The sequence below is a fragment of the Ammospiza caudacuta genome, chromosome 6 (assembly GCF_027887145.1).
Source record: "Ammospiza caudacuta isolate bAmmCau1 chromosome 6, bAmmCau1.pri, whole genome shotgun sequence".
NCBI classification, from domain to species: Eukaryota; Metazoa; Chordata; class Aves; order Passeriformes; family Passerellidae; genus Ammospiza; species Ammospiza caudacuta.
The window spans coordinates 28,658,100-28,709,751 of NC_080598.1; the positions used below are offsets into that span (position 1 = coordinate 28,658,100).

Genomic DNA, 51,652 nt, shown 5'->3' on the forward strand with positions numbered 1-51,652 from the left:
CAGTTTCAAAGGAAAACCTATTTAAATAGTGCCAATCTAGTACTTTGTGGGGAGAGGTAAAAAAACCCAACACACCAGAAAACCAACATGTTTCCCCAAAAATATTTTTAAATGTTTAGATACATCATAAGCACAGTCACACCAATTTACATCCAAAGAAAACCAACGCAAACAGGTAGCGAGTGGCACGTACTCACATGCCGATGTCACATCCCTTCCAAGCTGGTGTCATTATTATTCCCACCTTTGCAGCCTGATGCCCAGATTGTTCTTGGACTGCTATCTGGTTGGCACAGTCACCTTTGATCCTTCTCCATTCTTCCCTGTTCTACATTCAGTGTTCACTGATATGTCAGAAAGCTTGTTCTGAGACTGAGGCACGGCCCACATTAATTTTGTCCTGTGACAGAGCAGTAGTTTTTGCCCTAATACTTTATTTGCCTGGGGAGGGACTGGTCTGTAAACTCCTAAAGTGCTTTCTACACACACCACACAGCACAGTGGTGTTACAGCCTTATCCACAGAGCTGGATGTGGCAGTGTGGCGAACAACAGTGGTGGTGGTGGTCTGCAGCTTCCAGCAGGAAGCTGCTCTAATGAGTTTTACATACCTGCAACAGGTAGCAGAAGAACTAATACAGTTTAAGGAAGTGGTCTGTTAACAATGCAAGAAAAAGAAAAGTCACTCTTCTAAAATCAAAAATAGCTCTCGGAAAAAATGGATCTCAAAAATAGACGTAGAGAAGAACGGTCAGACACAGCAGGAATTTCCTCCAACAGACAGACCATCGTTATTTCCATTCAACAGTGGAATGTTGAATTACCTGTCATTGTAAAGTCAGGAGCTTTTGTTGGACACCTCTGCAAGGGAAGTAGCCTCTTTTTTCACTTGGATGTCTCCAAACATCCAATCTAAGCTCATCAAATCACCTGTATCAGAAATCAAATTCATACAGTCTGCTTGAGGTCAGTTTAAGGTCCTCCCACAGATTTTACCATATGAATTTGATTTTCAAGCTCTGCTTTGACAAAATACATCCTTGATTGTTGAAGGATGTGTTTTGAGACCCTGCTTTTTTGCCTTTTTTTTTTTTTTTTGTGGGAAAGCAATCACCATCAACTCTGTAGTTTCTATCCTCTGTGGATTGTTTCCCTCTATTAAATTCCACGGCTGGTTGGATCAAAAGACCATCCTCATTCATTCTGTAGTCTTCTATTACTTTTTCCCTTCTCAATTTCTGTATTTCTGCCAGCTGACACAGCTCCTCCATGGCAGCTCCATGCAAATGGGCTAATAAAGAAAAAGAAACAGAAAAGAAATCAAATCAATAATATGAAATAGCATACTATAGTTTTGTTAGAACCAGAGACGAGGTGCCTCTGTAGTTAGCCAATGGAACACAACAATCGTGCTATCACATCCAGCACAGCACCTTATCTACTGCAGCTTTACCATAAGTGCACTGGGGATATCAACTGTGCTGCACATGGGTGTGGTAATGGCTCTGTGGTACCAGAGCTCTGCATGTGAACTGGCACCTCTTAAACAAGAGGACTCTGCACTTCTAGGAAAATATTTACTTCTGTACACCAGGTTCCCAGGCATCTGCTTCTTTGAATTCAAGTCCTAAACATGAGAACACGTCTGGATTTCCAAGTACCTAACAACCATCAGTATGAATCCACAAGGAGGGGTAAAAATATAACAGATGTAGCTGCTTTACTAGCTCTTTTCCTAGGTGTCTTCATCCACAAGAAGAACAATTACTGCTGGCAGTCACACTGAAAATGCAGGAACTGCCAGGCGTTTCAGGGAGGGAAGTTTGTGTTCACTCCTCCCCCTCAGCAGGGAGGAAGATTATCAGTTTCTGAAAGACAAGGAAGAGAGAAGCTGAGGGTTTCGATAATGAAGCCCTGAGGATCAGAGGTCGCTGCTTTGCATCTGGTTTGTGGGTAAAAAGTCAGGGAGTGTCCTCCCATTGCTTAGGAGGGAGCATCCACCATTCAGAAAACTCAACTACCACTTGCAGATGATGACACAGGCAACCACAGGAAATGTCAACATACCTTTCCAAAAACATCAGGATCAATGAGATGCCTTTCTATTTCCTTCCTTTTAATTTTTTTTTTTAATATTTTCTTCTTCATCCTCTTCTGCCAGTACTTCATCAACAAGGATGTTGCATTATCTCTTTTGGCTGCTGTGAACCACTGGCAATACTTTGCTGTTGCTAGTAAGTCAGACACAGTCTGATCACATCTATCACATTCAATGATGCAGAAGTCTCAAATCAAGCACTCCTGAGTATGTCAAAGACCACAAGGATGATCTGAGCCTAGCAGGAGCTCATTTAGTCAGAAAGTGATTCTGGTATTTTGCCACTACACATTTGAAGTTTAAATATATATTGCAAACAGATTTCAAATAAAGTAGAAGAAACTTTTATTTGTGTGATCTACCCACGAGATATAGAAACAACAGAAAATTATTAACAGTGAAATGGCAGTGAAAATGGCTTCTTTTGCTACCCATACTAGATTTCTGAAGCCAACTGCTTTAGAATGCAGAAAGTAATGACAACCAGATGAGATATCAAATCAGTCTTCAAAATACCATTTGAAATACCCAGGATCAAGTTAATTCCTTGGCTAATCTTATGGAATAGATGGATTTACAAAAGGATTGTTTTAGCAAGCTGAGAACCATTTTAAAAATTCTACAAATAGCCCAATACAAAGCAGAATTTGTACTCTCTTCCCTTTAACAAACTGTTCTTTTCTCCTGTGTCATGCCTACTTTCACATGCATTTCTCATGGAAATTCACATGTCGAGTTCTTTTTTTTTTTCCATGAATTAAGAACAACCTTCTTTGTTTTGGCAGCTTTCCTCTAAACAGAAAAGATTTTCAAATATGACCTCCTCTCTTATATCTGTGAAGCAACTATGACCTCTTGTGGTTATCTAATCTACTCCTAAATCCTCAATAATGGGATTTAAGGCTCTGAGCCCTTAAGTAATTCCCAAAGGATTCAAGTCTGTGCTTCAGTGCTTTGTTAAACTAGGGCAAAGCAAAACAGAATTTTTTTCGTTAAGATAGAGCTGCATTCTCTTTTCCTAATAAATACTTCAAGACATTAACAACTGCAAAAATGAGGAGCTAAAAGGATTTAATTATGTTAGTTTGGTCTCTTTCTTATGAATGAGGATGTTTGACCATGCACTTTTCACCCAAATTTAATACTAACAATATCTTCCACAGTTAGTGTAAGCTCTCACAAGATTATGTCATTGAGCAGACAGAAAAGCACCACACCAATACCACTGCTTGTTTGGTTTGCATGGACCTGTTCTTTCCAGCAGTGCAATAAGTGAAGCTCTTTCACCAAAAATCTCATTTCCTCCACTTTCTGCTTTAAAAATTAACAAACAATTACAGTCTCCACCATCCAGCCACTCCAGGGTACCTGAGCATCCCCTACCACTGGTTCTGTGTAACCAAAGATGAAAGACATTACTTTATTTGATTTTTCACTTTTTGTTTTTTTTAAGATAACTCTTGTGAGAATTAACGAGGATGACCAGATAATTCAGTCATGCTTTTATAGAAATAAAAATCTTTGGTGAACAAACATTACTCAAAACCAGACAGTGTATGCAAACCAGCTCAGCAGCACAGTTGATAGATCAGAAGAAAAACAGAACAAGATGTGGGGACCAAACACTCTCACCAAAACAAAGCAACTCTGTCAGCTCCAGGTACCAGCACTTTAGTCCTGCCTGTCGCTCTTCATATCCTCACACATGTACCAGCCCCTGTTGAGCCCAGTGGTTCTCAGTCTCTGAGCAGAGTGAACAGAAGGTGCAGATGACTGTGCTTGTGCCTTGAGAGCTGCAACTCACCCACCACCCAGACATGGGCTGGGTTCTGCTACTGAGCTAACAGGAAATGGAGCTAGGTGCATACAGACACCAGCACTCCTGCACACTGAAACAAGCTATGTAGCATAAAGCAGGGTGTACAGCTGCAGAAGAAGAAGCTTCTGGTAACTGGGTACTCCAGAGTTTGTCCATTAGAGCCCTAGATCCAATCAGTAGCCAGAGAAATAATCAAAGACATACCTACCTTTGTGCTCACAAAGTGATCTCCAGACCCAGTCTAATAAGCATTTAAATAAGTTGTTAGGTCAGACATCAAGTTATCCATTAGAGATGAGTGGAGCAGCAGAAGGTACTTAGCTTTCAGAGCAAATGCTTCAGGCAAAGAAGCTAGGAAGGGTCTCAAGGACCATATATCAAGGATTCTCCTGTGTATCCCAGTGCAGATGAAACCAGTTATTGTTGTGGTTTAATCCCAGCCACAAATTAAATCCCATGCCATCTGTAAGGTCACTCCCCTCAACCCCCATCAGGGCAGGGAGGAGAACTGGAAACAAAAGTTAAACCTTGTGGGTTGAGATAAAAATAGTTTAATAATTCAAAAAACAAAAAAGCTAATAATATAATAATGATAAGTGGAGGGAGAGAGAAAAACAAAATCCAAGAGAAAAAGTGATGCACAATCATTGAGCAGCAATCAGCTCCCTTCCAGGTAACTCCTCTGGTTTAAATACTGGGCATGGCATTCTATGGTATGGATATCTCTTTGGCCAGTTTGGATCACCTGTTCTGGCCATACTCCCACCTTTCTGTGCAGCTCCTCATGGCAGAGCATGGAAAATCTAAAAGCCCTCAGCTTAGGGTAAGCACTACTGAGTAAGAACCAAATCAGTGTGTTGTCAACACTATTCTCATACTGAATCCAAAAACCGCAGCGCTGTAACTAGTTACTAAGAAGAAAATGTATTCTGTCCCAAGACAGTTACTTAAGTTGAAAAATATTTAAGAAAGCTTTTCATCATAGACTTCTGCAGTTTACAACACATTTCTTCATGTTGATCTTTATTTTCAGTGCAACTGAATGCTTTCAGTGTCTAAGGCCATCTGTGTACAAGACTGTGCTGGTTAGAGAAGCAGAAATTTGGAAGGAGGGATTGCTTCCTTAAAAAAAAAAACAACAAAAAAAAAAAAAAAAAAAAACCACAAACACAACAAAAAACAAACCAGCAAAAAACCCAACCAACAAAAACAGGAACCGAAAACCAACACGCACCTACTCCAGTATTTAATGCTAGGTTCTCTCTCATCTATCTCTGAAACTACACTGGATTCCTAAGAGCTGAAATAAAAGACCTATAGACAAAAAAACCACCTCCCATGAAGGGAGCTAGAGAAGCAGCTAGGGATAGTAACATCATCAGCAGTCAAAACAGAAGAACATGAAAATAAGCCCCAATTAAACAGCATGACCATGATACCCTGGGCAAAACTGCACTATGGAGTGGTTTACACTGGTATATTTATTGCATGCACATTACATGGTCATTTTCCATGTTTAGTCTTCAGGGCAATAGGATGATTTGGTCTGGTAATAAGGAAAGCATGTTGTCATTTGGCTTAGGTTTGCTGTACAGAATTCTCAAAACAGAAATTTTGAGAGACACTATTGGAATTCTAAAACTTAGATAAAAATAAAGCTGTGTTCAAATTAGAGGTTTCTCTGAGTAGCTTTAATAGCAATATCAAATAACATTTAATCCAGGCTTTTGAAAAAGATTTTAAGTCTATGAACAGGCAGCACAAACCCACTTATATTTACTGAGGAAGTAAAAATACCAGAATGAAGGGATAAAAAAATGCTCTTGTAGGCAAGAGGTTGTTCCTATTTGGTAAAAAATATTGCCTATATAGTGAGGTGTCATTAAGTATCTGATATCCTTATTTAATAGCTTCTTTGGAAATCTTCTCACCCCACCACAACCCCTCTACAGAACAAAAGAGCAAGGTCATGTGATTAAAAATCCTAGAAAAATGATAGAAACATTTAGCTTGGAAAACACCTCAAAGAAGATCAAGTTCACCACTAAACCACATCCCTAAATGCCACATCCACACATCTTTAGGGATGGTGACTACACCACTTTCTCAGACAGCCTGCTCCAATGCCTGACCACCCTTTCAGTGAAGCAGCTTTTCTTCATATCCAATCTAAACCTCCCCTGGCACAACCTGAGTCCATTTCCTCTTGTCCTGTTGCTTGTTACCAGAGGAAAGAGACCAATCCCACCTCACTGCAACCTCACTTCAGGTACTTGTAGAGAGCAATAAGGTGCCCTCTCAGCTTCCTTTTCTTCACACTAAACAAGCCCAGGTCCCCAGCTGCTCCTCATAGGACTTGTGCTCCACACCTGTCACAGCTCCATTGCCTTGCTCTGGACATGCTGCAGCACCTCAGTGCTGTTCTTGTAGTGAGGGGTCCAAAACTGACTGCAGGGTTTGTGCCATGACATCACCAGTGCTGAGTACAGGGGGACAATCAATTCAATGCCCTGGTCCTGCTGGTCACATCTTTTCTGGATTTTAGTAAGGCTTTTGATACTGCCCCTCAGAGCATCCTTCTGGACAAGTTGCCCAACTGTGGGATAAGCAGGTCCATGGTGTTCTAGGTGAAAAACTGGCTGAAGGACAGAGCTCAAAGGGTTCTAGTGAATGGAGCTACATCTATCTAGCAACTGGCACCAGCTGAGGGATACCATTGGTATTCCTTGCGGTTCAATTCCAGAGCCTGTTTTGTTCAGTATATTTATCAACAATCTGGATGTAAGAGTTGAATGCACCATTAGGAAGTTTGCTGATGGTACCAAACTGGGAGGTGTTGCTGACTCTTGAGGGACAAGAGGCCTCGGAGAGGGATCTACATAGTTAGGAGCATTGGGCTATAATTAATGGGATGAAATTTTCCAAGTTGAAATGCCAGATTCTGCATCTAGGATGAAATAACATTGGACACAAGTATATATTATGAGAGTGGCTGGAAAACAGCCCTGCAGACAGGGATCTGATTGCCAGCAGGCTCAGTGGGAGTCAGCAGTGTTCCCTGGCATCTTGGGATGCACCAAACACAGCATCACAGCTGGTCAGTGGAGATGAAGGTGCTGAGCTCTTCTCCCTGGTATCCAGTGACAGGACATGTGGGAATGGTTCAAAGCTGCACCAGGGAAGGTTTAGTCTGGATATTAGGAAGAATTTATTGGCTGAGAGAGTGGTCAAACACTGGAACCAGCTTCCTAGGGAGGTGGTTGATGCTCCAAGCCTAACAGTATTTAAGAGGCATTTTGACAATGTCCTTAATACCAGGCTTTGACTTGGCCAGCCATGAACTGGTCAGGCAGTTGGATTACATGCTCACTGTAGGTCCCTGAAACAGTCTATTTTATCAAGCTTATGTTCCCCAAATCTTAGAAGTTCTTAACCCATCAAGTTTTCCCTTGCTTGTTCCCATCTGAAAGATGAACAAAACCAAGGGAAATAGAGAATGATAAATTGGCTGCTGAACTGCACAAGAATTATTTCATTCTATAAGTGCTGTCAATAAAAGTTCCCTTTTCCCCCATTTGACTCAGGATTCATTTTAAGCAATTTGCTCTGTTGAAACTAGGTTTCAGAATTAGTCAAAAATATTAACATATCCAGAACATTTTCCCACCCAAGTTATATATAGCCTGTATTGTACAACCTTTCTGGTTCTTCAAAACCTGAATTTCAAATGAGCTATTAGGAAATTCCAGCATAAGCACTGATGCCAACTAATGCTTGCACCTGTCTATCAAGGCAGTGTTACAAAATGTCCTTAACTACAGCAATTTAATCACTGCTTACTGCCTTGCTCTTAAAAAAGAACCTCACAGAAACATCTCAAGATGGGCAAAGGACAGCTCACCACTGAGTCTTCAGAAGGTGCCTCATTGAATCACTCACTGAAGTCACCTGCTGTCTGCACTTCATGGCATCTCACTGGAAGGTATCTTGACCTGTAAAGTGCAGACATGGTCAGAAGGAAGCCACAAGTTGTCACTGAAAACTGCAGAACAGTTGCAGAGCATCAGCAGCCTGTGATGGAAGGGATCAATAGCCATGACCAATGTCCATTAATCCAAGGCAAAGAATGTGGAGGTTTGACAGTGGGGTTGCATATAAGAAGTAAAATATGTTACAAGCAAATTAATCACCATTCTGACTGCATGCAGTGCACAGCTAGCAATCTGAATCCTTAAAGCTGTTATGTAAAGGGGTAGATTAGGTTTTAAGAATGACTTACATAAGTTTTATGTTGTATTTGTCTATGTCTCCTTCTAGCCCAGTGCTCTTAGTATCAGAAGAGAGTAAACATACAGTGATAATTTCCCAGGATACTTACAGTTTTACTTTTTATCCAAAACCTAAAATAAGGATTCAAGATAAGGAAAATAAGGTGAAAGAATAGCTAAGTTGTCAAACCTTTTGCCTATAAACTGATTTTGCCATTATGACTCATCTCTGACAACACATAGAGCCAGAAGGAAAGCAGGCAACAGCATAGCATGATGTTTGCTTGTTTCTGTTCCTGCTTTCATCCTTTTTACCTGTTTGCATGATCTGTGGAATCAGATAGCAGCAGTGAGTTCTTCACTTGTGCATTTTATGGTTAAACCTTGACTCATGGACTTCTGTCTTATGGAAAGTCTCTCTCAAGCTGTCAAATTTTCTGTATTTTTTCAGCACACACCTTTAAGAAGAAGTGCAGTGTTTGTTTTGGTAGTACACAGATATGCAACCCACATTTTGCAAAGACAGGAATTTCAAAGTGTGAGGATGCCCAGAAAGCAAGGTTAGGGATGTAAGCACTGACAACAGACAGTTGCCTGCTCACTATGCAGCTCTTTAGGCTGCTAGAGCCCAAGAGGTACACAACCCCTGCTCCCAGGGAAGTCAAATGTAAAATAGCAGTATCACACTTCCACAAACTTTATTAAAAGTTACTTCAACAGGTGATATTTTAAGTATTATAAGAGCATCAGAACACTGCTACACTCTAAATGGTGTGTTAATTATATTAGTTTACTTATTGTAAGGAATAAACTGTTGCAGCCACTGGATAAAACCAGGAATAACATTTTTCAAATTATGCATGCAGGATTCCATGTAAGCCAGAGTTCTTAATACCACTGCTGCCTTTTAATGCAGAGTCTCACTTGTGCACCCAGCCTGTTCCCATATTAGCAACACTGAGAAGCTGTCTCTTGGAAGTGCTTCACAAAAAGCATCTGTGAGAATTTGCTCAGAAGTACCTCCCAGTTATTCTTCCAGCAGTACAGAGTAGAAGACAAGATAACTTAATTTCACAGTATCAGGTACACTACAGAGTACCCAAAACCAGACTCTGTCAGTCCCTTACCTCCATGAAAAGTAGGACTGAGGCCAAGGAATCAGAGTAATTGACTCTCTGAGCACACAGAGCTATCAGTGCGAGGAAAGCAGGCACGGCAGCTCATACCGAGACAACAGAACAATGCGTGCAACTCTGTGTACCTTGGATCCTGCTGTGGGCAGCCCTGGTTAATTATTGCCACTGGTTCTGTTACATATTCCAGCCAGTACCTTTGGGACTGCTTTGGGTGGGAACTTTCAGCTCTACCTTTTTCATACAATCAAGACTTAACAATGACTGATATTTGATCTGTAATGAAATAACAATTTTTAGGGGCAAAAGGCCCCTAAAACTGAGAGAAACCTGTGCCATTGAAAGCTTGCTACATAGCCCACATTTGGGATTTGAGGAGTTCCTACAGGCGGTCATACCTATGACATGAAAAGTTAGCATATATGCAAGCACAAGTCAACTATGCATAACATATTCATGCCCATTATGAAGGATCATAGCCATTGTGTTACTTTCTTCTCTTCAAAAGGCTCTTAATTCTCCTGTTAGTCACATATTAACCACCATACCACCAGGGCTAGCACCAGCAAAATCAGATTTTTGTGATAATTTGGCCTGTTCCCTCATTTTCACCTCTGTTTTTATCAGCAGATGGTTCCCACAGCTGGATGCCTCTATTTGAATTTGTTTCTGCACTTGTGTAAGGGGCAGAAAGAACAAAGAACATAATGCACAAGCTGACCTGGCTCCTGCTTAAGTCACTGTAGCCTCAGGTTGTTCCAAGTTTGATCAAGAACAGCAAAAGCATCTTTAAAAAAAAAAAAAAAAAAAACATTAAACCTGCTGCTATTTTTGGGTAGTAACTACCTTTTAAAATGGGTCTACACAAGATTATATTAGCCTTGCCTGAAGTTTCTTTCTAGCTAGAGCAACATTCTTTCTAGCCAGAACATTCACGTGGTTCAATAACTGTCACATCCCAGTAATGCTGACCTTCTCTGAGATAATGCCCTAAAGTTTCTCTTAAACTTTTGTTCCCAAACAGAATACTTTTAAAGGGCACCTGTGTATCCAAGGCTCTGAAGGACACTGTACTGGTGAAAGAGACAGTCTGAGACACAGCAGCAGCCATGCATGACTTCAAGCATGAACAGTCTGATTTAAATGCCTACAGTCTAGAGCATGACACCAACTCTGTTATTTGACAAAAACAAAAACCCTGTCTGTTTAAGAGTGAACTGCAGCACTAGTCTTTTTCATTATGATGCACAATGAAACAAAAAGGCTTCAGATTTAAATATTACGTGCACTAAAAACAGAATGCACCCTTATTTCCAGGCTTAGCTAGGGAAAGGAAAAGACAAAACTAACAGACCAATCACATCAACCCTTGCAATTTTTCTTTTTTCTTTTTTTACACTCATACTTTGGTATTTGAATTGTTAAATATAAAAGTGAACAGACAGTGAAATAGCTGAGACACTTAACAGGTCAGCTCTAGAGAATATACAAACAGCAGACTATTGTAAAATGTTCAAAGGATATATTTTATCTGAAAGGAGATGTGCATGTTCTCGCCCTGGAATTGTTCAAGGCTACAGCCCAACAGGTACACAATCCCTGTTGGGGGTATGCAACCAAAGCTGCTGGGTGGAGCTCTAAGCAACCTGGTCTAATACAAAGTGTCTCTAGAACTAGTGATCTTTAAGGTCTCTTCCAACCCAAACCATTCTATGACTCTGTTTTCTCTCCCACTATCCAGGTAAAAGCAGGTACCTGTTCTTCAGCCTATACAGGCCTCGCACTCTTGTCACCATTCTCTGAGAACAGAATGAGCTGATTTTGGATCTGTGTCTGTATAAGTATACACCTGCATATGCATCAGAGCAGGAACCACACAACCAGATCAGCACCTGACAGCCACCACACAACCAAAGGGCAATCGTTGTTGCAGCACATGGCACAGTTGAGACAGCCACAATACACAAGGTATCACCATACAATTTCAGAAGGCTTCAAGCATTCACCCATACAGAGCATCACCATACCACCTCAGAAGGCTGCAAGCATCTGCCCTTCTTATTCTTTAGCCCAGCCTTTTATACCCCTGATGTTCATGCACTGCACCTGTGTGCCCTCTGTTCCCTTTGGTGATGGGTCAGTGCCCCTGGGCACTCCATGGCTCATTGCTGTCAATGCTGCTCACCTGCTGCTCACACCTGCAGCCCATGGGGGATGAGGCTCTGCTGCAGCCCCACTCCCAATTACCACAAACTGTGTCCCTACAAACAGACTTACTGAGCTTTGAGTTATATATCACACCATGTACATTTCATGAACAAGTGTAAGATTAAAATAGTCACCAAGAGGAATGCTCACTGGCTGAAGCACTTTGATTTCTCCAAAAGATCAGTGGTGCTACTCAGCCACTTTCACAGTTGGTAAGAGCTACAGGATAAACATTTTAGAAAGCAGGCTGGTTTCCTTCCAATGTCTGCAGATAAGCTCTGTACCTACCTTTCTGTTACCATTGTTCTCTCAGAATACATCTTGTTCTGATACAGACAAACCAAGAGATAACAATCTCTGGGAAAAACGTTGTCTGACAAAGACTAAGCACACTGCTTGGCTAATATCCACATTACCTCAGAGGGAATATTTTGAGCTATCTGAAGCCCTGAGATGGCTTTCTAAGGAAACATAGGGAGAACTCCACGGGCCACAGTCTGCTTGGTTCTGTGTCTGCTTGTTTGTTCCTTCAACAGCCTAAAGTGCATCTGAGCAAGCAAGACAAACAAACCTAATACAAAAGTCAAAACATTATTAAAATGTCCATGCTGGTGCAATGTGAAAGAGAAATATTTCAGGCAATACCCTCTGCCTCTGTTCAGAAAATGAACTGCTGCATATGAAGCAAGTCCTTAATTAAGTGTGTATGGTTCTTACAGAAGATCCTGAAGCTAGCCAACAATAAGCTTATTTTCCATAAAAAAGCCCTTATCTCAGATAAAATTTCACATTTATTCTGAAAATATAAGGTGAAAGCAGAATCTGAACGGATGTTCACTGCAAAGATCAGAAACAGTCTTAAAGTAAACTGCAGTTCAAGGCACAAAGAATGAAGTACCTGACTGGAGCCCAAGAATGATGCAAATTAAATGTCTGTAAGTCTTTACCCTGAATCAATAATATTTGATCCATTAGTTGGGTGGTGTAATTGGAGGGCAATTATACAAGCTCACCAATAGGAAAAAAACAGTTGCACCACTGAAACTTTACTGTAGTCAAATAGAAGTTACTAAAATAATAAAAAATGGTAACATCACAGGACCGTAAGAAGAAATATAATATTTGAATAAACTATTCAAGTGTGGTCTTGTGAGAAGACTTAAAGTAAAACCATCTTGGAGCATGGGTCTGTAGGAGTTTGAAATATATTTTTACTAGCTTTCTGAAGGCACACTTATAAATGTTTTGAGAGCATCTATATAACTCTAACTTTCCTGTAAAATTGTTCTGGAACCATTCCACCATAGGTGAAATGCTCATAGGAAATTCTCCCTAAACCACAAGGAAACAAACCAAGGAAATTCTTCTACCTAGGAACACTACTGGGAAACAAGAAACAAGAACAAAATCAAAACCAACCAACCAAAACCAAACCAAACAAACAAAAATAAAAAAGAGAGAGAAAAATGTGAGAGAGAAGAATTGTAAACAATGCCTTGGAGGAACCTTTTACCTTGGAAGAAGCCTTATACCCACCACCTTGTTCACCTTTTCAGAGGTGAGGAAAACAAACTTGGAACAACTGAGTTTGAAAATCAGAATTATAGTCAATGTGAGTTGTGGTTCCCCCAGCAAGCACTGCCCATCCCATCTCCTTCTGTGAAAGGAAGGAAGCATTTCACTATACTCAAAAAGCATTGCTGTTCCCTTCCCTGAATCTGTTTAATTTAATGACAGAAGCAATTTATATTCTAGTGCTGAAAAGCAACTTTTGGGCACTCGTTAAAGACTAGTCAAGTCTAATGACTTAAGCATCCCATCAGAAACAAAGTCAGCATTGAACTATAACTAATTAATTTACAGACTATTACATATAGAATAAAGCAAGTACATAAAAAAAGGCAGAATGAAGTAAGTTAATCACTTTCTAAGTCCAGTAGATGCCTTCTAGCTAGTTGCCCCTCAGCACTTTGCTCCTATCCCTGAGGCAAAGCAGATGGCAATAGAAATGCACAGGACCTTTATAAATTAGAAATGTTTTTCTTAAATATTCCCATATTTATGCCATTAGTGAAGGAGGCTCAGATAAACAGATCATTCAATAGAGATGTTTTTGCCTATGTGAATAAAAGTAAGACCAAGTTAACATGACCTTTAAGCATTTTAACTTCTCAGCACAGTCCAAAAGGGAAAGTCTTGCACATGTACAACAACCTATCAAATGAACTTGCCTTCAGGATGTAAACAGGGGGCACTCTTATCTCAACTGAATACTTTGGAGGAGTTACTTTCATTAGCAGTCTCATTGGTCATTAACCACTGTTATTTAACCAGTAAGCTTTAATTCAGTACAGTCCCAAGACCTTCCCAAAGTGAGCTGTTATTATTATTATTTCACTTATAGATAATTGGGAAACAAAAGCTGTTTGATTATACATAATTTTAATTCCTACTGATTTTAGGAGAAAAAATGAAACCAAGTAATTCAGATGTGAACCAAAAAGGATTTAAAATGCTGAACTATTGGTGGGCACAACCCCCCTGCCCCAAAACACAGTAAGCAAACCTCACCATTGACTATTCCATGACCAAAAATTATCCTTAATCCTGGAGCGCTTCTGCCAGTTTCCAAGTTCTTCACTGACATGAAGGAGGGAAAAAAATAGACATACATCAGGTTCCACTCTTTGAGGTAGGAGCTTATCATTACCACTGACCTGCTGGAAAGCAGCTCTGCAGAGAAAGACCTGGGGGTCCTGGTGGGCAACAAGCCATGGGCCAGCCGTGCCCTTGTGGCCAAGAAGGCCAACGGTGTCCTGTGCTCTAGGAAGAGCATGGCCAGCAGCTCGAGGGGGTTGATTCTGCTCCTCTGCTCATCCCTGGTGAGACTGTATCAGAAGTGGTGTGTTCATTTCTTGGTTCCTCAGTAAAGGGAGATGTGGAGCTTCTGGAGCAACCAGTGGAGTGCAATAAGGATGAATGGTCAGCTGGAGGATAGGCTGAGGGAGTGGGCCTGTTTGGCCTCGAGAACAGATGAGTGTGGACTTCTTCAATGTCTATCAGTATCTGAAGGAAGGTGTCAGAGGATGGAGCCAGGCTAAGCAAGAGGACAAGAGGCAATGGGCAGAAATGGATGCACAGATGTTCCACCTGATCATGAGGAAAAACTCTCTTGTGCGGGTGACCATGCACTGGATCAGGTGCCCAGAGAGGTTGTGGAGCCTCCCTCACAAGAGATACTCAAGAATCATCCAGATGGGATCCTGTGTCAAGTGCTGTTTGAGCAGGGAGCTTGGACCAGTTGACCCATTGCAGTCCCTTCCAACCTCCCCCGTTCTGTGATTCTGCGATTTGCAAAACAAAGCAAGACCGCAGGACCGCGAGCCACTATCAACTTGGGAAAGAAAGGACAACGCAGTGACTTCAGCCGGCCGCTCTCTCGCTGCGCACAGGAGCTTCCCACACGCCTGCGCGCGGGATCCGGGGGCGGCTGCCGGGCTGTGAGGGGCGGGCGGCGGCGGGCGGGGCCGGGCCGGGCCGGGCCGGGCTGGGCGGAGGCGGCGGGCGGGGCTGCGGCAGTCGGTGCGCGCTCGCCGTCCGCCTCAGAGCAGGGGGCGGCCGCGGTCGGGCCTGTGCCGGGGCGGCTGTGGCACCGCCGTCGCCGCTCTTCGGCTGCGTAACTCTTCCCCCGGCCCCTCCCTTCCCTTCTCCTCGGGCCCAGCGGCGGCGATGGGGTCCCGGGCGTCCACTCTGCTGCGGGACGAGGAGATCGAGGAGATCAAGAAGGAGACGGGCTGTGAGTGCGGGGGCCTGAGTGCGGCGGGGCGGGGCAGGGCGGGCAGTACGCGGGCTCGGCGGCCGGAGCGGGGCCGCTCGCAGTCCCTGGGGCCGGGCAGGCCCTGCCCGGCGCGGCCGCGGCGTTCGCGTCGGGGCAGTGCCCGGTCCCAGGCAGCGCAGCCCCCGGGGCCGGCATGTGTGGCAGGCCCGCGGAAACCTAGGAAGCGCCTCTCGGTTCCCCCCCGCCGCTGCCGGTAGCAGCAGCGAGATCCCAGCGGGATAGAAGGGAAACGGTGCTCTTGGTGTGTGCAGTATTGTATTCGGTCAGAGCTAACTCCTTGGGTTTTGAAGAGTTGTCTGTATCGATGCCTGGTGCTGGAGTGTCTCTCAGTTTTTAACCCAGAGAAACTGTCGTTGAATAGTAATTTTTTTTCCCCAAGTGTTATTTGTTTTATGGGCTAATGCAAAAGTTGCCGTAAGGGTATTCAGAATGAATGCTGAGTGGCATTTAAATCCTAAAGGAAGTAATGTAACTCACGAGAGATAAGTATTATTAACTAAAAAGAAGTGAAATTCCTGTACTAGTCAGCAACTGGGAGAGCATTATATAAGCTGGACTCTAATATTTAGATACTTTACCCTACAGTATTTGATCGAGTTGTACTGCACAAACATAAAGTACCTTAGAGAAGGTGAAACTCCAGTGTTGTTAATTTGCCTGGTAGAATGATTGCCTGAGAGTTCCAGCAAATGACAATAAATTATTTAGTTCCACTAAATGATAATAAATGCAAGATGCCTTCCTAACTATCTGGGGAGCAGAGGTCATAACATCATAGGTATTGCTTTGCTGTTTGTTCCCCAGGAAACTTCTCAGGTTAACATGCTGTGCCCAGCTTTTCCAATTTTTCTTCTGAATGTACATTCTGATCTGTTCTTGCTACTTGAAAATGCTTTCTTCAGTTTTCTTTCCAATATAAATGGTATGATATATTCTTCTTAAGTGTCAGTTTATTTGTGTCAGGAAAATGCATGTCTACAGGAGAGGAGTAGAAGATTAAGAGAGCACTGGAGCTAGTGTAGTGGCAGGCTGAGTGAGTTAACATAGTTTCCATGATCCTTTTTCCATCTGTCATGAAAACCTTGTACAGGAAAGCTGTGATAAACAAGTAGAAATGTCAAAGTCTGCTTATCCAGCAATAACTTTCTGTGGCTTTTTTCTTTTTAATCACAAAGATCATGGAGTAAAGGTAGCCTCCTCTCATTTATAAAGATGCTTCAAAATCCAAACCCCACATATGGAATATTTTTCCAGAAGGTTTTACATTTTTCCTCATGCTGCTACTTGATTTATTGTCTGTGGTGTTTTATTCCTTAAAGTTTACTTACGTGATAGTTAAATAAATACCATTTAGATGGCTATATAGGCCTTGTAAGCAATAAATCCACTTGACTCTTGCTAGCCTCTAAATGCTCTTCTTGTATCATCAGAGGGTGATCAAAGTTATGACTGGTGGGTTTCAGCTTTGTGAACTGATGTCCATTCATTTCCCCATGTTTTTATCTAGTAAGTTTTATAATTAATGCCACTTTGCTAACCAGCCATTGCTAATCTCTGACTCATGCTTGCCTGTAAGTCATCAAAGTGTGTCTCATGATGTTATCAATCATTTTCTTCTTCTCCCCAGTCTGTAACTGCAGTTTAGGAATGTGATTTTTCTCTGCTTTTTATACTTCTCTAGGTAGATGGAAAATTCCACCAAGATGTTAGCACTGTTTTACACTTCATATAGGTGAAAATATTCATACAAGGTAGGGAAAAAACCCAAAGAAACACTAGTTAACTGGGTCAAAGTTCACAGGCAGAATGCTCAGGTGGTGTTACTGAATAGACTGCTGTGGTCTGTTGGAAACTTGATGCTGCTGGTACTTTAGCTACTGAAGAGTTTGAGAAAGGGACTTTGTAGACATGAAAAAGTCTGGCAGCATTACAAGTCCATCTTGAACTGGTGGTCTGATAAGTGCTCCCAAAGATTTCTTTTTGGACTCTTTACTGTGAAATGTGTTTCCTGCAGTTCATCTGGGGTAGGTGTGTAGTACTGAGTAGAACACTTAACCAATTTGATTGAGTTCAACTCTGGAATTATATAACTTCTGCTCAATTTCATGTAGCACAAAGCTGAATAGCTAATGATACTGACATGAGTGAGAAACTGTATGTTAATGTTCAGCAGAACAGATAAAGAACATGTCTTTTAGGGCACTAGAGGCATAGTCTTTCAAAAGCTAAGCAATGACACAATCTCTTGAATGAAATTTACTTGGGTTAAAATTCTTCTCTTTTTTGTGGTAGTGAAGAGCAGTTTGTAGGGTAAGTTCAGAGACATGTGCAAAGGTAATGCATGAGGTTCTCAGCAGCAGGTGTGAAGCCTGAAGTTGACAGTCCTAAATCTCACCTGGTGTTGTCTGGAAAGTGTTTGCTTTGCATATAAACATTTTGAGATTTGAGCAGGAAAACACCTTGAAGTCATCCTAATTGCTTTGATATTTCAGTAACAACTATAAAAAAAAACAGATGAGAGACCCAAGATGTTGCTTGTCTGCATTCTGTTGCAAGCTTTTGGAAAGCTGTTGGAATGTAACAGTATTCAAACTATTTGGTTCACACCCTTTGTTTCCATGCTTTGAAGCACTCTGCCTAAGGATTAATAATAAATTAATGCTCATACCTGAATTTGGGAGGAAAAAATGTTAGATAATAGATTTTTCTGATTAATATTTATATATTTTCCAAATATATATATATATATATATATATTTATATGAGTTTATGCTATTGTTGTAGACAAGAATATGTAATTGCTAAAAACTTTACAGTGATTTAACATAAGTAAAATAGAGAGAGCAAATCCTAATTTAGAGGTCTTGAATCTAAATTTTTAGGATGATCTTAGTGGTGTAGCAGTATAAAATGGTGTTTCAGCTAATTTTAAACTTTAACCGTAGATTTTCAGTCATAACTTTAGAAGCAGTCATAAATTGCAGATCTTAACTCTACTAGTTATTTATGAGAATCTTTACTTTGCTTACAAATGCACTGAAAAATGTCCAGTGACACAGCTTTTGTGAGGGATGAGAGCCAAAAGGAAATTACGACAGAATACAGTGGTGAACCTGAATCATCCTCCTTTTGCACAGAGCTGTGACATGCTTTTTGTCTGGTGTGACGTTAATGAAAATATCACTTCTCCTGTCAACAGCTACAGACTATTTCTCACATACTAGCTGTTCCAGCGATGTTCCAAAAATGGAGATGCTGACATCAGTTTGGGAATGATAGCTGAGTAGAATTCTCATCACCTTCTTTGTTTTCAGGGAGGAGTGGGAGTATGGGACTTCTAATAGATCTAACTCCAGCCTTCTTTTTTTTCACCATCAGTTGTTGGTGTGGTATCTAAAACATTAAATCAGAAATGCGGAAGGTTGAAGTCTTTAGAGTACTGGTACTTGTTTTCTCTGTATGTGTTGCTTAACTTGGAAGTGAGCAAGCTGCCCAGTCTTATCGTAGAGAAGTTGCCTGAGGTGAAACTGAGCAAATTGCCCAATCCTATGCAGAGAATGCAAGTCGCTGAGGAGACAAGAAGGCTGGGAGGGGGGGGGATGTGTTTGAAAACCCAGTTGCTGGCAGGTCACGCTAAAGGACAGAAGTGTTGAACCAAAAACAAATAGCCTAGAGAAAGAAAGAACAAACCTGAAAAGAAACCTGCCTCACTTGTCACAGATCAAACAACTACTGTGCAACTTCTTCCCAAATAAGTTTGAGCAAGTAAGAGAAGGATTGTGGATGTCCTGGTGAAGGCTTTTTAAACTATTTAATCTGAGAATTACAGTAAATACTAGTTTAACATTGTAGACAATCACACCTTTACTGAATACACATTAACATTCAATTCAGTCTTATTTCATGTATTTATTAAATTTATCAGAAGAGACTGAAAAGCCAAGATCTCCTGTAGGGCCTTGTGGTTTAATCTCAGCTGATAACTAAGTACCACACAGATGCTTCCTTACTCCCTGTCAGGGTCGGGGTAGAAGCTCGGGGAGAGGGGAGGTAAAACCCATGCGTTGAGATAAAAAGTTTAATAATTGAAATAAAGTAAAATATAATAATAATTTTTAAAGTGTCAATAATAACAATGAAAATACTAATTGTAATGAATGAGAAATAAAATCAGAGAAAGACGAATGAAGCACAGTACAAGTACTGTACACAGTAGAGTACTGCTCACCTCCTGTTGACAATGCCCAGCCTGTCCCCAGACTGCAGTTGGCCCCTCCTGGCCAATTCCCTCCGGAACTGTATACACCAGACATGATGTTCTGTGGTGCAGAAGATCCCTCTGGCCAGTTCAGATCAGTTGTTCTGGCTGTGCTCCCTCTCAGCTTTTTGTTTACCTCCTCACTGGCAGAGCCTGGGAAGCTGAGAAGCCCTTGGCTTAGGGTAAGCTCTACCTAGCAACAGCCAAAACAGCAGTGTGTTGTCATCGTTACTCTCCTATGAAATCCAGAAACCACAGCACTGTACCAGTTACTAAGAAGAAAATGAACTTTGTCCCAGCTGAAACCAGGACAAGTGTTCTTTCAGTGTTAAAGGAATTGCTATTCTATAGAGATTTATCCCACTCACATCACAGACTAAAGATCTAGTTGTCTAATATCTTGGGTTGTCTAGTACCTTGGCAATGTTGACACAGTTATGCTGAGTTTAATATTGCCTTTGTAATTTATGTTTCAAAGTGCAGATTTAAAGTCTGCAATAACTTTCTGCTTGCTTTGTAGCTCAACTCCTTCTCAAATTTCTTTAGAAATAGGCTTTTTAATTTTTAATTCCATGTCCCAGAACCTGGAAATTAATTTTCTGGGCAATTGGCTCCCAGGTTGGGTGCAAAGGGTTTCAGTGAATGGGGTAGCATCAGGCTGGTGACCAGTCACTAGTAGGGTTCTGCAGGGCTCCATTTCAGGGCTGGTGTGTTCTCCTCAACATCTTTGATGTTAATGAGATGTTCTCCTTAACGTCTTTGTGAACAGCTAGGATGCAGGACTGGAAGGCATACTAAGTAAGTTTGCCAGTGTCACTAAGTTGGGAGGAGCTGTTGACTCCCTCGAAGGCAGAGAGATCTTAACAGAGGGCTGGGCACCAAAGTATTGCTGGTTGAATGCACAATCTAAATAATACTATTAAATTTAATGATAAATCTATCTTTGGCTCCAAGTTCTGGAACAAAACCTTCCTCATCTCTGCTCTCTGGTGAGCAGTCATAGGACCAGAAGGAAAAGCATGAAGCTGTGACAGGGAAGGTTTAGGCTGGATATTAGGACAAAGTTCTTCACCCAGAGAGTGAATGGGTACTGGAACAGGCTCCCCAGGGAAGGGGTCACAGCACCAGCCTGACAGAGTTCCTTAAATGTTTGAACAATGTTCTCAGGCACATGAGGATGGTGCTGTGCAGGGTCAGGAGCTGGACTCCTATGATCCTTCTGGGTCCTTTCCAAGTCAGGTTATTCTCTTATTCTGTGAACCACAAAATGTTCAGATTTCAGCAGTCCTGTAAAGGAAGAAAAGTAAAGTAAAAATTAAAGCCTTTCTGACCACTTGCCAGATGCAGAGAAACTGAGTTCACTTTCTGTCTTTAGGTGGAAAACAGACAATGGGAGTAGAGATAAGCAAAAGTGAAGGAAAGATTCTATAGCAGGGGGCTTTAGTGTCATGAGTGATATAGATGTTATCAGTGTAGGCTGTGTTCAGATTATTTCTAGCTGTAAAGGAATTAAAGGAAATAAAGTGGAACTGTGAACCAAATATTTTTTCTTTTTAATTGACATTTACTGAATCAGATAACCAAAAATTGTTAAAGATAAAAAATAGAAATGGATAGAAGATGGAGCTAGATTTTTGAAGAATGAGCTAATTTGTGGATTCTTGAATATTAAGCTGTGATTTATAGCTCATAAAGTCCCTAAATGCTCCTTGCCATGTGCTTTCAATGTAACTGGTTCTACGTGAACTCTCTTTTGAATACAGCTTCTGGCAACAGCTCAGTTCAGTGTAATGAGGTCTTCTCCTATGAGGAATCATTAACATGCTAATTTGTCATCTTCATTCTTTTTTTCTCCAGTCTCCCACAGTCAAATCACCCGCCTGTACAGTCGCTTCACCAGCCTGGACAAAGGAGAAAATGGCACTCTTAGGTGGGTAATTGGCACATCTCTACTGGTGGCTTGCTGTTGCAGGATGTCTGCCTGTTTTTCTCATTAGCAAATGACTGAGGCTGTTGTAACAAGTTTTTTCATACCTACTGTCTACATGAAAAGTTTAATTGTTGAGCTGAGGTGCTCTAAGTAACAACTGTCTTTACTGTTGTGTTGAAGGTTTGTAGTAGTTAATAGAGAGTTCAGATTTGCTATTCAGAGTCTTATAAAAATGTTCAGAATTGTGAAACCACACTTCTAGATTGTTATTTCTTGCCTTTCTTTATATGTTGCTTCTACTATTTAATACAGGAATGGTTCTGTTGTGTCATCTTTATCCTGGCTTTCATAAGAAAAAAGGTCTATACTTACTTGTCTCTGATATCCAGTGTCTTAAAACACTACTTGGATCTGCAATCCATTTAATATATTTAATTTTGTACCTCTTGTTGAACACCCATCTCTATTAGTATGCTTAAAAATAAAAAAGAGCTGGAACCAAGTCATTGTGACTAAACATTCTATTATTTAAAGTGGAAGTGCAGAATATTCTAAGATCTTTAATGTTTGTTTCCTATCTGCAATTCGAAAGCTACAGAAGTAAACTGGTTTCTAACAGCTTAGTCATTAATTAAATAAAGATGAGTCTTTAACTTTATCTGCAAAATATTTTTCATTTTGATGGACCAAGTCTGCTAGAAAATAGTATTTCCAACCAAAAGGTAAACTCTGGTGAGATGATGGCCTGTTAAAATATACCCCTGCCTGCTGTCATTCTGTAGCCTTTCCTGCTCTCATGGATTTTGTTTCCCATTCACCTTGTAGCCACAGTGGCACAGGAAAGATGGAGAAGAATGCAGGAGAGAGTCGGAAGGAGAAAGGCACATCGTTGTAGCATAACATGAGATCTGGCTCTTACAGAGTTAATTTCTTTCATAGCAGCTCTATCCCAGTCAAATTCAGTGATTCAGGCATCACCTGAGGTTTTGTTTGTGATCTTGTAAAATATGACTGCAGGATGCACTATAAACCCAGAAAAGCTATAGGCCTGCCTTTAAACCAACCTAACTGTAATGCTGGAATCACCTCTTAAAAGGTCAAAGTGGCAAGTTGTAAGATATGTGATCTTTGGCAGCACTTTGGGCTTACTGCAGGTTCCTTTCCTGAAGGAAATGCGCAGTTCCTTCTGGTGCCACGAATTGCTGACTTCTCAGCATTCACGTACGTGGATGTGGAATTGTATGGTAAACAGGACTACAGAGTGATTGTTTTGGGTTGAAAATACTCTCCTTCCCTTTTTGTCTTTTGTAGGTTTTGAGGCTGATTGACTCCAGTGCTTTGGACTGTGGCTGTACTGTAAATTTCTAGACTTGCATAGCTGAAGGGACTAAATGGACTGTGCACATAAAAAATTGGCTTGGCATGGGATGTGCAGGAACTTCGAAAAGCCCACTCTGACCCTTAAACCAATACATTATGTAAATAGTAGCATTGGCAATTCTGATGTAGAGATCAACTGATGAGATTGTGGATAAGGTTAATACTCCTTATGTTTAAAATTATTTGGAAAAGAACATTAACTGCCTTTTCAAACTTTATATGTGAATTGAATATTCATTGATGAATAAAGGTGATGGCTACTGAATTAGTCTAGCCCAATTTGAACCTAGGACATGCTCTTCCTCATCTATTGCATGTTCTCCTCCAACACTAAATTCACTTACTCAATCTGTAAGGTTTGTGTAAATGTCAAAGTGATTGTACTCAGTTTATGTAAGAGGAGTAATTGATTAAATATGCTATGAATGTCTGTTGCACAATGCTTAGTTTCACAGTATTATGCATCAGGAGGAGGCAGACTTCCATTGTTGACAATCATGTAGTACTTAGGAGAGGAAGTGGAGATTGTTTGGAAAATCCTAGCAACCGTGCGTATTATGATCCCTTGACTTGCAGTCTTGCCCCCTAAGCACAGCCCACTCTCAAACGTGTCTGACTTAAGAGTGGCATTCAATTTTTTAAACTTGTTCCGGTACCCTCAAAATGCAGTTTTGTAAGTTTAAGTAATGGAAAACTACTTCCTGAAAAATAGATTGAGGAGAGAGCAAGAACTACAGCTTGGAAGGTCATAGATGTTGGTTTCTGAGATACAGATCAAAGAGAACTCGATGCTTTAAGACAAGTAAGAAGTTTTCACTTGCTTACTACCACCAAACAGTTTAGAGGGTATGTCTTCTGTTTGTTTCCTGTGAGCAAGATTTATTGTTTCCGTAAGGATGACTTGCACCTTTGACTTACAAATCAAACGTGATAAAATCACTCATGTGACCATGATTAGGAAAAGAAATGTCAGTCAGTTCTTTATGGCATGAAATAAATCTTTAAATGTGTACCACACTTCTGAAGAAGGGCAAAGTAAAGAGCACTTTGTACAGAAAATCTGGTAGATGATGATTAATCCTGGTAGTTCTGGAACTATAATCAAAAGCAGAAATCTTTCATAGCCAGATATTTTTATCCAGTGTACCTATGTGCAATTTCAAGGTACTTTGTTTTTAAAGAGTTACAAAAATGAAATATTAGAGATGGTTATTGATAAAGACAAAGCTTGGTCTTCAAAAAGTTTTTGGTTTTTGCTTCTTTTTTTCCCCTCTCACATATCTATTCTCTAAGTGACTACAGCCATTTTTACCTGTAAAGATAAAAATATCAGGTTTACCTTCACCTTTCTTTAAAAGTGTAGAAAAATTTTGTAATTTTCCTTAGCTTCACTTTTTCTAAACAAAATGAATTTTTCTAAACAAAACCATGTTGAAAAAGACAAGACAAAACTGTTCTTGAAAATTCTTTTGTCACCTTTGATTTAAATGTTGTGACATGCTGAGTTGTCAAAACAAAAGATTGATACCCTTGCTTGTCCATAGCTACATCTAAATTGTGAAAGCTGGAATATACTTGTTCTGTTTACATCCTAACTATAGCTCAGGAGGAAAAGACTGCACGTTTCCTTACTTACATGCTGATTTCCAAATGGGGAAATAGTATAGCATGAACAGGGCAAGGATGTGATTGCTTAGTGAGTGTCCCTGTTGGGCTGGTACTGCAGTGTACACCACACAAGAATACCTTTGTTCCAAAGCTTATCAACTAGTAAGTAGCTCTAGACAGACATACATAGAGCAGTAAAAGGAGGTTCTTATGTACACTGCAATCTTTGCCTGTAACTTTTGTATGGAACCTCCCACTTAACAGTAGTTTCTGGGGCACTGAGGAAAAGACAGGTTAAGCACTTGAGAAGGGGTTTTTACTGTACAGTAATTGGTATAGCCTGGTAAGCATAGAAGAAGGCAGGATCTGAAAGCTGGCAGCTACATAGAATAGACACACTGAGCTGTTTATACATGTGTTGTGTTTATGAAGGCTGTTCACACATGTCTTCTGGAGAACTTCAGAAAGCCTCTGATCCTGAGAGAAGGGTAACATGAGCCAGCCAGGCCATCTGTCAGTCTTTGTCAGCTGACTGAACCATCTGGGTCTGGAAAGATGTCAGGCTTGGTCTTATTAGTTAAAAGAGATACTTCAAGATTGCAAAACATAAAAGCTAGCTCTGTGAATGTGGAATTCTTTACTTTTGCTCAAGAAAATGCAAAGCATTTTTAGCTTTATCTAAAATAGAAAAGACAGGAAGGATATGGGTTTGGATTGGAAAAGACAGGGTACAGGAATAGTCTATGCTTGTATCTTCAACCACACTTTATGCATGCTGCCTTTTTTCTTCCCTTCCTTATTGCTCATCTAATTATCACCATTTGACATACTCCTTGGCCTTAGGTTTATGAACCAATTAGTGCTGTGATAGTTAGGCAACATTTGCGTAGAGCATGCGTAAGGATGGAGTTAGATGAGATGGATGACACAATCCTGCAGGGTGGGGATATTTGTATTCTTTCCCCATAGCATCTCCAGGCTTCCAGCACCTCATTGTCAGCTGTGGTGCTCTTAGGCTTTTTTGAAGTTTTTCAACTGCCTCAAGTTGTGAATTCAACAGAAAGCTAATTGGAGAGGGGGAAGGTAGGGAGTTTTTTATAGGGCATACGTTAGACCATCAAAAGGTTAGATGAATGCAAAGCTGATGTTAGCAAAGGGAATGGAGCAATGGAACCTCTTCAGCAGCGAGCTCTTAAATATTTTTGACTAACTTGCATAATACGCCTTACTGCTTTTAGTTATTTCCCTTCTTCAAGTCATTTCTTGTTACCTATATAGTCTGGGCATCTTTCCTTTCCTCTGCCACTTCTGATGCTCATATATATGGGAGTTTTTTCCTTTCCATTATTTTACTTTCCCTCAGCTCTAGATACCCCTCCTCATCCCTGTCACCCTGAACAAATAGAACAGCGTTTTGCTAACATCTAGAAGTAACAGGAGAATGAACAACCAGAAACAGAAGGAAAAAAAGGGTCTTGTAGGCTTTTTGCAGTCTTTAGGATCATGCAGAACTACCTTTACAGTAGGGATCTGCTCTGTGCCTTGGAGGGAATACTCATGCTTAGGAACACTTGTCCTGCTTAGACTCTAGAAATTCTTAGCTGCAAATGACATCTAATTGTGAATACACTGGCATATGTATTAAATGGTTGGCCTGCATAATGTCCACATGCAATTTAAGGTGGCTTTGCCTGTTGCATTTAAGCAAAGATTTCATAAGAGCCAGGTTCATGTAAAGATACCTTAGAAGAGTCTTGTTGCCCATGAACACACAAGTAGTAGAGGGTATTAAATTTCATGTAAGTGCCAGCTTCAGCCAGGTGAAGTTGGTCCCTAATGAATGCAGGAGAGCTTAGCTTTATAAAGTGGAGAATAACTTGCCTCACATTCATTTGCTTTTATGGTTGTTGCAGCTATTTCAGTTATAACACTCACTCAGTAATGTGCTCTTAATAAGCAAAAGTGCTCTGCTGCAACCCTGATAATGACAGGACAAATAGATTTGAAACCAGGGAATTATTTGTGGTTAATTTTTAATCTCCTGTTAGAAAACAGAATCGCTGGAGGCTGAACACTAAAATGTCATTATATGCAAGTAAAAATTTCTGAAGGATTAAGATTTTGGTCTACATGGGAGAGAAAGCAGCTGCTGCTTTTAGGTTATAAAGTTAGCATTGACATTGAAGTTCTGCTGTTAAAATCCTGTTATTAGGACATAGGCTTTCCACATCACTGCATCTCCTGCTTAAATCACTAATGCATACTTTGCCCTTCAGCAATAGCTTAAAATGTTGCAGTCCTGAAGGGTCCGGTAACAAGTTGATCATGTTAAACAGATGTTAACTTTGCCTATTAAAAATAACACAGGACCTGGTCAGAGAAGTTTGCTGGGATAACTTAAAAATATGGTCAGGTCACTCTGTTAGAAGGTCAGACAGTTTAACCAGATGCACTGTAATTAGGATTCTTAACAGTGCTGTGGTGGTGACTGGGTACAAAAAGTGCTTTAGAATACATTTAAAACTAGAACATCTTGCTTCACTGCCTTTCCCAAGCTAGACTGGTGATAAAGTCAGCCAGTTTCTTTTTTACCCTTTAATATCACAGCAATATAAAAGGCTTTTATATTTAAATAATCTCAAAATTTGTTTGTGTTTACTTTACTTAGCCAAGTTTTTGGTTTAATGATGTCATGAGTCAGACCTTGCCAGTTTAGTTAGTGAACATAGTTTTGAGAAGTAGCAAACATTCAGTAATCAAGTTTGAGACTTTGACCCCAATTTCAAAACCAGCAAGACTGCATTTGACTCGAAGGGAACTGCCAGTATTTCTGGAGATTGGGCCGGAAACGTCAAGTTACAGATCCAGACAGAACAGGGTGGGAATTTCTTACAGTTTAACCCCCTTGCTGTTTGCAATTTAGAATCTAGATGATTAGGAAGTGCATCTTGAACTAACTGATGAGTTGCTGTGTTCTGTTGTAAGGAAAAACAAACCAAGCAAACCTGCTCACTAAGATACATTTGGTGTGTTTGCCTTGGTCACACCAAGATTACCCACTCTGCTGTCACTGACAGTCTGTCAGGTTGAAAGAAAAGAGAAAATCCTAGTGCAATTCTAATAGGAGAATGAAGCCTATGTTCATGTCATACTGTTCTAAAATGTGTATGCAGTACAGCTCAGGATGTCTTTCAGATCAGGAGAATAATAGTGTAAGCATAGCTGTGTTTATATTGTGCTGTGTACAAATAATCATGACCAGAAAATAGAATGGCTGGCAAGAGCAGTGAGTACTTGCCTGTACTGGTGAAATTATATCTGGTGTACAGGTACCTGCAAAAGTGTAACATTGCCATTTTAAAATAGGAATACTGCTTGCTTGAAGCAAAAATAATCTGAAATTTGGTATTTATAATAAAATACAGATTTATTGCATAAACAAACAAAAAACATGTATTAGAACATGGTAATGACCTACAGTATTCTTAGAGAAGTGTGGTATTCTTCCAGAATCTGAAATAAGGCAGTCTAGAAAAGTCATGACAACTCATATGATTAAGTACCAAAATAATTATTTTAAAACTCCAATGAATATTTTCATTGAGCCAGAATTTCTTTCAAAACAACTTCAGAAGCTTTCCTTTTCTTATATTGCAAACTAGTTGGCATCATTACAGTAAAGTTTCTATAGGTTTGGCATTGTCTTTCGTTTTATTTTGCCATTAGTCATAAAGAAAACATGATTTAAAAAGTTGCATTTTCAAAATCACCAAATGTCTTGCTGCAGAAATAGGATTCCACTGATGTTTTACTGTAAATTGTTTTTAAGCAACTTCTCTGACTTCAGCTTTATGCTGACTGTTTGTGTTCTTGCTTTCCTTAGCCGTGAAGATTTCCAGAGGATTCCAGAGCTAGCCATCAATCCACTCGGAGACAGAATTATCAATGCCTTCTTTCCAGAAGGGTGAGTTTCAACAAACTGAATTTATGAGCAGGCACAAAATTTGTGGTTTGTCAGAAGTTTTCATAGAAGTGAAATGCTGATAGTTAAAGCACAGAATTTGGATTGACTAATACCTGAATACTTCAAACTTGCCATGCAGTGTGTGTGGGTACATAATTTCCTCAGCATATTTTAATTCTCTTAATGAGAAATACTTTACGACTTTACAAGACTTTTTTGGGCTTTATTTATTGACAAGCTCAGGCTCCTGTCACAGTTTTCCACTCTTCTTCTTAAACTACTGAACACTTTATGAAGAAATTCCTGGCCGTGTATAGAATTTGGTTCTTAAAGAAAATTGTATCAACACTATTCTGTGCATTACAATCAACTAATTTGGTCTTACTGTATCTGATATAGTAAGTGTACCATTGTTATTACATTGTCTTTTTTGGTAGGTTGATTTTAGGTTTTTATTACATTTAAGACATAGATTGTGACACTTCTAACACAAATCCAAAGAGATGATCAAATTTTCAATATTGTCTCTCTTCATTATGCCTCTCTGGATTGTCCTGTGGAATCTCTTGAACACAGTTGCTATTACTGATTGATGAAGGTTGGATTGTCTGATCAAGTCATAATAACAGCTAAAATGAGGCAGGGTTTACTGAACAGAAACAAGGCATCCTGGGAAGTACTTACATGGCTGGTTCCCACAGAAACTAGAGAACTCTGTCAGAGAGCACAGAGCAATGACAGCCCCACAGGCAGGGGCCAAGGGTGACAGCAAAGTTGGAAGGGCTGCTGTACTTGCTGAAGAAGGGCACACACCTGAACACAAAAAGCAGAGCAGGGCCAGTGACTGCAGTCGTGTGGGCCAGTCTGACAGAGCTGAAACTGTATCAAGTCAATCCAGATCAGCAAGATAGCTCAGGTATGGTTAAGGGTGAGGGCTTCAGCTCAAATAGACTTTGCAGATCAGGGAAGGAGAGCCCTCAGTAAGATTTCTCGCAGCTTCTGGTTTTTTACACGTCATACTTTGTAACAGCACAATCCCAGCGTGTAACAGCATAGGCAGCCAAACCCCAGGGAGGTGAGAATGAGAGTTCACATGGTCTTGGTGCTTCGGATATTAATAGTCTTCCTCACTGAAATGAAGAGCTTGTACAAGGTATGCCAAAAACTGACCTGCTGAATTCTTACACAGAGAGGACCAGGTGAATTTCCGTGGATTCATGAGGACACTAGCCCACTTCCGACCCATAGAAGATAATGAAAAGAGCAAAGACCAGAATGGACCAGAACCACTGAACAGCAGAAGTAACAAGCTCCACTGTAAGAAATATGAACCTTCCTATAGAATCAATTATTTTTTCATCTTCTTTTTCATTGGGTTGGGGTTTTTTTCCCCTTTAGGATTGGAGGAAGGGGGCTTGGGATTTCCTGCACAGTTATTTCCTGTGGAATGATCTCTTCTAATGCCTGATCTTTTGAAAAGCTTACTTGGAACCTTATCTGTTCAGAATGTCAACAATTGAGCCATTGTTTTATTAGAATTTGGTGGAATTAGTTGACTCTTGAGTAATATACATACTTTGCAAGATATTTCATAACAGAAGTGTGTTTCAAAATGATTTGTATCAAAATTATTTCATATTTAGAAGCCACATCCCATACATGAATGAGCGTTTATGCTTATTTCTCCAGTTCTTCCATATAATTCTGCTTTTTTTCCCCACCTTCAGCTGAGTACTTTCTAAAGTATTGGATATCTGCCTACAGTTTATGAGCAGAATGCTCTTTCTTGCTAATCAAAGTTGGCCACAGTCCTCAGAGCACTTAAAATTTGTCATATCTCATCCAGAATATAGTCAAAGAGAATGAATGATCATATAAAAATGATTGGTTCTAAAATTAAAGGTCTGAATGTATCTTAGTGATAATTATTCTTCCATGACTTGAGGTTTTAGGAAATATCCTGCAAGCAGAGTGCTTGTGAACAAAAAAAAATTTCTATTATTGGCAGTAATGCTATTCCTGTGTGTGGTAACAATACTTTATGGAACTGAGGATGAGTTTTATGGTGAATTAAAATTCTAAGCTAAATATCTTAAAATAATTTACAAGTACTTAGTTTTGTTGTTTTTCTTTCAGATACATCGATTATTATGAATATAAATAACATCACTTGAATTTAACTGTTCCTTCTCTTTCTTTCTTCTCTGTAGTTGCCTTTCGATTATATGATCTAGATAAAGATGACAAAATTTCCAGGGATGAGCTTCTCCAGGTAAATAGCACAGGGCTGCTTTGAATGACTCAATCATGATGATCTCTGTCACTTCATACCCACTTAGAAGAGGGGAGTTGCAACGGTTTTCTCAAAAGAGCTGCTGGAGTAATGTGGTGGCTTTGCTTACCTCTGCCTTAAAGCTTTAAATATAGTATGGGACTTTATTCTTATTTGGTAGGCTAGGCAGATACTTTGCTAGTGACACCTAAACATTCAACAAATATACTAAGCTCCTTAAAAATCACCTTCTGTAACTTTTAAAGGTGCTTCTAAAAGGATTTTAAAAGGACAGTCACTGAGGTGGTTTAGGTTGTTTGCCTGATCCTCTGTGCATCCTCTGTACACAATAACACTTCTTGAAATTGCAGCAAAGGTAGTCAAAGTTCATCAGTTCTGCATACGTATGAAACTAGGCTTGTGCTAGGAGTAATTACACGCTACTAATCCTGGGAAGTACACATGGCAATTTGTGGTTCCTGATGTAAGAAAAAGGTTTGCTTTTGACTGGAACTGCCCTCTTCTATCTGCTCAGAAAATGCTTTACTGAATGTGGAGGGTAACGGCACTGGACCATGTACCTTCAAGATTCCTGTAGGCAAACATCTCAAACAGCAGATATTCAATCAAATGCTGGTATGTTTTCTGGGGGAAAAAGTAGAAGCATTGGACAAAATTACTCATTCCTAGTTCCAAAAATTTTCTCTTGCTTCTGCCTTTTCCTGCTGCCTAGTGAAAAAGCGGGATTCTTTGTCAGTGGTGGCTGCAAAAGATACCTGTACTTCCTGAAAGACTTAATGTACAAAGGACAACAGAAGTCTGGCTAGAAATTAATTCAGTGAAAATCTTGTGTGGTGTTATTTTGACAGTACACATAAAAAGGAAACACTAAGAATACTTCTGTTCCTATGTCAGTGATGGTTATTTTGTATGCTACAGGTATTACGGATGATGGTTGGTGTAAATATTTCTGATGAGCAGCTGGGCAGCATTGCTGACAGGACAATCCAGGAAGCTGATCAAGATGGAGATAGTGCCATCTCCTTTGCAGAATTTGTAAAGGTTTGTAAACTATGTTTTTAATGACTAAGTGAAGCTGCTCAGTAATGAGCAAGTCATTCAGACAAATGCAAATGGGAACAGAGAGGAAGTCATTGAAGTAGTTGTGCCTGCATTTGGGCAAAGCCTTCTGCTAGCTTTTTAATTCCTTTATTAGTCATGTTTTGGTTTTTTCAATACTGTCAGGGTACTAATAATTAGTCCACATGTTTCTTTATACTCTTAAATAAAGCTACAGCCCTGAATATACTGAAGAACTTTCTGTTTTGCAGCTTCTTTGTACACAAGTAACCTGACTACCACAGTTAGAACAGATTAATTCTTCTGCTGTAATAGCACTGATCAGCTTTCACGGGTATATTTCATCTGCTAGCAACACAACTAATACTGGTATTCAAGTTCCTAGCTCTGGTACTTTGAATTACATGTTGTGACAGTCTAAAATAGGTAATAATAGGGAGCCATTTTAGATAGTTAGTGGAGAAAGTTATCCTGTAGCAGAGCAATTTCAGCTATCTAATGGGATACTATTGACAAGAGGAACTAGACTTATCTTGGAGATGACAAAAAGGCAACAGAAACAAGTTGCAACATGGGAAATCATGGTTTGCTCTAAGGAAAATGTTTTACAAGGAGGATGGTCATAGCTTCTGAAAGATGTAGAAATTTCTTCCTTGGAGCTACTTAAAGCTTTTAACCAGGACAAAGCCCTGAGCAACCTGATTCAGTCGGCCCTGCTTTAAGTAGGAATTGAGGGATTGGACTGAAAGACTTCCAGAGGTCTCATCAAACATAAATTACTTTCATCTTGGAGCACTGAAGTCTGCTGCCTGAAATAGCCTGGAGCAGAGTAATGTCTTCATGCCTCAGTGTTAATAGCAATTTAGTGAATGAATTTGCCACCCCAGTTTTACAATGATCTACATTAGTGGTGCTCTGGTCTTGATTTTGCTCTTCAATGATTGCTCACATCCCTTTCTGTACTCCATTCTCCCTTGTGTTTCCTGGCTGGACATTACCACACAGTCTAGTTTTGGAAATCCAGGCCTTTCTGTGCTGTTGGCAGACTGAAACCACATGAGTTGCATTTTGATTTGCCTTCTTGTGGCTTTGATGGCTAAGTTCCTTCCCTTGGATGGACCTTAGCCCACAATGAGAAACAGCAGTCTCCATCTAGATGAAGGACTGGCATGCTGAGTTGAAGACATCCCACATTCCTGCCCATTCCCTCACTACTAGAATAAGAAACCTTGTAGGAGAGATGTACACTAACTTAAGTAGCTGTTTCTCAATTTTATTGCAGGTTTTGGAGAAGGTGGATGTAGAGCAGAAAATGAGCATTCGATTCCTTCACTGATGGATGGAGAACCTATTTCTTTCTACTCCAACTATGTAATGAATAGAACTTCATTTTCTCCTTAGCACCATACCCCAGAGCATTGCTACTGGTGCATATACAGTACATCTCCAACCCCTCCCTGATTTGTTCTACCAATGTGAACATTCCCTGTGCAACAGGAACGAAGGGAAATGGCTGCCATGCAACTTGGAAAAGGAGCTTTTTTTAATGCTGTCCATCCTGGGTTTTTTGCCCTTTCTCTTGTCTCCTTCTGCACTACTGTTTTAGTAAAAATGTCTCTCCTTAAACACTGCTGTTTAATCTACAAACTGGTTCTTCTGAGCTCTGAATCTGAGAATAGAGAAACAGAAACATGCCACAGAAGTGCCCTCTGAAACATTTCAGAGACAAGCATCTACTCAAATACTAGGTGCATTGATAATGATTCTCTTTTGCCACATTACAGCTGCCTTTTTTTAAAAAGTATTTTTGCCCCTTTCCCATTTGTTCTTTACATGCAGACTTGTTTCTTCAGTGCTTCTAAGTCTGCCTTTTACTTGAGAACTTCTCAATTTCTATGGCTTCATTGTACAACTAACACAAATGCATGATGATAGCCAAGAGTACTTTAAAGTACTGTGAATAGATTTTGTTCTTTGTGGAATGAATTCACAGGGACAATAGTAGAATCTATGGTGGGGACACGTTGTGGTATTCTCAAAAGGAATAGGAAATCTGCACTATGTCACTTGAACTGTTCTAGTAGCAGAGGCAGAAACTTGTTTCTTTCCTTTGCATAGCTTGCAGGCTTGACAGCTGATGGACCATGAAGTGTCCTCTGCAGATTGTTTTCATCTAAGAACCCTCCCCTCATCAGGGTGGTTTTGCTTCTGAAAGTGTAAGTTTGTTTACCAGTGTACAAAATGCAAGAAAACCAGTCGTGCTAAAATCTGGATTTTCTATAACTGCCCCTGGTAACAGTGTCATGAAACACGAAATTGTGAAACTTGATTTTATAGGGTTTTTCCCCCAATTATAGTGGCCTGAATAACAAGTAATTATTTATATTTTCCAGTATGAAAGTCCTAGTCTGTTATATTTGTGTTGAGGGTGGTAGCTGTATTTAAGAAAGCTCTGGCATAAGAATACAATTTGGGAAAGATCATATTATCCCAAATATTTCAGAATGTATTTCTATACAAATCTCTTTGCAAGTGTAAGATGATTAATACTATTAATGTAATGTTGATAAATTAAAGAGATCGGAATCCTTGAAGGTTCAATAGTAACAATTTTCTGTGGCTAGATTGACAAATGATCTCGTGTAGTTCAGCTGGAGGATTCCACAATCTGGGAGATACTTCCAATAAAACCAAAAAAATCCTGGGAGCTTGTTTGTTGAAGAATCAGTGTTATAACTGCTTCTCTGTCATGTGTTAACGTTTCTATAAATACTTACCAGTCTCAAAACTACTGTTAAATGTGCATTTCCTTTTTTCTCAGTTCCTTCAATCATCACTTTCATTGAAAAATAACATGCAAGTCTTTGAAGGATTTTTGATTTGTTTTAAATAAAGGAATTCAAAAGTCAATATTGCACTTCATAGTTTTGCAGAGTGCAGCACAGTTCCAGAAAGAAATGTAAATTTAAAAGCTCTGTTCTGTATGAGAAAGAAACATTATACTTTTATAACTGCCTCATGTAAAATAGGAATGTAACAGTACTAATGAAAAGTAAAAATTGCTTGTAGCTTTGTGATTTGCTTAGAAGTAGGTGTTGCTGTCTTCTGACACTATAGTTGTAACCTACAGTTGTGCCTTATTGTCCCAGTGAGACTGGATATTGTATTTATCAATCCATAAATAAACCTTCTACTGTATAAACAAAAATCAAAACCAAACCATCCCCTAGCTCTTCCTGTAGGGCAACCAACTATCCTTTAATTACTGGAAAAGCTAAATACCAGTAAGAATGGTGCTAGCAGCTCTTACAGATCAGTTTCTTATAACTGAGCTTATTTTCAGAGTATTGAACATCCTTTATTCTGGTGGCAGAAACCAGTGCAAAACATGAGCTCCAGAAGAGGATACACAGACATTTCATGGCATTTGTTTCTACAAGCTCCCACCTCAGATGTCAGAGATTTTTGCTAATACGCTTGAAGGTGAACACAAACAGTCTAACACATGTACTGCAAAAAATCCCCATAACACAATTGAGCAAAGAATAACCAACCTTCCTACAATAAAAGAAAGATTCTCAACTATCAGAATCTAACTTTGCCATTAGCAGAATAAATCACATGTAAATAACTATCTTACTCAATATTCTGAAAACTATATATATATATATATAACATATAGTTTAAAAGGTAAGAGGAGTTTTAGAGACCTGAGATCTTAAATTTAACTAAGCTATACAGATACAAGCAGATTTCCACTAAAGTATTTTTAGCATACTTGGTTGCTTATAAAAGTGTTTTGTCTTGAAAAAGGTCATCTTGAAGGTGAAGGTGTTGGCAGCTCAGAGCCAGAGCTACTTAATATTTCATCTTTGTCTTTTGAAAAAGTAGTACAAGGATTTTAAATACAGACGAACCATTCTCCAGTCTACTGAGGGAGAGTCTTATTTTCAAATCTGCAGCCATGAGTTCATATTGAGGCTGGCTGGAGGCTTGACTGCAGAACTCTGTGGTTGCAGCTGGTTACCAGAGTGTTGTGAAAACTGTAGAAAGCAGAATTGGGCTTGATATCTAATCAGTACTGAAACCTGTAGGCCCCTTCGCTTGGCAACAACTGGGAAAAGAAAAGAATCCAAATACAGGATTTGACTCATGAAGAGCAGGAGTAAAAATGTTGTTCTGTGACTGTAGAATGGAACATAAAAACGTGGTTTTGGTTCTTTGAAACTGGAGCTTTGGTTGCAAATAGAATGTGGGCATAATATTGAAGTTAGGAAAAGCGTTTCATTCCAGTCTGCTCTAAAACGTGACGCCGCAGAAAAGGGTTGTATTAAATGTTTGAACACACGTGTTAAGATTTCGAGCTAAATGGTTTGTAGTAATGTGGGATGAATCACGGTGAGACGGGGGTGTTTCTCGAGAGTTTTCTGAATGGGTACGTACTCCTCTTCACACTCTTCAATGCATCCACCCGTCAGCTTCAAGTGCAAAATTACCGCTGCTAAAAAAAAATAGTAAAAAAAATTGCGGATGACAAAAACCCGGCAGAATGACTGAAGGCAGAACGGCCGAAGGCCGCCTTTCGGAGCACGCACGATGCTCGATGAGCTCAGCAGGTGCTGTAGGGCCGGCGAACCGGGACCCCAAGCCCCGCGGCCGTTCCCTCACAGCCGGTGGTGCGGGGCGGGTGCTCAGCGCGGCCGCCCTTGCGGCGCGGCCCCTTTAAATCCCCCTGGAGGTCACCGGAGGACTCGCCCCGGGCCAGTCCCGCTCGCGCCGCCCGAGCCAATCCCTTCCCCCTGCCCTGCCCGGGGCCAATCAGAGCGGGCCGCCTTGGAGGCGGGAGGCCAGTCCTGTGATTGACGGCGCCGCTGGCCAATCATCGCCAAAACCGGAGGGCGGATGCGCGGGCACGGCACCCAATAGGCTCGCGGTCGAGTGGGCGGGTCCGGGCGCAGCGAGCCCCCGCCGAGAGGCCGGGGGAAGGAGGGGAAGATGGCGGAGTGAGGGGCGGAGGAGGCGGAGGGGCCGGGCCGGCCGCGGCCCCGCGGCCTCGGCCGCGCTCAGGTGAGTGCGGCGGGAGCGGCGGCTGCGTCCAGCCCGAAGCCTGGTGCCGGATCCCTGACTGGGCTGGGACCGAGCGCCCGCACACCCGCCTCCCCGTCCCGCCCCGTGATTGGGCTGGGCCCAGGCTCGGGCTCGTTCCCGCGGCGCCGGGCCGGAGCAGCGGGAGCGGCCGGGCGCCGTCGCCGCGCCCGCGCGAGCGGGGAGCGGGCCGGTGGCCGTGTGGGGACGGACGGCAGCCGGAATCGGGCCGGTCCCACCCGCTCGCTGCCCTGGAAAGTCTGAACAACTTCGGCGCTTGGGACGAGGGCGTCCGGCAGCTCCGGCCCGGGCTGCAGCAGACGGCCGAGGGGAGAGCCTGCTCCTGCACAGCGGTGCCCCGCAGCCCACTGGGCACAGCTGTGCCCGCCAGCGACCTGGGGAAGGGAAACCTAAATTATCGTATGAAATGAGGCTTCGCATGTCTGCTACGAGCATAGCGCCGAATACAGCTACGCTGCTGTTATCGTTCTTATTCATTCGATGTGTGGGCTGGATGAATTCTGCTGATCTGAATGGTTATATCCTTTTATGATGTCTGTAGTGCTGACACAGGAGTGCACAAAAGGAATGGCTTCCTAATTGTTTGACAAAACCGGAAGGTACAAAAATCTACCCTGCAAAACGAGTTTTATGGAAAGCGGAGAGATTATAGTGGAATTTGATTTAGCCCTATGCATTCTTGTTGATAATAAGGTAAAAAGAATTTAAGGCACCATGAAACACGTGAAACTGTGTTCAGTTAGTACTAAATGCAGTAACTGTTTTCAGTTAGTACTAAATGCAGTAACTGTTTTCAGCTAGTGCTAAATGCGCTATCTTTTCCTTACAAGTTAGTACCATGCAGGCCAGGTATGCCCTGAATTCTTCAAAATTGTCCGTGGAATTTTGGGGTAGAGAATGGTACTTAGTTTAAATCTGAAGAAAAAAAAATGGGGGGATCAGCAGTTCTTACTGAAAGCAAAAGAATTCATGTCGCTAGCGTGAGATTCCTTGTGTTCTATATTTGATAGCAGTTCTTGAGTTCGTCCTGGAATTGTGATTGCATTTTCAATCTGCATGGCAGGTAAAAGAAACAACTTGAAGTGGTTAAATGAGAAGCATAGCTTTAGATTTTGTGGAGATGTGGTGTGTTTGCACAGATGACCTAATAATGAAGTAGTTGTTTGTAACTGGTGAAATAACTCAAAAGAAATATAAGTGTGTCTTATAATTAGTTCTGAAAGCAGTAGCTACTTAGGAGAAAAATTTCTTAGGGAACATTTTACAGATATTCGTGTGCAACATTAGTCATGTAGTAACAATAATAGCAGCTTAGGAGCAACATAATATTAAGACACAGTATGCTGCCACTGATGAATATTTCTACTTACACATGTCTGTGTATGAACTTTTAAAATATGTTAGAAGATTTGTCTTTGGCATACTACATATAAAGATAATGATATTATCATTAGAAGAATAGTAAGCAATCAGCTTACTTTTGTGTGAAGTTGTATACTACTTTAGCAGTAAGAAATTCATATGGATTATTATTTATTCTTAATTGCTTTCAATGCACAATGCTGTGAGAAGTAGTATCTTAAAAATAATATCAGAATTTCCTGTTGCTCTGGTATATGTCAAATCAATATGCATTGGTTTACAGTCTTGCCCACAGTGCTGTGAGTCTGCAGCGTGAAAATTTGCATGAGCGGGCTATGCATCTCATGGTTGTCAATTCTTATTCAGGGGTGTCAAAAGTCATGGGCCAGCCAAGGCTAAAAAGTCCTGACCAAGTTTGTGAAGAGTCTGGAGTATCACTTGAACACCTCCCACATTCATTCTTAAAAACTAAAAAAGGAGCAGTGTTTGAAACCAGTCCTGACATGCCAGAGTGTATGTGAGTGTGAGATGCAAAACCTGCACAGTCTTTAGGGGATTAAAAAAATGAAGAGGGTTTTTCCAAAATAGAATGTGGAAGAGGAGTTGTTTCTTTGCCTGAGCAGTGTTCCTAGGGCACGTTCCTACAGTGTGGGTATCATGGAATTGAAAGCTCATCTTTAAGCAGTTTTCTCTGCTGTGGTACGAAGTACTGTTAAAATATTGTGCCAACAATAAGTAGATGTGCATTGGAAACCTGGTAAAAGAGGAAAGGGGTTTCATTTAAAAATACAGAGTGAAACAAAAAATTAAGGTGGTGTGTGTGTGGTGCCTGAGATGTCTCTACAGCAGCCAAGCACCATGCTATGGATCCAGCAGACTGGCAGTCTCTGTTGGCAGGGGACAAAAGTTGACAGGTCCTTACTGTCTCCTGGCCTCTTCCTAGGCTGGCAACCACTCCAGGCTTCAGATGTGCCTTTGTGAACTCTTTGGGAGGGAACATTGCCCTGTGTCTCTGCATTGTCCTGGCTCTGGGTTATCGGTGTTGTCTCCAGATGTGGGTGTGTTCTGAAGTGGCAGGGGATGTGACTGCCAGCCTGGGTGCTGCTTCTAAGAGCCCAGTTCCTGCTCAGTGCTACATTTGGTGCACACACTCAGGCTCCCCTGTTCTTTCTCCAGTCACACCAGTCTTAGACTTTCTTTTACAAGTTCTCACCTTTGCCTTGTAGCTTGGATTTAGATGCTTACTTCAAAGTTGCCTAGAAAGCAAAAAGAGCATGAAGGCAGCTAATTTTTTGCAGGACTGTAAGCTACTTTCTATTGTATTTGTGTTTGTAATTTAAGCGCTTGTTGTTGTTCAGTTTCCAGGTTAAATATGGCAGTTTTTAAGCCATCGGGAAAACCACAGTAGACTCGTGGGGGCTGGTTTTGCTTTCTTTATCTCTGTAGGTCTCCATTATACTTCCAATTTTTTATGTATTGGTCTTTCTATATAAACCTGCTTCTAGATCTTTCCTTCCTTGCTTCCTTGTACTTCTCAGGGTCTAGGCAAGAGAAGTGGAATCATCTTCTGAGTATTTTTAGTTCTGCTCATCTCCTGGAGGATTTGTGTCTGTATAAGAGTCAAAGATAGTATTTTGGAAAGCCAGATCTGATGGATCACAGTTTTTATTGTCCCTTAAAACAGAGCATGGAGGGTGGAGTGGAAGTTGGTTGCATAACTGTATACTATTATATTAATATAGTCTCCAATTCCAGTGTGCTGTTTATGTCAGAACACCAACTTTGGTGTTTTTTTTTTTTTTTTGCCATACTGATGGATTGGTAATACAGTATGTTAATATATATGAGAAGACAAATATTGCAGTTGTGCTGGTAAATTTATGAGATAGTACTTCATCTCTTTTTGGCTTTGGAATTCCTGAAATTACCGAACTTCTTCAATACAGGCACCTCTCTGAATGTGAGATTTAAAGTTCATGGAAACTAATCTTTAGTTATGGTAGAGAAAAAAAAATGGGCAATAGGTCAAGACTTAATGAAAATAATACATTCTGAATTTTTAACAAAGAAGGAGTCATGTAGGCAGTGTTTAGCTTTCACAGTTATTTCTTGCTCCACATCAATTGTTTGTGTGTTCAGTACAGTATGAAACAAGAAAAATGGCTTTTTTTTTCTTTGTGATGTCCACTAGCTTTTATCTGAAGAGTTGATAGTGTCACCGTCAGTCTCAGTGCCTGCTCATTTTCAATAACCTTGATATATATCCACTTGCATTTGCAAGTTCTGTTGGACTGCTGTGAACTCTGTGCTCACATAATTGATGAAAGTCAGGTAGAGAGTGTATCAAGCAGAGTAGTTAAAAACAGGGGCATTCAAAGTCAGTGAACTTGTTAAAATTAAAAAAAGTAGGTTAAAGCTAACTGAATTTCAGTGTTGGATGAACCAGTCCTTTGCTTGAGTTGCTTTAAATGTCACCAGCTGCTTTCTTTTTTAATAAGACTTACTTTAGTGCTTAGTTTAGTTAATTCACAGTCTTATTGAAAGAAGTCCCAGCTTTTCAAAGATTGGATTGGTTTCTATTATGTGGTTTCTATTATGACAAGGCAATTTGGGATTATTACCAATTAATTACCAATGCTGGTAACTGTTCCTTTTCAAGCTAATTCTTTTGTGAAGCATATGCTGTTGGTTCCTTAATGTCTCAAAAGTCCCATAGTGCTTGACTGGTTCTTGAGGGAAAATTTGAGTAGGAAGGGCCAGAACTAACAACATGCGAAGGAAGTAACTACCCTGAAATAGGGATTGTCTTATGGCTGGGGATTTTCTGAAGGTCCCGGTGCATGGTGCTTGTAGAAATGCTGTGTTGTGCAGGAGTGTGGCAGCTAATAACTCTGCTAAGGAATTTTGAATGATTTAGATTCTGTATGATGAGATAGTTCTGCTTATAGCAATCCATTATTCTTCCAGTTAGGTAGTCAGCTCAGCATCCTCACTACAGTGGTTTGTTATTAACGTGAAAGAGTTTCTTGCCTTACTGGAGACTGAATATGTGTCCATCTCAGTTCCCATAAAAATGAAATGTGTGCTTCAATTATTTAAAGTTTGTGTGTCTTTGCTCTTCCACAGTCTAATTATCTTGATTTAAACTAAAAGAGGGGGTATATCTGATAATTTGAAAAATAGCATCAGCATGTTTTGTGTAGGAAGTCTAAAAATGTTACTTGGTTCATGGAAGGTACAGCTAATCTTTTGTGTATTATGCAGATAATCATGTATTATCTGAGCTGCTTCCTAGATGCAAATTTAATTTTGTTTGTTAATCTCTTTCTTTCTCAGCTCACGGAAGAGGATGTGGAATGATCAAAAATAATGGTGAGTACACTTGGGAGGTTATTTAGGTACTAAATGTAAGGTACTAAACCAAGTTTGTCAGCTGATTTAGTTCCCTTTTCCCTGACCGAAGAAATCTGTCATTGAGATTTAAATTTTTTGTAGTGTGCTTTCAGAGAAATGGAATGTTGCCACAGTGTCAGATTTCAGCTTGGGCTTCACCTGAAAGAAACATTGATTTGACTATTATATGTTCTAACAAGAATAAATGCCTTGAAAGTTATAAAATCCCTGTCCTGTGGTGTCATTTGCTCTGCTAAAACAAATTGTATTAACTTGTAATAGTTTTCTTAAAAGTGTTATTTGTTAAATTATAGGATTGGAAAGATGATAAAATAACCAAGTGTAAATTATCAAATAGAAAAAAAGTACATTCAGAATTTTTGAGATTACAATAAACTTCTGTAGTTTTATTTTTTCCCAGTGAATGAAATAAAGATATTCTGGTAGTTAAGGTGTGCAACAAAGGGCTATATTCTGTTCTCAGCTCTGTCACAAACCTTTGGCATGTTTTATTGCAGCTCTCCAGGTCTGTTTTTCCACATCTTCATAAGAATAAGATTTTCCCAACAGTCGATGGTCAGCCCAATGATCAGCTGAAATATTTGAGTGACTCAAGAGAGATATTGATAGTGACATGTACTATATTGCCATTTTCATGGTCTGCTCACTGCTTCTAACATAGGAGCTGAAAATTGTCACTGGAAGACTATTTCTGGACTTGATCAACGGAATGGTTAAGGTAATTAAAATAAGAAATAGAGACAGGGAAAAAAAAGGAAGAGGTTAGTTATTCTCATGTTCTTGTATATGAGAAAGATTTTTTTTCCCCTCTATTTTGCATCTCTTATTTTAGCACAAGAGAATGCTAATAAACATTCTGGCAATAGCGATGCAGGAGTGCAGCCATGTTAGCTTCTAACTTAATGCAAAAATATCAGTGTTAACAGCTGCTGTAGCTGGGTAGTGCCAGGTGAGTATCACTGATGGAAGGCCAGGAGATCTGTGAAAAGATGAGTTCCTGAAATTTGGCTATGCTGTGAATAAGTGGGGAGAAATGAGTAAAAGTAAGAAGCTAATGTATGTGATCTTAAAACTGTTGTAAGTGCTCTTTTCCTCTCTGGCACTGACAGTTTCATAATTAGTTGGGTGGTAATTTATGATGTCTCTTTGAGCTGCAACCTGCTAGAGCAGAGTACATACACTCTGTGCCATGTGCGCTCTGCTGCTGCCTCTTTGTTGTCATCTCTGTGTTACAGACACGGCTGAAGCCCCACAGCTGATTAACAGTGGTGTATTTTTAGCTGCATTGCTTCTAAGTGTAGTGTAAGTGTGTAGTTCAGCATTTCTCAAGTGTTTCCTTAGCCAGCTTATGGCCATCTAAAGTTAGATACAGAATTTTACAGACCAAGGGACTGTTGCTGTTCGTGAAACCAGGTAATTTTATCCATTAGAGTCAGGCTTTTAAAATAGTGAACTGGTGGGCATTTTAACGTTGAATGTATTTTATTCTGATTACTAAACTACCTTCCCTGTTTTTTGATTTGGAATTTCAGATCCTCTCCTAAGAAGGTGGTCCTCTTGCTTGGTCAAAGGCTATAAAATGTGGAGATTTCTCTTCTAGCAAGTAAAACTCGTTCTTCATTTCCATGGAGCTGAATGAACAAAGATCTGTCCACTTCTGTTCGAATCATCTCACCAAACATTTGATTCACCAGATGACTTCCCCCACAGAAGTAGCCCACTGTTTTATCAAAACTCAGAAGCAGAGTAACAGAAATCGGCATTTGTTTTCCTGAAAAAATGTCTTCTGTGCCAGCTCTTCATACAGCTTTCTGCATTCTGTTTTAAAATGAAAAATACTTTGTAATCAGATGCAAGTGGAAGCTGGTGTTTTTCACTGGTATTTCCTTCTTAATTTTAGGACAGTTAAATACTTCTCTGTGTCAAATTGGAATTCCTAGCAGATAAAGCGTCTGCATGCATTGCTGTGTCACACTGACCTGATATATATGACAAGTTGCAGGAGGAAAACCAGAATGTTTTCTGCAAGAAACTTACCAAACAACTAGGGGTATCTCATACAGGTATTTTCTAGTCCAGGTCCCAGGCTTGACTTTGTAGATAGGCGTCAACTCACATAAAGCAGCTAATGCACAAGAACAAATACAGAATCACCTTGTCTATACTGTGTATCCCAAGCTGTGATCAAAATGTATATTTGCATGTGTGAACCTCTGTAAGTGTGGGATATGAAGAGCTTTCACCTGAAGAAGAAATTACTCTGCATCATTTCATTTTTAGCAAAGAAAAAGGAAGCTTTGAAGGCCTCTGGGGTAACATCATAATGACTAGGTTTGCATTTAATCATTACCTTCCTCAGGCTTTTAATGAATCCTTAGCAGTAAAAGGAGCAAGACCATTCCACAGGAGAAGAGATGGGCAGAACATCTTTCTTTATTATAGAAATTAACTTTTGATGGGATGGAAGAGACCAGAGCTGTAAAGTTGCAGTTTATCTACCTGGCTTCCTCGACACAATTTCAGCTTTTCCTACTGCTGATGAAACCTTGTTTTTTGATTCTTTCATGACTGAGAGGACCTTTATGTTTCCTCCATCTAGGTAGAAATAGGCCCAGGAAAATGGAATGTTAGCCACGTAAGAGGGGTGAATTGAGAGCAGAAATACTTAGTACAGTCCTTTTTCTGGCTCTTCTTATTCCTTCCCAAACTAAGGCACAATCTGGTTGTTCTCATGTTTACACAAGATTCTTTGTCTATGTAATTTGTGATTATATAGGATATTTTCTGTCATTCTGAGATGGGAGCGTATATTGTTTACATGCTCCCTGCTATGGGATTATCTATAACAAGTAAGATTTTTGGCAAAAACCTACCAGAACTGGGATATGTATTATATTCCACCTCAAATCTGAAACTCTTTAGTGCACCTTATTCCAAGCTTGTGATTTAGAAATGTGGCTTGCTAGCTTAAAGTACGGGAGATACTAAAATGGCTGGGGAAGTGTTCTAGATTTCTTGTTCTGTTTTTCCTTTTAGAAAACTGCTGGAGAGAGCCAGACAGCCTGAAAATGGCTGAAAAAGCAAACAATTGAAATCCTTCTTAAATCTTGGTGATTGATTGCCAGGGCAGCATTCTAGTATCAGAAATGTGGTGACATTTTATGGGACCAAGTTCCATAGCAGAGTGAGGACAAGCGATGATGTTGATTCAGTCCTCCAAGTAATGTCTGTGTTTAGACTTCTTTTCTAACAGTAGGATTTAATGACAGCTTCACCCATTTTGTGTTTCCATGAAGCAAAGAGCAGACACGTAAGTTTAAGAGTGGTGGGCAGGACGCAGTGTATCAAAGTAATGCCAACTTTAATCAGCAGAGAGGTGCTCTAAAATTGTGTGCAACATTGTGGTGAGCTGTGTGATAAGAGCTAACATTGACCTTGATGAGGCGACCGCCAGCTTGGCCTGACTTTGCTGAATGTGGTCTGAACTTTCTGGCATTGGAGGCAACTAGAAAAGCACACTTTGTTTTAGGGCCTCCTTAGGTTGAAGCCAATAGGATTTAATGGAGATGTCTGTAGAAGCAGGATCCATCTCTAAGTGGTGGAAAATACTGTCAATATAGGATTACAGTGGTTGGGAAGTATGTGGTATAAGAAATGTCTGATTTAGATCTGGGAATTTTCTTCCTTCTGCCCATACTTACCCTTCTGATGTTAGAGATAGCAGTTGTTTCTTGCATAGCTTGATGACAAAATATTTGGGGGACAGGAAGGTATTTTTTTTTCTGTGGACATGTACAAAAATTGCAAATTTGCCTGATTAGAGAGCTGATAATCTAAGTTCCTTAATATTTTTAACCTAGCATTATAACAAAAAGTAGAATTACTGATTTTTTTTCTTAACTCCTATTCATGACAGTGTAGCAGCATTAGTTTTCGAGTTTAATTTTAGAACATCAGGATTTTATTAGGTTAAGGATCTGTGGCTTTCACAGAAATAATACTCCTATGGTGCATGCCCAGAAGACCCCCATTGCTGTACCTTCCTGGCCAGCACCTTTAAAGAGCTGCTGTGTATGGAAATGCTGCTTCATCTGACTCACTTTTCCTTGCTCCGCTTTTTCTTTATGTTGGTTGGAAATCTTCCCATGTGAAAGATTACAAAAACAAGGGGCATGTGCAATAGCTCATATATATATATACATATATATATTTTAATACTTGTGGACAAAATGATGTTACAAGTTGTTTGAAAACAACAAAATCACCAATGTCTTCCATTTTGAGATGTGTATAGTTCCATAAGCATTAGTGCTTTGTAGCAAACTGTAGTGCCATGTTAGGACCAGTGCATGAGCCTAGTAGTATTTTTACAATTTCTGAGTGACAAATTTATTAGTAAACAGTGATGATAATGTGATTAACACTAGAAAGGATACAATAGGAATGTCACAAACATGGTCTAAACATGCAGTATCCTCCCTTTGACAATGGCAATGCTATCCTTAGAAATGGAACTCATTCACTTAATGGGCTTCATAGAATCATAGTTGACTTTTTGATATTTGTCTGTCTGTCCAACTACAGTAGTAAGCTAGAGTATGCAAGTATCCATAATTCTCATCCCTATCAGTCTGATTCTTTTCTTTAAATCTTTGTTGGTGTTTTCTTCCATTTTCAATTTTATTCAACCATCTATTACCCATCCTGTGGTATACTCAAAAAGTATGAATATGCTAAGGATTTTGTGTGCGTTCTGTACACATCTCTTACCTTCAGATAATTTACAATGTCTGTTAAGTAATCTTGTCTTTTTTTCAGATCTGACTCTATGATTATAGCTAGCAAAACATTATCCTCATTGTGTGATAAGTTAATAGTTGCAAAATGTGATGTGCTAATTATGTGTAGAAGACTTCTCTCCATTATTGCAGGAATGGGGAACCTTTTTTGGCTGAAATCCTATTGAATCTTAAAATAACTTTGGTGGATCCTGCATTTACATACATCTTAATAAGAGAGAATGCGTTAAGGTCCAAGGCTGTTGGAAAACGATGTTGTAGGCTGTATCTCTGCAGCAGGCTGTCTCTAGCCAATGAATCAGAGATTCCCCACCCCTGTATTATTGAGAATTCAGTATCTTGTATTTTAGGTAACTTCCAGTTTTGCTTTCCAGCTCTAAGCTCAATTTTAATGATTTCTGTCTCTCCCTCTGCTTTTTTCAGAAGGAAAGTTTAGACCAGGGAAGTAAAATTAGCTTAGCACTCAATGGGCAGCTTAGACTGGTTGAATAGGAGACTGGTATGATTCTTGAGATGTGCATTGCTCTGTGGATGGCATCCTCTGATTTCCTAGGAATAAGTCTTTTATTTGATGCCAGTGCTGCTCTTCACCCATTTCTCTCTTTCAGCTTAGAGAGGATACTGCATCTTTTTTTCCTGAGACCTGCCTGTAAATGGCCATGAGGGGGAGGGAGGGAATGGGTAGCTTGGTTTTGTAATTTTGGTACGATATATCTTTAAAGTAATTAATCAAAAAGCATGTACTTCCATGCAATGACAGTAATCCAGGCAGAGTTCATGTATGTAACAGGGAAAAAAAAAAACCCCAACAAAACCAACCAAACAACCCTCTGCATCTAATAAATTTCTGAGAAAATTGGACAGGTGGGCCATTTACAGCAGAGCTCTGGGGGACCTGTGCTAAGAGTCAGGTTCAATTCTAAATGGACGTAGCTGTACCATTGAATAAAGTAGTTTAGTGCTTGGGAGAATCAATTGAAAAATACCTCTGAAACTGGAATGCAAAATAGCACAGTATGTAGGGGGAAGAATCCCTGATGCAAACAAAGCCATAAGATGATTTAATAAGAAAATAGAACTTTAGTAGCAATAACTGTTTTGCATGTGATATTAAATAACTTGCATTAGCAAGACTGTACAGTAGAGTAAGTGGGTAATAACCAAATAAGTTTGTGGCGCTCTGTGCTGCAGGGAGTTGTGTGAAGAGTCTTCCTGAGAAGAAGGGTGAATTCTTCTTATGTTCCTCTCATTGGAGGGAATTTGGCACTTGAATACTAAGTTAATGAACGTGATATATATATTAAAAAAAGAAAAATTAGCTTTGCCACATGTCTGAAGCACTGTCAGTGAGTGCTGGGGGAAGGGCAGACAGTTCTCTTTGAAAGGATAGCTGAAGTTTCCCTGTAATTTTTTTCTTTCTCTGTAGCCTAGCACTTGCTCTCTTTCTCTGAGAAATGAAACTTTTCCAAGTACTGTACTGTGAAGAGGACCTGATTCTAAAGTTAGAAGCTTTTGTGGTGAGAAGTACTTTTTGTTTTCTTTGTTTATAAAGACCAATCTGAGGTAGTCTTTAAATAAAAAAAAACACAAAACAAAACATTGGAGAGCACTTGACACTCAAAACATTTGTGCATGCCAAGCACAACTGTAGAATTATAAAGATGTTACAGCAGAAAATAATTTCAGCTTTGCTAAACACTGCTTCAGACCATAATTGATTTCAGCTGATGCCTGAAGTTTTGCAGAGGAAAGTACTGTGAAGCCTCTGGTAACACAAAAGGTTATTGATCTTCACCTGTAGATCTGCATCCAGAAAATTACTTGCTATCAAAGGGTTGCATAAAAGAGCCACAGGAGTTCTAAACTGACACTTTACAGTGTAGATGCCTCATCTATGGACGCAGTGTGGCCCACCATACAGTAGTGTATTCTGAACAGAATCAGAGGTTTAGATCAATCTGACTGCATTTCTTCTGGAAAGCTGAAGTAATTTAGACTGTAAGCTTCCAGCTTAGTGGAAGCTTCTTGTGTTTTTAAAGCATGGGGGTGAAGCACTTTGGCTCTTCATCAGTTGACAATGGAGCTGTGAGGGCTGTGAGCATTTTTGCAGTATAAAGTAACAGGATAAGCATGAAAATGTCTAAATTAAGTGTTGGCTAATGTGTAATAAGCTTATGAAAACTAATTGATCTGAAAGATTGTAATCAGCTTAAATTCCAACTATTGATTTTTTGATAAAATTGGAAGCTGGCCATAGGGGAGCTTCATTTGATTGCTCTCTGATTACATTAGAGAAATTACGTGGTCTGTGATCAGCAAGTACATTTACATAATAATGAAATTATAATTGTAACAAAGTCACATTCATACTTCTGAAGTATGAAGTTTGTGGCTGAACAGAATTCTTCGAGGGTATATCCACTCAGAACAGGGGGGAGGAAATAAAGACTGATAGCCAGGCAAGCTATCTACATACACTTCCCAGTTCAGGCTTTTAATAATGATCTGAATTCTGTGGGCTGCTAGACTAGGCATTACTATTCACACCAACAAAAGGAGTCCCTTTGCCTTTCAGCATGACTTTTGCTTCAACCTCCTTGATTTAACAGCTTCTAAACCTAAGTGGAAGTGTCAGGTTCTACCACTCTTGGGTGTGGTATATCAAAAGGTATAATGACCAGTATGGACATGCCTCCTTTAGCAGTACTAAACCCAGATGATACAAATATATTCTGTTTGTATATCCAGTAGTGCTGCTGCAGAAGGTCTGGCCAGTACTTGTGTTGGGAACCTTCTTATACCTTCTGAAACTGAGGGTATTTGTCAAATTTATGAGAAAAAAGGAAGTCTTGCAAAGACTTCTTGATAGCAAGTGGGAAAAAATTGTACTGAGCTTGAGGATACTGATACTTTACATGAGGATTACAATGTCAAGAACTGGCAGTCTGGTTTTTTGTGGGGGGCAGAAAAGGAAAAGAACTATTTTAGATGTATAATGAATCTTAGAAATTACTGCTTCTTGCATCCTTAGGAAACTGGCTGGTCTCCCTTCAAAACTAATAATCCTGCTTGCTGATCAGGTACAGAGCTGCAGAATGACAGTTCAAGTTAGATTCCACTGGATTTCTTTCATGGAATGATCCAGCATTTTGTCCCTGTAGCACTTTGACTGGCATACAAAAGCCAACAGTTGAATCAGGGTGTCTTGTTCAACAGTGCAGACACTAACCATGGATTCTGAAGTCTGTTCCCTTTCAGTCTCTACACTTCCTCCTGCGTTTTAGAGAAAGTGTCAGTGTTCATGATGTCAGCAGAGCATGTTTCTGTCTCTGAGCCTATGTACCAGGTTATAATATAGATAAACTCCCAAGACTTTTACCCCATCTAAAGTTAAAGATAGAAGGTAACTTTCTGTTCAGTGTGTCCTATGTAAATCCTGTCTGCTTCTCTCCACTTCCCCTCCAAATGAGTGTGTTTGCAGGTCAAATGAAAGGCAGGTAGTTTGTAATGCCTTAGGCGTGAAGAACTGCATGGAGAAACTGAAGGAAAGCGGCACAGGCCCACAAACAAATCTTAGAGCTAGTGTTCTAATTATGCATGATTCAAAATGTCTAGTGTAGTGTAGTTATTACCAGTAAACTGAGATATGCATTTATACATAATGAAGCAATAGGAATTAATATACCAATAGCTTGAACTTCCTGCTTTGATTCTCAAATTTTGGGTTTTTTTTTAGAGAATGTGCTGCCTCTGTAGAGAAGGGGGCAGAATGTATAGATAGGGACAGAAGCATGGCACCAAAACTGTAAATCAGGAACCGGGATCAGCAGAACTCGCCTTTATAACCTCTAGTCTGGTTCATCTCACTGTCCTGAGCATGTAAAAAGCAGGGCATGAACTAAGCATGTTTAGAGGCGAGATGAGGTTTCTCACCTGCTGCAGCTGTAGCAAGGAAAAGGGTGCAGAGTTTATTACACGGTGCAGGGGAGCTACTGGTGGGAAGGAAAAAAGCCAAACCCACAAAAAAATCACCCCAAAACCCAAGGCGACAAACGAGTAACAGAAACCACAGACTCAAATTGAGTGTAGTATTTGCCAGACAGCAGTAAGTAATAGCTTGAGTGTGGTGAGAGAAATTATTTGGAGAATACTGAAATTAATAAGCACAGTAGATATTTTTCAGGTGTTGAATAGCTTTTTAAGAGACAGTATTTTCAGGTAACTCTAGCCACATAGGCAGCTGTACTGAAGCATACTGGTACCAGCCAGCAATATTGGCATCTGCAGGAATGAACCTGAAAATACTGGTAATCTTGTATATTTTTTAAGTTCTTTAAAGAGATTTTTAAAAACAGAAAATTAGATTTGATCATTGAAGGTCTTTATCTTCTGCAACAGAGGTTGCAATTGTCTTTTTTTCCTTATTTCGCTTACTAGATAAAAGGGAATTTGGGTGCCATCTTTCTGTAAACTTAGTGTGTTCTCTGTAATTCAAGTCTCTTAGTGGATAATGCAGTTTCTGCTGGCAGTTTTAAAATAAGAGAATGTGTGGCATAGCCTACATCACTAATACTTTTCCAAGTTTAAACTTGTAATTAAATATGTAGAATACTGGCTTGTAATTGCAGAATTTCATTCTTGTAGCTTAGCTTAATTTTGTAAGTGGGCTTAACTTGTGCAGAACACTTCTCCATGTACAGAGGCTCAGTCCTCTCTCTTAAGTAGAAAGTGTCTTGGAGGAAAAAAAGGTGTGTCAAGTTAACTCCTGTTCATACTTCATAGCCAATCATTCATAAAGCACTGTGTTTTGGGTTTGGAATGGGAATTGTGGTTTTACCCATGAATGCTCTTTTTAAATATGTAAGGATTGCCAAATGAAGATACAAATTTTATAAGAGAAGATAACTATTCCATGGTATCACAAGTTAGACTGAATGAAAGTCTTTGAGCCAACTTCTCCAAGAAACAAGAAAATTTCTAACACAGTTAGCCCAGTGGTTAACCACGGTCATTCTTAATTCTTTAGAACACTATGCATGGTTTTAAAGTCTGTTAAATATTGTGATGAGTAAGCCATTGTATCCTTTGTATTTCCCTTCAGTATAACCTGGGGAAT

At 40.1% G+C, this 51,652-nt stretch overlaps 2 protein-coding genes and 1 long non-coding RNA gene across 3 annotated transcripts; 2 read left to right on the forward strand and 1 right to left on the reverse strand.

Annotated features, from left to right (window-relative positions):
- Positions 1–775: 775 nt before the first annotated feature.
- Positions 776–14,232, reverse strand: EXD1 (exonuclease 3'-5' domain containing 1). The gene is given in 8 exon segments (XM_058807660.1): positions 776–1,267; positions 1,270–1,290; positions 4,125–4,305; positions 11,814–11,851; positions 11,952–12,026; positions 12,028–12,052; positions 12,424–12,427; positions 14,097–14,232. Coding segments are annotated over 8 exon segments (756 nt in total). The 3' UTR covers positions 776–991.
- Positions 14,233–15,087: 855 nt separating this feature from the next.
- CHP1 (calcineurin like EF-hand protein 1) lies at positions 15,088–34,765 on the forward strand. The gene is made up of 7 exons (XM_058806184.1): positions 15,088–15,321; positions 21,479–21,551; positions 28,423–28,503; positions 29,693–29,820; positions 30,714–30,775; positions 31,715–31,837; positions 33,138–34,765. Exons 1-7 carry the CDS (start codon positions 15,255–15,257, stop codon positions 33,189–33,191), a joined length of 588 nt encoding a protein of 195 aa, XP_058662167.1. The 5' UTR covers positions 15,088–15,254; the 3' UTR covers positions 33,192–34,765.
- A 2,064-nt stretch (positions 34,766–36,829) lies between these two features.
- LOC131559298 (uncharacterized) lies at positions 36,830–43,586 on the forward strand. Its single transcript, XR_009274860.1, has 4 exons — positions 36,830–36,922; positions 41,660–41,695; positions 42,235–42,455; positions 43,270–43,586. It is a non-coding gene; the product is annotated as an uncharacterized LOC131559298 (long non-coding RNA).
- Positions 43,587–51,652: the final 8,066 nt, after the last annotated feature.

Bases quoted from the DNA above. Each gene is read 5' to 3' on its own strand.
- CHP1 (XM_058806184.1), top strand. From the start codon at position 15,255: ATGGGGTCCCGGGCGTCCACTCTGCTGCGGGACGAGGAGATCGAGGAG. The intron at 29,821-30,713 runs GTAAGAAATATG...TCTTCTCTGTAG, and splicing joins CAGAAGTAACAAGCTCCACT to TTGCCTTTCGATTATATGAT. The intron at 30,776-31,714 runs GTAAATAGCACA...TGTATGCTACAG, and splicing joins CCAGGGATGAGCTTCTCCAG to GTATTACGGATGATGGTTGG.